General features: G+C 38.1%; 4 protein-coding genes and 1 long non-coding RNA gene across 9 annotated transcripts; 2 read left to right on the plus strand and 3 right to left on the minus strand.

Annotated features, from left to right (window-relative positions):
• Positions 1-3,888: 3,888 nt before the first annotated feature.
• Positions 3,889-43,167, minus strand: LOC125776414 (uncharacterized). The gene is made up of 2 exons (XR_007421693.1): positions 42,789-43,167; positions 3,889-4,295 (listed from the first exon to the last, which is right to left on the minus strand). It is a non-coding gene; the product is annotated as an uncharacterized LOC125776414 (long non-coding RNA).
• Positions 19,397-23,368, plus strand: LOC125776340 (protein ZBED8-like). Of its 4 annotated transcripts, none has more exons than XM_049448089.1 (5): positions 19,397-20,583; positions 20,661-20,769; positions 20,830-21,012; positions 21,072-21,796; positions 21,904-23,368. In XM_049448089.1, exons 4-5 carry the CDS (start codon positions 21,598-21,600, stop codon positions 22,767-22,769), a joined length of 1,065 nt encoding a protein of 354 aa, XP_049304046.1. In that variant the 5' UTR covers positions 19,397-20,583; positions 20,661-20,769; positions 20,830-21,012; positions 21,072-21,597; the 3' UTR covers positions 22,770-23,368. The 4 variants fall into 4 exon arrangements, with proteins under 4 accessions (XP_049304046.1, XP_049304045.1, XP_049304044.1 ...); XM_049448088.1 differs by having other exon boundaries at positions 19,400-20,588; XM_049448087.1 differs by having other exon boundaries at positions 19,401-20,583; positions 20,661-20,776.
• Positions 34,622-36,802, minus strand: LOC125776320 (tigger transposable element-derived protein 1-like). Its single transcript, XM_049448046.1, has 2 exons — positions 35,988-36,802; positions 34,622-35,931 (listed from the first exon to the last, which is right to left on the minus strand). Exons 1-2 carry the CDS (start codon positions 36,721-36,723, stop codon positions 35,036-35,038), a joined length of 1,632 nt encoding a protein of 543 aa, XP_049304003.1. The 5' UTR covers positions 36,724-36,802; the 3' UTR covers positions 34,622-35,035.
• Positions 43,168-44,677: 1,510 nt separating the features above from the next.
• On the plus strand, positions 44,678-47,215 carry LOC125776378 (uncharacterized). The gene is made up of 2 exons (XM_049448142.1): positions 44,678-45,372; positions 45,444-47,215. The coding sequence occupies exons 1-2, from the start codon at positions 44,943-44,945 to the stop codon at positions 45,686-45,688; spliced, it is 675 nt and encodes a 224-aa protein (XP_049304099.1). The 5' UTR covers positions 44,678-44,942; the 3' UTR covers positions 45,689-47,215.
• Positions 47,216-64,939: 17,724 nt separating this feature from the next.
• Positions 64,940-66,199, minus strand: LOC105226772 (uncharacterized). Of its 2 annotated transcripts, XM_011205934.3 has the most exons (3): positions 65,564-66,199; positions 65,435-65,500; positions 64,940-65,377 (listed from the first exon to the last, which is right to left on the minus strand). In XM_011205934.3, exons 1-3 carry the CDS (start codon positions 66,153-66,155, stop codon positions 65,301-65,303), a joined length of 735 nt encoding a protein of 244 aa, XP_011204236.2. In that variant the 5' UTR covers positions 66,156-66,199; the 3' UTR covers positions 64,940-65,300. The 2 variants fall into 2 exon arrangements, with proteins under 2 accessions (XP_011204236.2, XP_011204155.2); XM_011205853.3 differs by having other exon boundaries at positions 64,959-65,500.
• Between the last annotated feature and the right edge of the window lie 5,890 nt (positions 66,200-72,089).

Below are 72,089 nucleotides of genomic sequence, written 5' to 3' on the forward strand. Positions count from 1 at the left end.
CCACATCACCCCAATGCGTCTGCATAAATATTTTACACATTTCAAAACCCGTTTTTCTGACTATATCTTCAAAAACTTCTTCAAAAACTTCCCGACCTTTCGTCGTATTTGATCCATTTTTGGAGCACCAAATTTCAAAAATATAGGAGCGAGAAAATATGCATTGATGAGACGTTCCTACGATAAGAAATTTAAAAAATAAAAATCTCAGAGAGAGAGAGTGAGACAACAACAACTAATTCTACATTTGTTTATTTACATTACTTGCAAAAACCAATGCTGTAACACGCACATTTAGCGTACAAAATACACTTTGAAACTAAAAAGTTAGGTTAGTTTAATGAACTTTATTTAGAGACCTGCAAATCCCTGCATATGAACTTAATATTATTTTAAACTACATATATACTTGTATCAACATTTACACACTAATCCGGTCACTGCATTCGGTTGACAAAGTTACTAAATCTCCAAATACATTTAACAAAGAACAACAAAACTGAATCAAAAAGTCACTTCATTAAAATTTGTTATTCTAAAAACAACAGCACTATTTAAAAACTTGTTATTACTGAAAAATAATACTAACGGGTGATTTTTTTGAGGTTAGGATTTTCATGCATTAGTATTTGACAGATCACGTGGGATTTCAGACATGGTGTCAAAGAGAAAGATGCTCAGTATGCTTTGACATTTCATCATGAATAGACTTACTAACGAGCAACGCTTGCAAATCATTGAATTTTATTACCAAAATCAGTGTTCGGTTCGAAATGTGTTTCGCGCTTTACGTATCGACAAATTTTGTTCAGCGATGAGGCTCATTTCTGGTTGAATGGCTACGTAAATAAGCAAAATTGCCGCATTTGGGGTGAAGAGCAACCAGAAGCCGTTCAAGAACTGCCCATGCATCCCGAAAAATGCACTGTTTGGTGTGGTTTGTACGCTGGTGGAATCATTGGACCGTATTTTTTCAAAGATGCTGTTGGACGCAACGTTACGGTGAATGGCGATCGCTATCGTTCGATGCTAACAAACTTTTTGTTGCCAAAAATGGAAGAACTGAACTTGGTTGACATGTGGTTTCAACAAGATGGCGCTACATGCCACACAGCTCGCGATTCTATGGCCATTTTGAGGGAAAACTTCGGACAACAATTCATCTCAAGAAATGGACCCGTAAGTTGGCCACCAAGATCATGCGATTTAACGCCTTTAGACTATTTTTTGTGGGGCTACGTCAAGTCTAAAGTCTACAGAAATAAGCCAGCAACTATTCCAGCTTTGGAAGACAACATTTCCGAAGAAATTCGGGCTATTCCGGCCGAAATGCTCGAAAAAGTTGCCCAAAATTGGACTTTCCGAATGGACCACCTAAGACGCAGCCGCGGTCAACATTTAAATGAAATTATCTTCAAAAAGTAAATGTCATGAACCAATCTAACGTTTCAAATAAAGAACCGATGAGATTTTGCAAATTTTATGCGTTTTTTTTTTAAAAAAAGTTATCAAGCTCTTAAAAAATCACCCTTTATTACCATCTACTTTAATTTCCATTTTTAGTATTTTTATTTAGACACTTTTTTAAATTAAACTTTTGCAGTTGAATGTACACGTTGCTTTCGCTTTTATTTTTGTCAACCATTTACTTCTGTGCAAGGCCGTACATAAGTTGCTTTCACTCAAGAAGTTCCGTTAGAAATAATCAAAACAAACTCAAAACACATAAATTTGATGGCATATGCAACTATTTATTTAGCTACAAGCCCAATATGTAAACATAGACTTTTTTATTTTTGTCGTATGGGAGGAACCACCGTGACACGGTGGAATTATACGACGATTCGAATTGCTGTTAAAAAGACCATTGCATTGGTTTGTTTGCCTTCTACACTTCAACGAACTTCCGTTTCGGCATTTGTTTGAAGCTTTGGATAAATCAACCAGCACTGGACCAAGATCGGCAACCGGAAAACTGAGCCGTCAAATCGAAACTTGTGAAACTCTTCCGGTAAGTTATTGCTATCACTCATTTATTATAATTGTCAACCATTTTTAATTATTTTATTATTATTTATTTTTAGGTGGTGGACGGCTTCCAGAAAATTGAGTTGCAAAATATGCCCCCTGCTCCAGAAAAAAAAGAATTTTCCACCGATTCGAAGTACTTATACGACATGGCCCATGCAATTTCTAGCGGCGTGGTTCCTGTGGATCTGGCTAACATCAAACCAGGGAAAATTGTACATTCTCGGTGGCTCACCAATGCCGCTAGATTATTGCGATTATATGTGACAACGGAAAATCCAGATGCAAATTTAAGAATTATGGTTGAATTTATAATTAAATGCTATGTGCCAATGTACTTCAATATATTACAGCTCTGTCGTGTACGGCAGTGCATTATTTTTCAAGTTCATTGGTTGGTCACGATTTCTAGAACCTCGCTTACGCAAAATTGTCAATCAAGTAATTAAAGATAATTTATATTATGCGCATTCGGAAAATATCTTGTTATGAATGTTGTTTGATGATAGGAAAGAAAGCGCGACTGTGCCATCAAGAAAATTCTACGCTATCGAACCGATGTTGACGAGCCAATGGAACTTAGAGTTTATAAAAAACCAGATATACACTTTAATTGCACAAGTAATACGGAAATGATCAATTTGAATGATATAAATATCGTATTTGAACCACAATTCACGCGAAGCATTCCGTACGATACATTGAAAGAATATTTAAATCAAGATGATCCACCGTTTAATGATCCAAAAATTCCATCACACATACAAGGAATGGAACGACATGTTCAATTGCTAGCTAGCGTTTCCAAACAGGTTATACCGGAAAATGTAGAGGCTGTATGGCGACAACATTAGAGAGCCGTGCGAAATTGCCCAGACTTGAAAGTAAAAAAGACTTCAAACAATAATTTCTATAACTCACTTAAATTAATTTTTTCATTTACATATGTTCCGACTAAATAAATTTCTTAAGAGAAAAAATAGATATTATTATAAATAAATAAATACAAATAAAGAAAAAACATAGCCATTTAGCTGATTTTTTCATGTAAAGGCCAAAAATGGTGATTTTTTGAAATGATTGTATGGGGAACCCTCCAGGGGAGTTCCAGGAGGTGTGCCACTGGCATTGGTGGATCGGCTGTCTAAAGTTAGTGGGGGTCGGTCATACATTTGGATCCGATTGGAGCACTCTAAATGGGTCAAAGTGGGATTTTTCAAAATTTGCCCCTACCCAAAAGTTCGACCCAAATTGGGGGACATCAAAATTCGTTTTAGAGGTATGGTTCCTTCGCCAAAGTTTCTTATTTTGATCCCTAGAATACGATTTTCACAGAGCAATGAGCGATTTTTAAATCGACCCGCCCTAATGTACATACATACATAAATATTCATTGTTATGTTGTTGTTTTTTTTTCTTCTGCCTTTGCTTATATGTTAAGGCGATCCTGCTTGTTGCTTTGTTAGCCCAAGGGGTATCACCAGAACATGCAAGTAATAATACTTGACTTGGAAATTTTTTTTTTTTTGATTTTTGAAAGTTACAGTGTGCTTGGAAACACAAAATAAGCAATAGGCAGGTACCGTAATTTTTTCATTTATTTCGGTACCTATATACATATGTACATATGTATATACCGAACTGTCAAACTGTATTTTAAACATACATATGCGCATAAATACTTTTATTAAAAATTTAATTGGAACGGACTTACTTTTTTCTCCGCCAAGGGTTTATGGGTAAGAATACTTATTTATGTGTGTGTATCTCTTCGTTCTTTCTCTTGTTTATTCTCCTTTTGTCTTTTTGCTTTTTTTTCTTGTGTGATGTCTTCCGTGTTGAGTTCTTTTCCTCTTCCCACGCTGCTTGCCTGTTGAGAATCCTATATACTTGTGTGTAGGTTTTGGGTTTTTATTTTTGTTGTTGTTGGCGTATTATGGATTTTACCGCGCCCGTACTTGATTTTTAGTTTTTTTTTGTATTTGTTTTGTTTTAGTAGGTTTCGCGCCCGTTTCATGGATTTAATCACTTAATGTATGTTTAAGTACGTATTTTTTTATTATTATTTTTTCTTATGTGTACTTTTAATTGTTCTGTTGTATAGGTTCACATCCACTTTTTTTCACTTTTCCACCTCTTGGTGGGTTCTTTTAAAATCGTAGGTGCCTGTCTAAGAGGCCTGATTGACAATTTGTTTATTTCACTTATTTTCACTGGTGATGTGGGGGAATACCTTCGCTTTGCCTGTGGTTATGTATCCGTTTTTGCTTGTGTTAAAATGAAAGATTTATAAGTTAAAGGGAAAAAGGTAAAAATTCAACCACTTATATTTCCGGGCAAAAATTCAATCGATGCACTTAAATTTGGTTCACAATATTTTATATTTTTAGTAAATATATAAATTTTCTTTTTCACAATATTTTATATTTTTAGTAAGTATATAAATTTTCCTTTTCACAATATTTTATATTTTTACTAAATATAATTTTTCTTTTATTTGTACTGTATTCACTGCTGCTGCTGCCAGTGCACAACCACACACACGACCTAAACCAATCCCCACGACAGCCGGTTCTACGCACCGGAATTGACTTGGATTTCATCCGACCAAGGGCTGTTCGGTGAGTACTAATTTGTGTGTGTCGTCATTGGAGCAACGCTTTGCAGCAGGGTTGCTCCGCGTCCTCCTGACTCGTGCTGGCATTGAGTCCAACCCGGGCCCGGAGGAATTTTTCTGCTGCGTCTGCGCAAAAAAGCTCCATCCAAACTCCACCTCGGTCAGGTGTAACACATGCAATAGATGGAGCCATCTTAAGACCAGGCCTTAAGACCCACAGGGAGTGGACCACGCGTTACGTGGCCCCATGTTGCCTGCGCAATACTGCGATACAAGCCTCTACGGTTGTGCAATCTGCACATTGTTCGCGCGCCGCGCCGCCACTCAATCAGAGTGACCAACTGAGGACCTCTACGGTCAGGAGCTCAATCAGGCAACATAGCTCCCACTCTGACTTGTCCCCCCCCAACCTTCATCCCGCTCCAATCCTCGTGCAAGAACCAATCAGCAACTCTTGGTTCCTCGCACAGTCTGTTCCGTGTGTCAGACCGACATACGTCGGAATGTCACATCAGTTAAGTGCAATTCCTGCGCTGGCTGGTGTCACTTCCAGACGTGTTCCGGCCTGCGCACCACACGTGAGTGGAGTGAATCCTATGTTGCCCCATGCTGCAGGAGTCTGCCCCCGCAACTCACAACAGTGGCGTCGCCATCCAACACCCCAGTGCGACAACCGCCCTGCGGGTTCTGCAGCTGCAACAAACACCACCAACACGTCACTCCCTCACCCCCAGGATCACCCACGGACATCCGCGACAAACCAGACTTCTCCAATTCAACTGCAAGACTCCAGAGTAAGATCGAGGAGATAGTTGCACTTATGAATCGGGAACGTGTATCGATAGCTGCGGTCCAAGAAACCAAGTTAAACAGCCGCTCAGATCTTCTGAGTTGTGCAGGTTTCAACGTTTTTCGTAAAGATCGCGAGCGAGATAGTAGTGGTGGCCTAGCTTTCATATTGCACAACACCGTGCAGTATCGTCTAATCGAAGAAGACATCGACCCCAGGGATACTACCCTAGAATGTCAGGGCATAGCTATCCGGTCAGGCGATGTCGAGCTCGAAATATTTAATATATAAATCCCCCCAGTTACATGTTGCCCTACAGGATATCACCCGAACATATTTGCGCTACTTCGTGGTGAAAACCGTATGGTACTAGGCGACTTTAACGCGCACCACGATTTTTGGCATTCCTGCCTGTCAAATGATCATAGGGGGATGGAGCTGGCGGAACAGATTGACGACTCGACATTCTGCACAATGAATGACGAAGCCCCCACCAGAGTTATGGGCACCTGTAACAGCTCGCCCGATATTACCATTGCTAGTGGTGGTCTAATAAATAGCATAACCTAGCGACCTATGCTAACTCTCGCATCAGACCATCTGCCCATAATTATCTCGATCGAGAAGCCTCCTGATTTCGTTTCTGTGGACAACCGTACCTTCATTAACTTTAAAGAAGCTAATTGGGTCGGCTTCACAGAATTTACCGAAAGCATCTTCAACGCTCTACCCATTCCTACGGACGTATGCGTTGGCGAGCGTCAATTCCGCAAGGTGATCGCAGTAGTTACCGCTCGCTTCATCCCGGCTGGAAGAATAGCGGAAATCCGCCCCAATTTCCCAGCCGAAGTAGCTGTTCTAGCTAACGAGCGCGACACCTTACCCCATGCCGATCCCGGGGATCCCCGAATAAGGGATCTCAATTTGGAGATTCGGCGTATGGTAAATCAACATAAGCGGACGAAATGGATAGAGCACCAGAAGTCCTGCAACCTCTCCACCGGTGTGAGTAAGCTTTGGGCTACTGTCAAAGCTTTGTCTAATCCGAAAAGACATGACGACCGGGTTGAAGTTCAATTCAATGGTCATGCCTCTTCGGACCCATAGAAGTGCGCGAGGTATTTTAGCCGGCAGTTTACACTGCATCCTTCGGTAGACAAGGCTAAGAGATGTGTTAACCGACGGCTGCGCAAAATGCCAAACAACTGCGCGCCACTTATTTTCACCGATGAGGAGGTTCAGGGTGTCATCAACAAGGCAAAATCTTCCAGATCCATCGGCCCTGATGGAATCAACATGCTAATGTTAAAGCATCTAGGCTCGACGGGAGTAAAATATCTCACCAAGGTCCTCAACCTGTCGCTCACCACTCTTTAAATACCCGATGTGTGGAAAGTCGGAAGAGTGGTCCCACTACTGAAACCTGGGAAACCCGCCAACAAAGGGGAATCTTATCGTCCAATAACTCTACTCTTCCCAGTAGTGAAGACACTTGAGGCCTTGTTACTCCCGACCTTCACTCACCACCTGAGCCTAGCCAGCCACCAGCATGGATTCCGCAAAGTGCACAGCACCACCACAGCACTTAGTGTCATAAACGCCCGGATAGTTTGTGGCCTCAACCAGAAACCACCCTGCGAAAGAACGATCCTCGTAGCGTTGGACCTGTCAAAAGCTTTTGACATGGTCAATCATACAACGCTACTGCAGGACATCGAAAAAAACACTCTCCCTCCAGGGCTAAAGAGGTGGACCATGAACTATTTGAACGGTTGTCAGTCTTCCGTACTATTTCGAGGTGAAACATCTAAATTAAGAAGAATTAAACAGGGGGTTCCGCAGGGTGGTGTCCTCTCCCCGTTACTGTTTAATATCTATATCTCGAAACTTCCCCAACCACCAGAGGGAGTTTCCATAACCTCGTACGCAGATGACTGCACGATATTGACGTCGGGCAATGGAATCGATGGCATGTGTTCGAAAGTAAACAGCTACCTCTCCGACCTTTCTCGTTTCCTCACTGCACAAAACCTCCAACTTTCACCCACCAAATCCACAGCGACCTTATTCGCAAACTGGACGAAGGAGTGTAGACTCCAGTCGATGGCGTCAAAATTCCGTCTGTCAATAACTGTAAGATTTTAGGCGTAACCCTCGATAGTCTATGCTCCTTCTCTCCCCATACGACCGCGATTATCGCCAAGGTACAGAGCCGCAACAAAATCCTCAAGTCGCTAGCCGGCAGAACATGGGGAAAAGACAAAGAAACGTTGCTGGCAACTTCCAAGGCAATCGGCCAGCCGGTCCTCAACTATGCAGCACCAATATGATAGCCTGGATGCAGTGGTACGCAGATGAGGAAACTTCAGACCTGTCAGAATACAGCACTCCGGACCACGATGGGATGCCTCTTGATGTCTCCCATTGAACACCTCCACAGTGAGATGCGCATGCTACCTGTAAAGAAGCATAATCTACTTCTCTCCAGGCAGTTCCTGCTGGGTTGTTTTCGTAGGAATCACCCTTGCAGCCACCTGCTTGGAGCGGAACCGCCTCCTAGGAGCATCAAGAGGTCATTCCTCGACTATGTCGACGACATCGAACAGTACGCCGACCAGACTTCGGACGCAACAAACTTTCGACAGGCACTGACCGCCATTCACAGTGGAGCCATCAACACCTTTACCGACTCCCTTCCCGTGAATGGCGTTCTTGGAGTCAAACCACCACCTACTGCAGACGAAGAGCTCCAGTTGCCGCGAGAAACGCGAGTGACCCTAGCGCAACTTCGTTCTGGATACTGTAGCAGGTTAAACTCCTACTTATCCAGAATCGACCCCGACATACCTAATGTATGTCCTGCATGCAACGAGTCCCCGCATGACACTGGCCACCTGTTTGCATGCCCCACAAACCCTACCCATCTAACACCTTCCTCCCTTTGGTTCGATCCCGTCGAAACAGCACGTTTCTTGGGCCTACCGTTAGATGACCTCGACGACAACACAAACAACCCTTACCACCGCAAACAACAACAACAACCGAAACAATTTTCCAAATTTTGGACCACAAATTAACTGAACGCGGATCAACCGTTGAAGAGCTGGCGAGACGTGTGAATCTTTTTCGGGCACAGAAATCGAATAAGGACCACCCCGATCTAACCAATCCTTTTTGATCGATTGCGTGGTTAAAATGATGATGATGTGTGTGTAGTGTGGTTGGTTTGTCGCGTGGGGTTGCGTGGTATGATGATGTAGGTTGTGTGCTGAATTTTGTGTTGTGTGATGAATGCGAGTTGTGTGCTGAATGTTGTGTGGTGTGATGAATTTTGTGTTGAGAGGCGAGATGTCATGAAGTCGCAGAAACCATTGTTGTACGGAAAAAACAAAAGAACGGCTGGTACGATGCGGAGTGCCGAGTCGCAGCGGGGAAAAAACAGACTGCTTACCTCGCAACGTTACGATCGACCACAACACGTGAGGGATAGATATCGAGAAATAAAGAGGAAGGCAAAAAGAGGCCAAAGTGCATGACTACGAACAGCTTGAAAAGCTGGTCGAAAATTCTACGAACAGATGCGGCGACTAACAGAAGGTTTCAAACATGCGCTTGTAGAATACCAAGAGGTGATGTAGTGACTAATACTAAAATTATGGAAAGAATAATTCTCCAGCCTGCTAAATGGCAGTGAAGGCATAACATCAGCAGGTGGCGAATCCGATTCACCAATCGATAACGATGGAGCAGATGTTCCATTACCCGACCATTAAGAAGTCCGAATAGCAATAATTCGTCTGAAAGGGAACAAAGCGGCGGGAACGATGATGCCGAATATGTTCGGACGAAAGCATGCCGGCAATTGGATTTTAAGTGTGCTTGGAACTTATCAGTGTGGATTTAAGCCTAGAAAATTGACAACTGAATAGATATTCAAAGAGGAAGCCTAGCAAGTGGGTCTGGCAGTGAACGAGAGCAAGACAAAATATCTCCTTATCAAACAAACAGCCATACAATCGCGACTTGGCTCTCACGTCACTGTTGACAGTTATAACTTCGAACTCGAAGTTGCTAGTTTTCGAGGGAAAAGTTGTGTGAAAGATTTATGGTCATTTGCCCGTTGTCCACGGTGAATATCGCATTCGATAGAACAATGAGCTGTGTGAGATATACGAAGACATTGACATAGTTCAGCGAATTAAAGGACAGCGGCTACGCTGGCTAGGTCAAGTCGTCCGAATGGATGAAAACCCTGCGCTCTGAGAGTGTTTGGCGCAATACACGCCGGGGAAGCAGAGGAAAAACGACCTCCACTCGCGTTGGGAGAGAGCAATCAGCTGCCACGTTTGCTGCGGCAAAAATCCAAATGTCGTGAATTCTCTGTCAAAGAGAGAAGCGAGTAGCGTTTTTCACTGTTCAGTTACATTGCGCGCCCATAATATAGGACGTTCCAGCTGACTCGGGCCACGATTTTACGTTTTTCACTGGCTGTGCTATGAGCCGCAAAGCGAATAAGTTCTGTTCCCTTTAAATAGTTGTGTCGTGGCACTTTTATACTAAATATCCGTACATATTTAAAAAATATAGAAAAGATAAGTTTTGAAACATCGAGAAACAGAAGTTTTATTTGGTTATTGTTGCTCCACATTATTGTGCTGACATCACCGCCGTCCAAGAAATGCGATGGACGGGGCAAGGACAGAGACGAGTAGGTCCTTGTGACATTTACTACAGTGGCCAAATAAAGGAGCGCAAGTTTGGTGTTGGATTCGTGGTAGGAGAGAGACTCCGCCGCCGAGTACTATCATTTACTCCGGAGAATGAACGTCTAGCCAGAATCCGCATAAAAGCGAGGTTTTTCAACATATCGCTGATTTGCGCCCACGCCCCGACGGAAGAGAAGGACGATGTGATCAAAGATGCTTTTATGAGTGCTTGGAGGGCACTTATGAGAGACGCCCCCGCCAGGATGTCAAAATCGTGCTTGGCGACTTCAACGCCAGGGTGGGCAAAAAAGGTATCTTTGGCACTACGGTCGGTAAATTCAGCCTCCACGAGGAAACATCCCCAAATGGGTTGAGGCTGATCGACTTCGCCGAGCCCGAAATATGGTTATCTGTAGTACTAGATTCCAGCATAAGAAGATACATCAAGCTACCTGGCTGTCTCCGGATCGAAAAACCACCAACCAGATCGATCATGTTGTGATAGACGGAAGACACGTCTCCAGTGTTTTAGATGTGCGGGCGCTCCGAGGTCGTAACATCGACTCGGACCACTATATTGTTGCAGCCAAAATTCGCACCCGCCTCTGTGCAACAAAAAACGCACGCCAACAAACACAAGGAAGGTTCGACGTCGAGAAGCTGCAATCACAACAGACAGCCCAACGATTCTCTACTCGGCTTGCACTCCTGCTCTCTGGGAGCACTCGTCAACAACTCGGTATAAGGAAACTGTGGGACGGCATTTCAAACCCCTTACGTACAGCTGCAACCGAAACCATTGGTTTTCGGAAAGTGCAAAAGAACAGCTGGTACGACGAGGAGTGCAGCGTCGCATCGGAGAGAAAACAGGCTGCCTACCTCGCAACGTTACGATCGACCACAACACGTGCGGGATGGGACAGATACCGAGAATTGAAGAGGGAAGCGAGACGCATTTGTAAACAGTAAAAGAAAGAGGCCGAAATGCGTGAGTACGAAGAGCTTGAAAAGCTGGCCGACAGGGGTAATGCTCGAAAATCCTACGAAAAAATGCGGCGGCTTACAGAAGGTTTCAAGACCGGAGCATACTCTTGTAGAACCCCCCAAAGTGATCTAGCCACCGATGTCCAGAGCATACTTAAATTATGGAGGGAACACTTCTCCAGCGTGCTGAATGGCAGTGAATGCATAACACCAGGAGAAGACGAACCCGATACCCCGATCGATGACAATGGAACAGACGTTCTATTGCCCGACCATGAAGAAGTTCGAATAGCAATTGCCCGTCTGAAAAACAACAATGCGGCAGTGGCCGATGGATTGCCGGCCGAGCTATTCAAACATAGCGGCGAAGAGCTGATACGGTGCATGCATCAGCTTCTTTGCAAAATATGGTCGGACGAAAGTATGCCCAACGATTGGAATTTAAGTGTGCTATGGCCAATACATAAAAAAGGAGACCCCACAATCTGCGCCAACTACCGTGGGATCAGCCTCCTCAACATCGCATATACGGTTCTGTTGAGCGTATTGTGTGAAAGTTTAAAGCCCACCGCCAACAAACTGATTGGACCTTATCATTGTGGCTTCAGACCTGGTAAATCAACAACCGACCAGATATTCACCATGCGCCAAATCTTGGAAAAGACCAGTGAAAGGAGAATCGACACACACCACCTCTTCGTCGATTTCAAAGCTGCTTTCGACAGCACGAAAAGGAGCTACCTTTATGCTGCGACGTCTGAATTTGGTATCCTCGCAAAACTGTGTAAACTGACGTTGAGCAGCACCAAAAGCTCCGTCAGGATCGGGAAGGACCTCTCCGAGCCGTTCGATACCAAACGAGGTTTCAGACAAGGCGACTCCCTATCGTGCGACTTTTTCAACCTGCTGCTGGAGAAAATTATTCGAGCTGCATAGCTTAATCGAGCAGGTTCAATCTTTTATATCTTATATGATGAAATTTCTCCTGTCATCAAACAAACAGCACTAGCCGACAATGGATTTTGTTCTGAAATAAAAATTATATATTTTGGTTCCTGGTAGTATGTATATCATTAGAAAAATAATAAAAAAAAAATCATTAAGTCCAATTACGATAATATTATTGAAGTTATACTTCTTATACGAGTTCGGAAAAGGTTGCGATAGATTCAGGTTGCGCAACCTTGCTCAATATGAATCTACGCAACCTTGTTCGAGTAGCAAGCGAAGCGGTGACAATCGGCGATCGTTTGTTCGTTTCTTTCGGCACAGCTCGCATTTTCTACCAAATTTGTCATTTCCATATTCGTAGCAATAGAAGTTCTATGGCAAAAGTAAAGTTTTGGCCGCCGATTGTCACCCCTTGCCGCTGTAGCAGCTTCGAAAGTAGTGTTGATGTTTATGCTTCCGACTACACCGATTTTGACGACGATGGCTACGAGCCACCACCAACAAGGTCAACAACAGAGCCACATCTGATAACTCAAAGCGAACTTAATGATCTGATTCGTGACCTTGATTTACCAAAAGAGAAATCAGAACTTTTAGCTTCTAGACTAAAACAATGGAATTTATTGCATCCAGAGACAAGAATCTGTACTTATCGGAAACGACATAGTAGTGTTGTGGATTTCTTTGAAAAGGAAAACGATCTAGTCTATTGCAAAGATGTATATGGGCTTATGAAAAAAATGTTTTGTACCTATTCACCTGATCAGTGGAGACTATTTATTGATTCATCGAAAATAAGTTTGAAGGCGGTTTTGTTACATAATGGTAACGAACTTCCATCTGTACGAGGGCTGTCCGATAAATAACCGACCTAACCATGATGCACGCGACTTTTTCAAATTTTTTTTTTTTTATTTTTGCACATAGTCTCCTTGTAACTCCACACACTTCTCCCAGCGATGCTCCCATCTCTGCAACCCTTCCAAATAATACTTGGCGTCTTTGTCTGCAAAATACGAGTTTACGAAAGAGATTGCCTCCTCATTTGACGAAAATCTCTGGCCGCCGAGCGCAGTTTTAAGTTGAGGAAACAAAAAAAAGTCGCTTGGTGCTAGATCCGGTGAATAAGGTGGATGGTCAAGCAGTTCGAACCGCAATTCGTGGATTTTCGCCATGGCGACTGTTGAGGTGTGAGATGGTGTGTTGTCTTGGTGGAACAAGACTTTCTTTTTTTGCAAATGTGGCCGATTTTTCGAAATTTCTTCCTTTAGCTTGTCCAATAATGATGCGTAGTATGCTCCTGTTATAGTTTTTCCTTTTTCAAGATAGTCGATAAAAATAATTCCAAGGCTGTCCCAAAAAACACTCGCCATCACCTTCCCAGCCGAATACAAACCCTTTAGGTTTTTTTGGGGCTGGTTCCCCCTTTTCAATCCACTGTTTAGATTGGTTTTTTGTTTCGGGCGTATAATGATGAATCCAAGTTTCGTCTACAGTTATCAATCGGCGCCAAAAACGGGTTTTATTGCCTCTAAACTGAGCCAACAGAGCGCTGCAAATGTTCATGCGCGCACGTTTGTGGTCTAGCGTAAGCAAACGCGGCACCAAACGCGCGGACAGCTTTCTCATCCCCAAATCTTGGTTTAATATGTGACAAACAGTTTCTTTTGACATCTTCATAATCTCAGCTATTTCCCTAACTTTAATCCGGCGGTCGTCTAGTACCAATTGATGAACTTTAGCGATGTTATCGTTAGTGGTTGCAGTTTTTGGACGCCCAGGACGTTCATCATCTTCCAAGCTCCTGCAACCACGTTTAAATTCAGCTGCCCAAAATTTTACGGTGGTAAACGATGGTGCGGAGTCACCATACACAGAGTCCAACTCATCTTTGAATTGTGAAGGCGTATTGCCTTTCAAAAATAACAATTTAATTACAGCTCGATATTCAATTTTTTCCATTTTGGGGAAATCACCGAAATAGACTCACAAAAACGACTGTCAACAGATAATTGCGCAAGATAAATTTCTGAAATTTTGGCGAGTAGCTATTATAATATGCACAATTTGAAGTAGAAGCTTTTTTTTCAGATGTGCCGCTAGCTTCACGTTGAGGTCGGTTATTTATCGGACAGCCCTCGTACCTCTAGCGCATGGAGTACATATCAAAGAAACCTATGAAAATATCAAAAATCTACTAAAAAAAATACAGTATGCTAAACATTCTTGGAAAATTTGTTCTGATTTAAAAGTAGTTGGGATGTTACTAGGTATGCAAGTTGGTTACACAAAATTTTGCTGTTTTATGTGCGAATGGGATAGCAGAGCTCGAAGCAAACACTATAAAAAAGAAAAAGAGTGGCCAAAAAGAACAGACTATGTACCTAATCAGAAAAGTGTGTCCAATCTTCGTCTTGTTGAACCCGAGAATATTGTATTGCCACCCCTTCATATAAAATTAGGCTTAATGAAAAATTTTGTAAAAGCAATGGGTAAAACGGGAGAAGGTTTTCAATACCTTAAAAGTATATTTCCGAGACTTAGTGATGCGAAATTAAAAGAAGGGATTTTTGTGGGGCCAGACATACGACGAGTTATGAAGGATCAAAACTTTGTCTCTAAACTAAATACGCTAGAAAAAAAGCATGGCTTTCATTTGTTGAGGTTGTAAAAAAATTTTTAGGTAACACCAAATCACCCGATTATGAAGAACTCATATCAAGCCTATTGACGGATTTTCAGGCTTTAGGATGTAACATGTCCCTGAAAATACATTTCCTACATTCGCACTTGGATTTCTTTCCTCCCAATTTAGGTGCAATCAGTGATGAACATGGGGAGAGATTTCACCAAGACATATTGAGTATGGAGAAAAGGTATCAAGGCAAATGGACTCCTAGCATGCTGGCAGACTATTGCTGGATATGTTTACGTGATAATCCTGACTACCAATACAGCAGAAGTTTAAAAAAGTACAAGAAAATATAAATTGAGGGATAAAAATTTGTAATATTCAATATATTTTTTGCAAAAACTTTACTTTCATTTTTCTCTTAACCTGGACCTAGCATTTTTTTTTGTATTCAAACTATATATGTACCTTATCAAAGCAACATAAAAAAACAAGTTTGGTTTCAGAGCAGAAAAAAAATGTCAAAATTGTCGGCCAGTGCAGTCATCGCACTCGCGACTTGGCTCTCACGTCACTGTAGACAGTCATAACTTTGAAGTTGTAGACAGTTTCGTATATTTGGGAACCAGCATAAACACCACCAAAAATGTCAGCCTGGAAATCCAACGCAGGATTACTCTTGCCAAGAGGTGCTACTTCGGACTGAGTAGGCAATTGAGAAGTAAAGTCCTCTCTCGACGAGCCAAAGCAAAACCCTATAAGTAAGTCATTATTCCCGTCCTGATATATGGTGCAGAGTATTGGACGATGACAACAACTGATTAGTTGACGTTGCAAGTTCTCGAGAGAAAAGTTCTGCGAAAGATTTACGGCCCATTCGATGGAACGATGAGCTGTATGAGATATATGACGAATGGCTGAAAGCACTCCATGGAAGCAGAGGAAGAGGAGGACCTCCACTCCGTTGAAAGGGGCAGGTGAAGAAGGACCCAACTACTCTTTGGATATCTAATTGGCGCCACGTAGCGAAAAGAAGAAACGACCGGCGCGCTGTTGTTAGGAAGAAGAAGAAGAAGTTATTCAGGGTTATGCGCTTGTTCTACCTGAGGACCCGAATCGTCCTGCTTTGGTAATAACTGCTGAAATCATAGACAAGTACTGTATAGTAATTATCCTAGCTTCTATACATGCTTTAGCTTTGAAACTTTGTTCAATAGCGACGATAACTATTGACTTTGTTTATGCAACTTTATGGCATATCGCCCCTCAGCACAGCATTCATCACACCACACAATATTCATCACACTACACAACATTCATCACACAACACAACGTTCATCACACAACTTACAGTATCACACCACGCAACCCCAAGCAACAAACACAACAATACCACATCATACATCTAACTAACTACACTACACACCATAATCGTTTTCACCACCCGACCGATCAAAAAGGATTGGTTAGATCGTGGTGGCTCAGTTCGATTTCTACGCCCGTATACGATACATACGTCTCGTCAACTCATATACATAACGAATGACATACTTCATACAATTAGCAAAACCATGTTTTAATATACATATTCCTATTCCACTAGAAATGGACGCAGAAGATATCCGCAGTAACCCCCCATTGGTGAGGTCCGCAATTACTGCAAATACAGCACCCGCGAGGTCCATCGTCGTAACAAGGAGGCAAGAGGCCACAAGCCCGCCCAGCCAATCATTCGTTACACCAGTCAGGGATGCAAGTGAGGAGCAGTTCGAGGAATATGTACCGCCACGATGCAGCCTATGTTATCGACCCCATTTCCTAAAGAGATGTACGATCTTCAAGATCATAACGCCCGTTAAGCGCCAACAGATCGCTAGAGCTCACGGCAACTGCATGACGTGCTCGGCAAACAACCACGCTACTTTGGAGTTTATGTCAGACGGGTCATGTCAATACTGACACCGACCGCATCACACGTTGTTCCACCGTTTCCCTGGACGAGCTGGTCAGTCAACGCACGCCGATCACCGGCATAGTCAACAGCGGCACAATAAACATGGGAACCAGATACAACGCCGAAGATCCCATCGTTCTAAGCCGTCTCGAGGTGCACGCTCGCAAACACCACCACATCATAATCATCGCAACCAGCGAAAAGCGACGGGCTTCAGCGCTGTAGTGAGCACCCTACAGAAACTGTAGCGACTTCTATTGTCTTGCATTTTAATAACATTAATTTCAGAAGTATGTTCCTATATTAATTGTTAATAAAAATAAAAGTATAAAACAAAACCGTGGTCCTCGAAAGTTTTATATAAATTAAAAAACACGAAAATTGGAGCTTTTAAAAATTTGAAAAGAACTGGTTCATATGTCGGTTCAGAATAATATATTAAACAAAGAATGTTATGTTATAAAATTTACTTAAATAAGGTAAAAAATGATAATTCAATTTACGTTCGTGATGAAATGCAAATCTATCATTTCATATTACCCATTAGCTCTAATATATGGTATATTCTCTTCTTCTTTACTGCTTACTCGATTATAGCCGAGTTAACAACAGCGCTCCAGTCGTTTCTTCTTTTCGCTCCGTGGCGATAATTGGATATCCCAAGTGTAGCCAGGTCCTTCTCCACTTGGTCTTTCTAACAGAGCGTAGGTCTTCCTCTTCTTCTGCTTTCCCCGGAATACTCGAAATACTCTCATAGAGGGAGTGATGTCGTCCATTCGGACAACATGACTTAGCCAGTTTAGCCGCTGTCTTTTAATTCACTGAACTATGTCAATGTCTTCGTATATTTCGTACAGCTCATCGTTCAATCGAATGCGATATTCGCCGTGGCCAATGCGCAAAGGACCATAAATCTTTCGCAGAACCTTTCTCTCGAAAACTTGCAATGTCGACTCATCAGTTGTTGTCATCGTCCAAGCCTCTACACCATATAGCAGGACGGGAATTATGAGCCGTGTGTGGCAAGTGTAATCCTGCGTTGGATTCCCAGGATGACATTGTTGGTGGCGTTTATGCTGGTTCCCAAATATACTATCTACAACTTCAAAGTTATGACTGCCAACAGTGACGTGAGAGCCTAGTCACGAGTGCGACGACTGTTTGTTTGATGACAGGAGGTATTTCGTCTTGCCGTCATTCACTGTCAGAACCAACTGCTTTGTTTCCTTGGTCAGTCTGGAGAAAGCAGAACTAACGGCGCCGGTATTGAGGTCCTTCCAGATCCTGACGGATCTTTTGGTGTTGCTCAACGTCAGTTTACACAGCCGTATTATTTTTACGGGGATACCAAATTCAGACATCGCCGCATAAAGGCATCTCATTTTCGTAGGGTCGAAAGCAGCTGTGAAATCCACGAAGAGGTGGTGTGTGTCGATTCTCCTTTCACGGGTCTTTTACAAAATTTGGCGTATGGTGAATATCTGGTCGGTTGTTGATTTGGCAGGTCTAAAGACACACTGATAAGGTCCAATCAATTTGTTGACGGTGGGCTTTAATCTTTCACACAATACGCTCGATAGGACCTTATTCGCGAAGTTGAGGTGCTGATTAAAGGGTTGCAAGAATTAATTCACGCTATGAATGCAAGAATTAATTCACACCAACAGAATGAAATGCTTTGGTAGATCAATTCTACAGAGAGTGGATCGTTACTTGTGAGAGTGCTATGAGTTGAGCGAACTCGTTGTTGTTCTCACTAATGAGACTCGGTCCTTATTTTACCCAAACATGAGAATTCATTTTTACGTTGTATGAGTGAGTGCGAGTTGAAATTTTTGGACAGTGACTCAAAGTTTGTTTTTTGCGTATTCATGCAGCCCTTTAGTGCTGATGCATGCTTCTCATCAGTTCTTTGCCGCCGTGTTTTGTTTTTCAGACGGGCAATTACTATTCGAACTTTTTCATGGTCGGACAATGGAACGTGTTCTCCATCGTCATCGATTGGGAAATTGGATTCACCCTCTCCTGGCGTTGTACGTTCACTGCTATTCAGCAAGCTGGAGAAGTGTTCCCTCCATAATTTAAGTATGCTCTGGGCATCGGTGACTAGAACGCGTTTGAGGGTGATGATCCGGTCTTGAAACTTTCTGCCAGCCGCCGCATTTTTTCGAGCATTACCCCTGTTGGCCAGCTTATCAAGCTCTTCATACTCACGCATTTCAGCCTCTCTCTTTTTCCGTCTGCAAATGCGACTCGCTTCCCTCTTCAACTCTCGGTATCTATCTCTCCTATGCGACACGGCACTCTTCCAGCTTTTCTTTTGCATTTTCCGAAAATCAATGGTTTCGGTTGCAGCTGTACGTAAGGAGTTTGAAATGCCGTGCCACAGTTCCCTTATACCGAGTTGTTGACGAGTGCTCTCAGAGAGCAGGAGTGCAAGCCGAGTTGAAAATCGTTCGGCTGTCTGTTGTGATTGCAGCTTCTCGACGTCGAACCTTCCTTGTGTTTGTTGGCGTGCGTTTTTTGTTGCACAGAGGCGGGTGCGAATTTTGGCTGCAACAATCCGAGTCCGAGTCGATGTTACGACCTCGGAGCGCCCGCACATCTAAAACACTGGAGACGTGTCTTCCGTCTATCACAACATGATCGATCTGGTTGGTGGTTTTTCGATCCGGATGCCACAAGGACCTACTCGTCTCTGTCCTTGTCCCATCTATATCATTTCTTGGACGGCGGTGATGTCAGCCTTTATTTTCACGAGGACATCAACCAGCTGGGTAGCGGCACCTTCCCAATTAAGGAACCGGACATTCCAGGTGCATGCCCTCAATTCGTAGTCCTTATTTCATTTGCCATGGTTGTCATCGAAAGGGCGGTCTCTCATCCGAGGCAGTATCTTTTCAATGGGGGTATTCTTTTACGTGGCGGATCCCAAACCCAGCGAACAACTCTATGTAGGGGATGTTTCGCCTTCTCGAAATAGCTCGCATTCAAAAGGAGTAGACGTTACATTGCCCGACCAAGAAGAAGTTCGAATAGCAAGTAACCGCCGGAAAAGCAAAGGACCTTCAGACAACATCAAAACGGTTGCATTCCGTCAAATTATCATTTAAACCCTTTTAAAGTTTCTGCGGCTTTCTTATGCTTATAACAGACATACATGTTGGTATGCATGTAATACTATGTTCCGACCGAAAATTTAAAAGATTAGATTACATTTAAGCATTTCATAACCCAACATTGTTCTCACTGCCGTTAGAAAGATCAAAAAACAGCTGTTATTGTCTTTCATGAAGTCACATCGCTTAATATTCATCAAAAGAAAAGATTGTCATATAGTATTTTGAAATAAAAGCCGTATTTTTTTCAAATATTTTCCATATAATAGAAATAGTGGATGCATTTTCTCATTTGTTAAGTCGATTTTTAGGTGAAACTAGATTCATTGCTTTAAAAAAAATTTGTTTGTTTACATTTTTTTCCCTTTGTAGTGTCTAAATCAGCTGTGATAATGAAACAGATTTCCAATGCTGACAAATAGATGGCGCAAAATCAGAGTCGCACAGAATGATTTGGCGTGGATCAGATTCAAATCATTTCAATGAAGTGATTTGGAACTGTTATTTTTGTAATGTGAAATCTTGAAAAATTTATAAGATTAGTGGGAAAAACCACTCAACAGCCGAAATCGTGTGATTAAGTGTCGGTCTGAACATGGTATAAATGCTATAATTTCTTGTTTACTAACCCTGCCTGCCACGGCTAACCATTTTTCTCAGAAATTCCATTGCATTTACAAATTTTTTCTTCATGCATTAACACCAACGCACACGCTTGCATTATTTTTTTTAACATATACAGCATTCTGCAAATTCGAATTAATCATGCAAGGTTTAATATATTTCGAATTTCTTTAGTTAGGTTGGGTTAGTTGGATAAATTTTGTGTGAATTTTTAACTATATTTTACATATAATTAATTTCTTTTTATGGCATTAGAAATCCTATGCATCACAGTGTTGGTACATGTAGGGGAAATTTCCTACACGTAGGGATTTAAGTGGAAAGAAATGGACGTGGAGAAAAAAGGACAGATTTTTATATATAAGTAAAATGTAAAGATTTTTCGACAAAGTAAAATCGAAATTTCTATGTAATTTTTTTTCAGTCAAAATGCAAATAAGTCTATTTGGCAACTTTTTATCAAGAATATATTCGAATGGCAGCATTAAATCGGTTTCAACTTCACGTTGTCAAAGGCAGCACTCTGAAAAAGTGTTTGTATGGCAGCATGCTGGCGTCGCATATAATTCGTTTGCCGCTTTTAATTTGATTGCTGACTTTTTGTGAGGTAAGTCTGAAGTAAATTTAAAAGCTTTTGCTTTTCTTGACAAAAAGCATTTTTTACAGAAATGAGTTCTTCAACAGAATCGGACGAGAGTATTGCAAAGAGCCGCAAATATTGTAAACAAAAGTTTACAAATAAGTGGCTAGGAGACGAAAGATTCAAGGGTTGGTTACAAGCTTTGGCCGGGGAGTCGTTTAAATGCAAATGCGCTGCCTGCAACAAAATTTTAAATTGCGGCAAGTCTGATTTATTGAAACACGCAGAAACAAAAGCACACCAGAAAAATGTAAAAGCCATAAGCAAAACGAGCAAATTGAATACTTTTTTTAAGAGAAACGTAAATGCAGAAGGGGATATAGATAAAAAAAATTTGAAATAAGACTCAGCATGTTTTTCGCTGAACACAATGTCGCTTTGACAGTGGTAGATCACCTAACCCCACTTTTGAAAGAAATAGTGCCGGATTCTGAAATTATAAAAAATGTTGATCTTGGGAGGAAAAAGTGCACGAGCATAATATAAAATGTAGTAGCAAAAGAAGAAAAGAACAACTTGGTAAATAAGTTAAAAGTAAACCCGTTTTCCGTAATGATCGACGAGAGCACAGATATCGGCCTCAATAAGGATATGTGCATCCTGGCCAGGTTTTACGACGAAGAAAAGGGACGAGTTGTGGTAAAGTTGTTGGATCTACTACCAATAGGAGCTGATTGCACTGCAGATGCGCTGTACAAGACTTTTAAGGAATTAATTTTATCCCTAGGAATTCCATTTAATAACATAAGTGGTAAATAAAATAAAATGGTCATATGTATATTCTTCACATATATGAATATGTATGTACTCGTATAAATATAAATTTTAAGGTCATTTTTTATTCCTTGTATTTTTAAGGCATGTGCAGCGACGGCGCAAATGTTATTGTCGGGAAATGCAATTCATTCGCTTCCAGGTTGATTAATGACATTCCAAACGTGGTCGTTGTAAAATGTATTTGCCATTCGGCCGCAATTATTGCAAGTAAAGCTTGCTTAGCACTGCCAAGAGCACCCGAAGATCTTTTGCGGCAAATCGGTTCGTATGTCTCTGGAAGTTCCAAGAGATGTGCGCAATTAGAAGCTGTGCAGGAAATGTTAGGTGGGAGGAAGAAAAAAATCCTAAGGATGTGTGCAACTAGATGGCTGTCACATCATAGGTGCGTCGAAAGTGTTTTAGAAAACTGGGAAGTGCTTTTAGAATTTTTTAAGCAAGCTGTCGCGCAAGATAAGTTGAAATCTACAGAAATTATTTCGTTTGAACTCAATAACGAGTGTAATAGAGCTTATTTACTTTTTCTTAAGTATGTCCTCAACTATTTTAATACTCTAAATGCACTTTTTCAGTCCAAAGTGCCACTAATACATGTTTTTCAACGGGAATCAGAAAAATTATTTTTGAGTCTAGGTCAAAATTTCATTAAAAAGTCGGAACTTAATACTACTTGTGCTGTTAGATCACCGCATATTTCTCTACCAATCGAAGAAGTTTTTTTTGGACATGAGTGCATCGATCTCTTAACAACTATTCCGAAGGCTGCTGCAAACAAAATAAGAATGGATTGCCTGCAGTTTTACATTATTGCTTTAGAAGAAATACAGCGAAGATTGCCCCTTGGAACAGGTATATTTGCAGAAATGGAGTTTTTAAGTCCCGAAATTGCAATGGGGGTAAAAGGAAACAAAAATGATTTCACATTTAAAAATATTTGCAGCAGAATGTAGATGCTTACGCTCTTCTACAAGAGTGGAGAACTTTTGAGTTTAATTTTAAGAGATTTTAAAGATGGGCACTGAAGAGTTTTGGAGCAATATCACTAAAATGAAAAACTTTAATGACAATTTTCTTTTTCCTACTATATCAAAATTAGCCAAGTTTGTTTTAACACTACCACATGCCAATGCAGATTCCGAAAGAATTTTTTCTATAGTTACAGATGTTCGTACGAAAAAAAGAAATAAGTTAAGCCATGCAAATTTAACTTCGATTTGCATAATCCGCTCTTTTTTGCAAGACGAAAATCTAAATTGTTGCATTTTTCAGTGCAAGGAATCGCATCTAAAAAAAATGACAACGTCTGAACTCTACGACCATCATTAATATTTTTTTTTTTTGCATGCATATCATGCTTAAAGTATATGTTTACGTGTTTTTTGTTTGTTTAGTTTTTTTTAACCAAATAAATTAATGTCGCCTTAGTTAACCATCCATTTGATTGGATCATTCTTGTTGTACCTATGCTAGTCTAATTTAAAAGATGAAATGTATTTAAATGAAATGAATTTTTTTCTTTATTTATTTGTATATATATATATATGTGTGTATGTGTACTCATTAGGGTGATTCAAAAAAAACTTTTTTGTTTTTTTTTATTGGTACTCGGAAAAATGGGTTCCTAGACACCCCTAAGAAATCCTCTCCAAATATGAGTTTTTAATTGTAACGGGAAGGTCCTCCGCCTAACGGTTTCTATTTTTTCTTATTATCAGATAGAAAAATTTATATCTCGCTTCCAACTACTTGAAAAAATATCTTGTTAATTAGGTTTTGTAGGAAATTGAATGCTCTAAAATATGGTCTCGTATGATTTTTTCGTAAACCCAACCGTTTAAAAGATATTAACGTTTGAAATTTGACTATTTTTGGAAAAATTCTTTATTTCTTATTAATTTTATAACTCAATGAAAAGAAATTATTATGAATGATGAAACACATAGTTTTGTAGGAAATTTACTGCTCTATAAAAATGGTCTACTATGATTTTTCGATTAAGTTAAGCGTTTACGAGATATTCATCGTCAAACATCAATGCATATTAGGGTGGATCAAAAAAAAATTTTTTTTTTTTCGTTTGGTTCTGTGAAAAACAGGTTCCTAGACACCTCTAAGAAATCCTCTCCAAAAACCTATTCATAATAATTTTTTTTCATTGAGTTATAAAATTAATAAGAAATAAAAAATTTTACCAAAAATAATCAAAGTTCAACTGTTAATATCTTTTAAACGGTTGGGTTTACGAAAAAATCTTACGAGACCATATTTTAGAGCATTCAATTTCCTACAAAACCTAATTAACAAGATATTTTTTTAAGTAGTTGGAAGTGAGATATAAATGTTTCTATCTGATAATAAGAAAAAATAGAAAACCGTTAGGCGGAGGACCTTCCCGTTACAATTAAAAACTCATATTTGGAGAGGATTTCTTAGAGGTGTCTAGGAACCCATTTTTCCGAGTACCAATAAAAAAAAAACAAAAAATTTTTTTTTGAATCACCCTAGTACACATACAAGGCAATGGTGCACATATTATATTTTTATGTATTAAACATATTTAATATTATAATAAATGTTCCAAATGCCTACCCTTTTGTACTTTAAGGTCAAACTTTTTTGTTTTCTTTTAATATTGTAAGAAATGATTGGTAAAACTTGTAGGGAATTTTGTGGCGAAAAATTTTAGACAGCGTAGGGAAAAGTGGGGATTTTTTTCTTCTTTGGTGGGGATTTTCCAAAAAATTATGTACCATCATTGATTCATCAGCAGTTTCAATAATTATTCTACCAGGTGGAGCACATATAAATTGTTCGGTATATTTTATCATGAGGTACTATTAGCGAGTGTGTTTAGTAAATGTTTGTTTCATAGCTTAAATCGGCCTGCAAAGTGCGAAAATTATGTAGACACAAATGCTTGTTTTATGTGTTTAAAATACAATTAAGTTGTATATACATATCTACAAACAGATGAATTTAGAACGGTGTTGTGTTCAATTAAATTATTGTTGAGTTGAGACAGGATGCCGCTAGAAGGAACTGGATTGACCCGAAATTGTTTCTGGCGCGTTGGAACTTGTGGCGAATATCCAATCGAATGAGGTTCATGCGGCATAGAGCAGCACGGAATGTATCCAAAACGAATGTAGTGTATCTGCTCAGGGGACCATCCTTTATGCAGAGTGGGTTGATGTAGTGTGGTGAATTGTGTGGTTTACGAGTATGGTGTCATCGACTATGGTAGTATTGAGCAGAGCTTTATTAGTGTGTGCCAGTTTTTCCGGGTAGAGTGGGTAGATGCTTAACTCATTTAAACATTCTGGGCCCCCTAGGCGAATATTTTGCCTAGTATTATGTATAAGCTGATACATATAATTCGTCAGTTGGTGGAGTAGCCGAAGGCACAGAATTTTACCTGTAAGCAGCGGTTTTGATTTTAATATAAATTTGTATATTGTATTAGCAGTGGTGCTTGAAGTAGTAATTTCCTTTTGCGTGTTTTGACGACTTATTATAGTACCTAAACAAAAATGTTTAATTTTATAGCGGTTATTTACAATTTCTTATTTTATCGGTTTGGCATACCGGTTGTTTTTATATTCCCTTGTTGTATTAACGGCAATTGTTTGGATATTATTTATTCTCGGCTTATGAAGGATAGTAACTCCACGCCTGGTCAGATATGGCCAGAATGGGTACTCCTTAGCCTTGGAGAGAGGACTGTGAAATTAGAGGGATCTTGCGAGAGAATGGCCGTGAATGGAGAACTGCTTCGATTCATAGAGTAGAAAATTCTTCATAATTAAGTTAATGCTTTCTATAGCTGATTCCCACTAATCACCAATGTGAGGAGCGCTTATTTAGATGCGAATATTATTTAACTTTTTGGAAAATTTTATTTTAGGTATTATTTATGCACGTATGCACCATCTTTTTATTTTTTAGTGGTAGCCCGCCACCGCTCTGGGATTTGTGCAGTTTTTTTTTTCGTTATTGGCGAAAGCCATCCTGCGGGGCCGAAAAGTTGTATCTGTTTTTAATATAAGGACTTTCAAAGGTAACTTTAATTTTGTGTTTTAAACCCATTCGTGGAGTATTGGAAAATTGTGGCTCTAGTGGTAGTCGTACGACGTACCGGCCATTATTTGATCGAGTAGTTGTGGCTTTAGAGAAGTGCTCACAATACTGATCTTTTATAGTTTTGTTTGTTAATGGGAGTTTCTTTAAATTTTGCGATTTAATTAATTGTGAATTAAGGTATTTGTCTTCAACTAGAGTCGGTATGGTGGTAACTGGTTCTGTAACTAGTCCACCTTGTGCTTCGCTGTGCAGCGTTTGAAATTTTTGTGCCTTTGAGCAACATGGTGTGTCTTGGCTATTTTTAGAATTTTGGTTTTCGGGATTTGCTTTTGCAATTAAACCCGTGGTTCTTGATTTATAAGCGCTTTTATGGGGTGAGAGGGGATATCTGCTGTAATGAAGAATTGAATGGTGTCTTTTGTGACAATATAAGCAGTTATATTTGCTTTTACAATTATTAAGATTGTGTGAGTGGGACAAGCAGTTTGTACAGAGTCTTTTTGACCTGACAAAAGTTGTTCCTTTCGTTAATATTTAAGTTTTTAAACCTCTGGCAAGATATAAGTTTATGCCCTCTTTTACATAGTTCGCATGACGTATGTTTTTTCTGTTCGGATGTGAACGATTGCGTTTTGTAAAAGTTTTTTTTTTGAAATGATTTTATTACTAACTTGGGGTCTATTTAAGCTTCCATTTTGGTCATGTTTGCTCTTAGTTTTGATTATTTATTCTTCTAACCTTTCCGCAATTTCATATTGGGTGGTGAGAAAATCTTTCATTTGTTGCCACGTTGGGCACTTTTTTCGTGATGAGAGCGATTCCTCCCATAGAAGTAACGACTTTTCTGGTAATGCGACGGTGCAAATGTTTACCAGAACTGGGTCCCAGCTGTCTGTGGGAATATTTTGTGTCGACAGAATCGACAAACAATTAGAAACAGTGGATTGTAATTTTACAAATTCTTCACTTGTTCCTTTTTTGATTTTAGGCAAGTTTAATAATGTCGTTACTTGCTTGTCGACCAGTATTCTTTCGTTTTCATATCTAGCTTTTAGAGCTTCCCAAGCCAAATTGAAATTATCGTCATTAAGAGCGAACTGTTTTACTAAGTAGCCTGCTTGACCTTTCGTTTTGTATCTGAGGTGATACAATTTTTGCGCTTGTGATAATTGATGATGGTTTATGAACACGGCCGTGAACATGTCCCGGAAGGACGGCCATTCTTCATAACCTCCGTAAAAGGTTTCTGTGTCCCATGCGGGCAACTCGAGTTGGATGTCTGAACTTGCCTTCTGGCCGTCTTTTTGTGGCAGCTCTACTCTCGGATGTGGAGTAGGTGCAATTGCTTTTATTAGCTTTAATTGATCGGAGATCATAGCTTTTGTTTCTTCATATTGGTCTAAGCAGCATCGTAAGCCGATGATTTGAAATTGTGTGTTTATGAATCGTTAGAATCTAGAATGGCGTCATGAGCCGCTTGGAGGCGAGTCCAAAAGTTCTCAAGATTTTGAATTTTGATTTCTAATAACGATTCAGAGTTTTCATAAATCGGCGAAGAGGCAAATCTAGTGCAGTATCTTAATAAACTGTCACTTTGTGAAATGAGTTTAACAATTTGTTTTGAGCGTGTAGCTCCGATAGGTGTATTTTGATTAGTGCTGTTGTTAGCCATTTTTGCAAAATAATATTATTTATTTATTTTTTAGTTCGCAAATATATTTGAACTTTTAATTGGTATTAAAAAACCGCGCTTTTTATTAATTAAAATATTTGATATCCGAATGATTTGTATTTAGGTGCACCCTAATACCTGGACTTGTATGTGCTTATGTTTTGTGCAATTGAGAGCTCGTTGAAGAGATCAATTCGCTTTGTGCCTAAGTATGCACGAATTGTTTGTGTGCTTATGATTATGCTTTTTCTTATATTCTTAAGCAATTGAGAGCTCGTTAGAGAGGTCAATTCACTTTTTTGATTAGTATGCACAAATTGTTTGTGCTAATGTACTTATATTAGCAAACAATATGCTGTAATGCAGAGCCGCTCAAAATAATGCGCAATTTATTTACCAACGCATACAATCACACATTTGATATCTGCTAGCGTATGATTGTGTGCGCGCGCTTGCTTAGTACACTGAGTGAAATCGTGCTATCTAGTTATTTTGTTATTAAAAATTTAGAAAAAAATAAAAAATTATGGTTTTTGATTAAAAAAGCAATTAAGAACAACAATAATTTAAGTTAATTTTTTTTAACTTTCCATGATTTTTTCCATATCGACTTCAAGATCGTAAGTTTTGATTCTCATTAAGTCCTCTATATGCTTATTCGAAACTGAATTCCTGTATTTCGAGTGTATTTTTGACGCTGGCAGAATTAGCGTCATAGCGTACATGCTTCGACTGCATTTGCTTGCCTATACTCCGAGTATAGGCATGAAAAATTTTGAGCGGCTCTGCTGTAATGCTTGTGTAAGTTTGCTTTTTTTGAAGTAAAACTTCTTTAGGCGCGCTTGGCTTGGGGAGTAAACTGGTGAAAAGTGTGATTCGCCTCAGTGTGATTCGCCTCAGTGTGATTCGCCTAAGTGTGATTCGCCTAAGTGTGATCAGGCGAAGTGAACGCAGAGAATGTATAATATAGACAGAGAACGTTTAATATAGAGAAGGCAGAGAACGTTTAATATAGAGAAGGTTCACGGCGCGGAGATCGTAAAAATATTTTTGGCTAACTCGGTCGAGATGGTCCAGTTTCACCACAGACAAATTATAAGCGTGTTTCACCACGAATATATCAGAATTGAGCATTTTCACTGTTAAATGAGAAAAATAATGCGAATTCCAATGTAAAGTAATGTATGCGTACAGATTCGCTTATTTACTATGCTCAAACGACTCTGCTTATAATTTATAGATCGGTATACATACATACATATGTATATTTGTTATGAAAACACATAAGTGTGTATTTTGAATTTGACCTATGTATTTGTATACCATAAAATCTTTGCAAGTATTACTACCTAAATATACATTTTATATGGGTTTGACAGGTCATATATGTATTTACTATATACAAAAATATGTATATGTACATACATATATTTCCTTTAATTATTAAAAGTCTCGATATCATGTTAAAAGACCAAGCGGTCGCACATGTGCTCATATATATGTAAACAAATATGCTAGACCATAGGGATAATGTTTGTAAATTTGTCTAGATGCAGTACATATGTATGTACACTCAATGCTTCATGCGAAATCTCCGTTGAGACGGACAACTAATGGCGAAGCTCGCGTTTTTTGCTTCCATGTCAACGAGTCAATCTGTCGACACAGCATTGTGTTGTTGGTAGAAGATCCTAGCTGTGCCGAAACAATAAGCGAACGATCGTCTATTGTTACTGCTTCCCTTGCCGCGCTAACAGCTTCGCCAACAAACTTGCGTAAATATGTATGAATATATATGTATGTATGAGCTTGCATACATATCGACGCAGATTTTTGCAAGCCGCGTAAAATACAGTCAATTCCGGTTATGTGGCACAATCAAAGATACAGATTTTTGTGTTTTGTCAAAAATAAAAATATAATATGGTACATAAGCGACTGCGGATACTTAACCGAGTCGTACATACTTAAAACAATAGTTTGAATGTATTTCAAAAAACAAACCGTGAGATGCAGCAAGATATAGGCAGTTAAGAGGGATGACTTTCATTAAGCGGAGTACTACTTAACCAGGATTGACTGTACACATGAATAAGAGGAATATTGAACATTTTCACATGTACATATTAAAAGACCAAGCGGTCGCGCATATTCACGTACATACATATGTAATTATGTGTGCATGTAAACAAATTTGCAAGAACCAGAGAACTTGAAAGTATAGACAGAGAACATAAAATTTGTTAACATTGTATGTAACGGGGCATCTCGACACGATAGAATTTATAGAATACTAGCTGTCAAACGAATTGCCATTGCCATTGCCAAATCTGTACGTGGGCATTTGCTAGCATGATAGAATCATTTGCGCAAAGGCGTAGGATAGGTAGGTTCGAGCTGATGTAGCGCATGCTTTGAGCTCTTGAAAATTTTATTTTATCATTTGCGAAATGCCGTCGGGTAGGTAGCTGATGTAGCGTACGTTTGAAATCTTTTATGTGGAAAATAAAAAAAGGATTAAGATCCTTTTGTTTACAAATGTATTTCTGGGAAAAATAAGATAATAAGAAAAGGAGAAAGATCCTTTTTTTACAAATGTACTTCTGGGAAAAATAAGAATTCATATTTTTGGACTATTATATAGGGTGATTTTTTAAGAGCTTGATAACTTTTAAAAAAAAAAAACGCATAAAATTTGCAAAATCTCATCGGTTCTTTATTTGAAACGTTAGATTGGTTCATGACATTTACTTTTTGAAGATAATTTCATTTAAATGTTGACCGCGGCTGCGTCTTAGGTGGTCCATTCGGAAAGTCCAATTTTGGGCAACTTTTTCGAGCATTTCGGCCGGAATAGCCCGAATTTCTTCGGAAATGTTGTCTTCCAAAGCTGGAATAGTTTCTGGCTTATTTCTGTAGACTTTAGACTTGACGTAGCCCCACAAAAAATAGCCTAAAGGCGTTAAATCGCATGATCTTGGTGGCCAACTTACGGGTCCATTTCTTGAGATGAATTGTTGTCCGAAGTTTTCCCTCAAAATGGCCATAGAATCGCGAGCTGTGTGGCATGTAGCGCCATCTTGTTGAAACCACATGTCAACCAAGTTCAGTTCTTCCATTTTTGGCAACAAAAAGTTTGTTAGCATCGAACGATAGCGATCGCCATTCACCGTAACGTTGCGTCCAACAGCATCTTTGAAAAAAATACGGTCCAATGATTCCACCAGCGTACAAACCACACCAAACAGTGCATTTTTCGGGATGCATGGGCAGTTCTTGAACGGCTTCTGGTTGCTCTTCACCCCAAATGCGGCAATTTTGCTTATTTACGTAGCCATTCAACCAGAAATGAGCCTCATCGCTGAACAAAACACGCGCGCGAAACACATTTCGAACCGAACACTGATTTTGGTAATAAAATTCAATGATTTGCAAGCGTTGCTCGTTAGTAAGTCTATTCATGATGAAATGTCAAAGCATACTGAGCATCTTTCTCTTTGACACCATGTCTGAAATCCCACGTGATCTGTCAAATACTAATGCATGAAAATCCTAACCTCAAAAAAATCACCCGTTATAATAATTGCGGCATAAATTGTATATACCAATTGAAATAATAAATTTAAAATGCGCAATAATATTTTGATTTATGCTTGTATAAGTTTATTAAATTTAAGACTTCGCTCATTCCCAACCCAATTTGCATAATTTTTCTGTAAATTAACAATATTAAACTAAATATTAATTTTTTGAAAACATGTTATTTTGAAAATGTACTTTATTTTTATAACATAACACAACCGTCTTAATACTCGCTCTTCTAAATTTCATATTGCCAAATTGAAAATGCCGTCGGCATATGTGCAAATGGGATATGTTGCCTCTTCAAAATTTTCATAGAAATGAAAACTGCCCTGTCAAACTGCTGAAGTGACAGCTTCTAGCTTACTATACATGGCAAACTAGATAGTATTCTATGTCTAGCAAGCTATGAGCAATGTGGAGTCTCCACAGGCTATGTGCACGGCAATGCAGCTAGTATTCTATAAATTCTATCGTGTCGAGATGCCCCTTAAGGAGCATGCATGCATGTGTTTATGTCTTCATATTCATATTCATGCATACATATATTTATGTCTCTTCATATTCTTGCGTATGTGAGACAGAGAACATAATGTATTTTGTACACATTTTCGGTGTCAAAATGAAACAAAATATAAACAAGCAAAACGAAATTCTTCGTTGGGAGTCTCTTCATATTCTCTTCTTCGGCATATATGCCTTGTCATCATATGCCGTATGCAAATTCATACATATGAATACATATTTACCCACGTTGGAAGGCAAAGCTGTTACAGCGGCAAGGGAAGCGGTAACAATCGGCGATCGTTTGTTAGTTTCTTTCGCGTCTCGTCGCGTCAATGCTTCGACAGATTGATGTGCTGAACACATAGAACGCGACAGACTGCAAGCGCCATCTGAATCTGACATTGAAATACACACATTCTTAAGGACACAGTTATTTAGACAGCTGTACAACTACATAACTGTGTCCATAAGAACGTGTGTATTTTAATATTTGAAAATAATGAAAACAAAAAATAAATTTAAATATTTGTAGGAAATAAATATATGTATATGTGCATACATATATATATTGCACACACACATTCATATATCGCTCATTTGCTGCAAGACCGGCATAAATCAAAAAACGTGATTTTTGAGTTAATGATGCAGAATTGTTCGTTATATCATACTTCATGTTGAGTGAAAAATTCATATGAATACCTCTTATATGCTCCGCTTGAGAAGAGAATATGTTTCCTGTTTTCCGTGTAAGGTAAGGTAAGTTGAAAACTTTAAACGCGTTTTCTGGCGAATCGATTTTTTTGACTTATGCCGGTCTTGCAGCAAATGAGCGATATATACATATAGATAGAGAGAAAGAAGTTTTACTTCAGTCGTGCGGTCATAAGCACACTCTCTTTTTTTGTTTGGCAATATATTTGCACGACGAAAAGAGAGCGGGAAAACGGATTCGGTAAAACAGATATTTTCCGTATGCACTATTATATACTGTACATATGTTCTAATATTTCTGATTTTGTAAGTATGTAATTTATATGTTAAGGTTTCTGTGTATATTTTTTGTGGTATGTATATACATATATTAAGAATATATGAGAAGAAATATATTTCTATTAGTTGTATATTCGAATATGTATGTACATCTTTTTTGCAATTATTGCTTTGTTTTTTCTGTTACAATTTTTGATTATTGTATGAGCCTTTGCTTACTTAATTTATGCAATCCTGCTTAAACATAAGAGGTATTGCCAGAAAATATTGCAAGTAAATGCTTATTTCTGTTTTTTAAACTGTTGAGTTTGGAAACACATAGTTAAGCATATAAGGCTATCAATTTTAAGTACCTATATATTTGGAGATGTATTTATATTTATTTTAAATCGGTATTTCGATGTTTTCTAGAAAGTTTTGGTATATAAAACAGTAACTTTCGGCATACATACAAACGTGCATAATATGCAATAATAATAAATGGAAGCGATACAACTCACTTTATCTTCCCGCAAGGGTTTTTCGGGGGGATAATATGTGGAAATGTGTGTGCGAGTTTTATCGCCAATTCCTGTATTCCTCCTCTTCCTTCAGTCTTTCAGCTGCCTGCTTTCTTGTGCGTGTTGTTGTTGGTAGGTGTGTTTATATGTTTTTAAGTTCGCGCCCGTTTGTTTATTGTATTTATGTATGTATGTATTTTTAATTAGGTGATTTCGCGGATATACTTTGAGTGTCACTGCATTCTTTTCCTTCTGTTTTCTTGTTTTTGTCACTCCACAATGAAGAAGAAAACAGATTTTTGCTTTTACATAAAAATTAAGCCTTAAAAAACTATAAATACAATAAAGTTTAAGTCATTGCTTTTAAATTTGTGGAATTTTTTTTTGTTTGATTTATCAATAAATTTCAACATTTATGAATTTGTTCAACCTAATGTTTATTTGACTTAATCATGTGAGCACAAGTGTGTGCATGTAAGTTAATACCACCAGTTCATATTACATGAACATATTCTTTATCTGTCATAAATATGTATGTAACATGACACTTACGACCCATATGGTCCGTATTGAAACATTATATCGTCACCTGAAATGCAAAATAACGTAACAACATTTTCAGAAATTTAAAGTGGCATGAATGAAACACGCAATAAAACAGAATAGGAGTGAAAACAAAATTTAATATTGGTTAAAACTGGTTTATATCTGAGTGCAGAACCTGAAAATGTTGAACATATGTAATATTATCTTTGTAATTTGAAGTGGTGAAGCGTAATCAATAAGACACTTAATTTCGAATTTTTTGATGATACGTTATTTTGCATTTCAGGTGACGATATGTACTTTGCTAATACTGTTCGCCTTAGGTGGTCCCAAAATGTAATTCATAGATTGTAAGATGAATCTTTCCACTTGTAACATATGTCCTATCTCAAGTGGATTTTAGATATATTTCCTAGAATGTAAGATTAATATTTGTATCTAGACTTAAGCTTAGTACGCAGCTCTCAAGAAACGTAAAAACTTCATATAAAAAAACGCTTAAGAAACGGTCCAGAAACGTTCCTGCGATAAACTTGCTTGTGCTAGTACGCAGCTCTCAAGAAATCTAGTACTAATTTTTTATACTTTTTTTCAATAAAATGTGAATATGGCAAACCTGGTTTTGCGAAGAAACATCAAATCAACAATTGTTTCTAGAAGGAAATTCGAAGTAATCGTCAAATTCATCCTAAATTAGTTGACATCATTATTATAAAGTATATTCCATTTTGAAATGTTGTATAAAACCAACCAATCATCAACAACATTCCTTAAATCTCAATGAAAATATTTGTGTTACCATACACATACATACATACATACATACGCACAAAGTTTGTTTACTTTGTTTATTCTCTCTTGCTCTTCTAATGTGGATCATTCACAATGCGTAACCAGCTGTCAAAATTACTTGAGAAATACAGTCGATCTCTTTTTAACGCGGTTTGCCAGGACACAAATTTATCCGCTTAAAAAAAACCGCGTAAAAAAACCCACATTTCAATTCAAATTTGTTTATTCGTTCCTATTTTACGAAAAATCCGCGCAAAAAAAAAAATCCGCGTTAAAATAACCAAAATTCCAACTGAAACTCAAATTTGGGGAAGTAAACAAATTTATTACATAGGCACATATTCGCTATGCGTTGATATATTCTATATCTTTTAGTTTTACAGAATTTGGACAAAAAATCATATTGAGTTCAATTACATATATCCGCTATGCATTGATATACATATCTTAAATATTTTAAATCTGTTTTACAAGATTTGTGAAAAAAATCACATTGAGATCAATTGTAAATTAAATTATATTAAACTACGTACAAAGCTGTATTTTAGTTCTTGAAATAATCTGTTAATAATCTTTGGGATTTTTCTTTATGCATCTCTTTATATAAATCCTGGTAGCACTCCATAGCGTTTTTAAAATCTCGACGAAACTTTGATAAGCGTTCATCATTAGGATCATGATCTATAAAATGATTTTCAAGGTCAGCAGCTTTGTCTAATCCTTCTCGAAGTATTTTTGACGAAAGTGAAACGGGTGGAGCATCTTCATCTTCTCCATCTTCTGCATTTTCAAGGTCATTATTATTATTATTATCAATTGCATGAATAATTTCCGCATCGTCTAGAGCATACAGATCAAACAGTTCATTAATATCGTCAATATCCATGTCGTCAAACCCTTCACCGCCGATGCTTTTGGCTAATTCAAATATTTCCGCGTAGGTAACAAGTCCTTCATTATCACTTTCTTCTTGTAACACAACATCTTGCCAAAGATTTTTCCAGCATTTACTTAGGGTGGTTTTTGTAATATCCTTTACGGCAATTTTAATACAATCGATACAATTCTTTACATTAAAATCTTTCCAAGCAGAAATCACATTAATTGCGGAATTACTTTCCAATTTATTCAAAATGAACCTAAACGAATGCTTTATGTAATAAGTTTTTAAAGCTGCAATGATGCCTTGGTCCAGCGGTTGCAAAAGAGATGTTGTGTTTGGGGGAAGAAATAGCACTTTGACGTTTGGGTGCTCAATAACTGGGTGTCCAGGTGCATTGTCAATTAATAACAACACTTTAAATTCCAAGTTTTTAGAGATCATGTATCCTCTTACTTCAGGCACAAAACACTTTTCGAACCACTCCTTGAAAAGCGATGCGGTCACCCAAGCCTTTTTGTTTGCCATCCAATGTACTGGCAATTTCTTTAGATCCATTCCTAAAATCGGAAAACATCAAATTTTCGCAAATCAGCTATTAATGATTAAAACTTACCTTTCAAAGCTCGCGGCTTTAAATTTTTGTTCACTAATAGAGGTTTTAAAAGCTTGTCCCCTGATGCATTGCTACACAGTAAGAGCGTGATACGCTCCTTTGCTGTTTTAAACCCGTGCACCGATTTGGTTTGTTTAGCTACGTAAGTGCGGCTTGGCATTTTCTTCCAGTATAGACCGGTTTCGTCCGCATTGAAAATTTGGTCTGCAACATAGCCATGTGCTTTAATTGTGTCTGAAAAAGTTTTCGGGAAAATTTTTGCTGCCTCTTCATCTGCCGATGCACTTTCGCCTGTTATCTTGACGTTGTGCAGCGAGTTTCTTTTCAAGAAGCACCTAAGCCAACCATTACTTGCACAAAATTGTTTCGTATTTTGCATATTTGAACTAGATGGTTTTTCGCATTTAAATTTTTCATAAAACACAGTGGCCTTTTCTTTTATGCACCTAGTATCCACAGGAATTCTTCTATGGACGAGGTCCTCAATCCACCATACAAGCGCGCGTTCAACTTTCACCATTACGACATCTCTAGTGTTGAACGAATATGTAAGGCTACTGGAACCGCATTCAGTAAAAGTTTTCCTTATGGCGTTTTCCTTTCTTTTAATTGTACGAACTGATGATTCGTTAATCTTATGCCTCTTGGCAATGTTTGCAGGTTTTTCCCCACTTTTTAAAGAATTTAAAATTACAATTTTTTGCCTAAGGCTTAATCTTTTGCGCTTAGGAGCCATTTCGTGTTAATTTTGTTTGTTTTCGGTTTGACATTTGGTTCTCTTTTACATGGTTGCAGGTTTGCATTTTGAATACGAAGATACATGCTTATATAAGGCTTAGACTTTCAATTTAAACAGCTCTTGCAAAGCGCACTAGAAAGAAAAAAAGGAAAAAATCAAAATGATTCGCGAACCGCGTTAAAAAAGTAAAACTGCATAAAAAAAGACAACGGGGGATTGTTAAAAACTCCGCGTTAAAAAAAATCCGCGTTAAAAAGAACCGCGTTAAAAGGAGATCGACTGTAATGTATTTTTGTTCTTGAGCAATTACTTGAGAGCTGCGTACCAACCTTTAAGCAAAATATGGTATATAAGAAAATATAATAAAGAAAACGAGGCAGTTGCCCAAACTCGGCAGAGTGATTAATTGGCGATCCTGCCAGGAGACACGTAAACTCCTGTTGGACCAAAACCAAAAAAAAAAAACGCAAACAAGTATCGCGAACTCGCGAGAAAAGTAATACAAAAATACTAGTGTGTTACTCAAAGTGTAGGGTAGCAATCAGAAACGCGCTAAGCAATTAACGGCAAAGTAAACAAGTAAGAAAGGACTAAATTCGGGTGTCACCGAACATTTTATACTCTCGCATGATAAAGTGATAATCGAGATTTCATTATCCGTCATTTACATATTTTTTATTTTGCTGTAAAATTAATTAGATTAGTAGTTCCTGAGATATGGTTTTTGGTCCATAAGTGGGCGACGCCACGCCCATTTTCAATTTTTAAAAAAAGCCTGGGTGCAGCTTCCTTCTGCCATTTCTTCCGTAAAATTTAGTGTTTCTGACGTTTTTTGTTAGTTGGTTAACGCACTTTTAGTGATTTTCAACATAACCTTTGAATGGGAGGTGGGCGTGGTTATTATCCGATTTCTTCAATTTTTGAACTGTATATGGAAGTACCTGAAGACCTGAAGGAAACGACCCTATAGAGTTTGGGTGACATAGCTGTAGTAGTTTCCGAGATATGTACAAAAAACTAAGTAGGGGGCGGGGCCACGCCCACTTTTCCAAAAAAATTACGTCCAAATATGTCCCTCCCTAATGCGATCCTTTGTGCCAAATTTCACTTTAATATCTTTATTTATGGCTTAGTTATGACACTTTATAGGATTTCGGTTTTCGCCATTTTGTGGGCGCGGTGGTGGGCCGATTTTGCCCATCTTCGAGCTTAACCTTCTTATGGAGGCAAGAAATACGTGTACCACGGACAGACAGACATCCGGATTTCAACTCTACTCGTCACCCTGATCACTTTGGTATATATAACCCTATATCTGACTCTTTTAGTTTTAGGACTTACAAACAACCGTTATGTGAAGAAAACTATAATACTCTCCTTAGAACTTTGTTGCGAGAGTATAAAAAGGTTGAAAAAATGCTAAGACCAAAAAGAGACATATAAGCAAAAAAATCTCAGTGCCACTTAGAAAAATATTAAAAAATTTCGAGTGTGTGTTTGTGCCACCAATTGCCAATCGAACGCTACGCGTTACAACACAAAAAAAAATTTAAAACATAAAACTACAACATCAAATATAAAGGGATTTCAAAGTTTGAATTGAAAAAAAAAAAAAACTGAAAGTGAACATTTATGAACATTTGTGAAAATTTCAAAGAAATAAAAGAAAGTGTGTGGATCCATAAGACATCCACATAAAAAAAACGCTGATAACCCCCAATAAAAACAAAAGAATCAAAAAATTTCTGTAAATCAGAAATTTCGCCAAAAACATCTTGTTTCATCTAAACCTTACACACGGCCGCCAACAACGATCAAATCACTTATTAAAGTAAACAAAGTTATCTAAAAATAAGTTAAGCATACATGTACAAGTGTACATAAACTCGGTTGTTGTTGTAACATCAATGTTCTCCTATATTTGCCAACGACAGTAGGACGACAGTAGAAGTGCTGAACATAATACGACGACAGACGACAAACGACATCTGTCAAATATTAAAATACACACGTTCTTATGGACACTGTTATTTTGACGACGACACGATTAGGCCGACGGTTGTCGTTCTCGCTAACTTCAATATTCTCCTATATTTGCCAACGACAGTAGAGTTGACAGTAGAATGGAAGATAGAAAGATGAGGAAGAGTGGTGATGCCATTAATATGTAAAATGTAAAATTATTCACAGCTTTTACAAAGTTGACGTTATTTTACAAATAAAAGCATAAAATAGCTCTATTATAGCTCTATTTTACCATTTGTAATAACAATTGAAAATTTAAAACAAATAAATTTACCTATTTACTTATTTTTTGCATAAAAAATTTCACTTTGAACAAAATATTAAAATTTCATTGAAGCTCAAGGTATTAGTATGGCCACAACGAAATTGTGTACATGCAAAATGGACAACTACGTGTCTTGTGTACATGCATTCATGTAGTAGGATACACAACGCCGTTTTCAGTTCACTGTCGTGCTGATATACCCAATAAGTGTTAAATTTATACTGTGAAAAAAATACACGAACAAAGTGATAAAACCGGCTTTCATTTTAAAAATACGAAAGGTAGCAAATGGCAAGTCAATCGGTAAGTAAAATAATCAAGCGTATTTAAAACAAATTAAAAAGTAAGAGTACTTAATTTTTAAAGAAAATGAATTTGCTGTTCGAATACCATGTTAAAAAATGAAACTATCATCAAATTGAGAAAAAGAAGAAAACATATTATTAAAAAAATGTTTTTTTTTTTCTTCCAAAAACAAAAAAGTAATTGTTTTTTTTTTAAGTTTTATAATATTTTTAGTTACAGCAAAACGACACAATCGGACAAAGGGTTGAAAATCACCTGATGGTTTACAAACACTGTTGAAAGAGTCCTGTGTGATTATAGAGAGGACAGCACAAACTTTTCAGAATAATGAATGTTTTAGAAAAAATAGATAGATCGTTGCCACTCGTACATTCTGACAACTACGAGTTTCGCTGTCTGGTTGATGCTGGCATTTTATCGTCGTTTATATAATATTTCGCTGTGGCAATTTATTCGTCACAATAAGTAGCTCATGCATTGACCAACGTCTTCGGCATATGATTTGTTAGAATAATGAAAATCGTTATGTATAGTATAAAGAGTAATTCATTTCGGGCGAAATTAACACGTGAAATTTCTGCTCACAGAAGTGTTATCTCAATAAATCCATTGATTAATGCGATGTGTGGGAAGTGGCTCCGTCTTGTTGAAACCAAATGGCGCTGAGATCACGAGCTTAAATTTCAGGCGTTAAATAGTCGGTTATCATGGCGTGAAAAGGTCCCCATTGACGGTTACGTTCTCACCGGCATTATTTTTGAAGAAATATGGACCAATGAGTCCACCGGCCCACAAACCACACCAACCGTTGTTCTTTCTGGATGAAATGGCAGCTCTTGAATCGCTTCAGATTGCTCTTAGTCCCAAATGCGCCAATTTCGCTTTTTGAGTCAAGTCGTTCCATACGTCAGTCTGAGTTGCTGCGAACGAAGTCGAATCGACTATCCACGGTCTACATGTACACTCTCAGCTACGACTGTTATAGGTATTTTCTTCACTGCATGCTGGACATGGTATATTCGATTGGATATTATCAAATAATGAATACTAGGTCTCATGGTAGGTAATGGTTTTGCGAATAGTACGCTCAGAAGGCCAATTATATGGACCGTTAATTGAGCAAAATGCGTGAAACACATTCTTCTTCTTTACAGAACGCGAATTTTCGTAATAAAGTTAAGTTGTAAACCTTTTCCAGGCGTAAGTTTTTCCAGAAATGTCAAACAATACTAAAAACAATAACATGACAGCTTGACAGGACTCACTTGTAACCTGGCAAAAAAGGGTATTGAAAAAAGTCTACTTGGATAATATGTGGGAGCTCGCGAAATTTGTGATCTTACCAATGTGCATGTGTAAAACAATCCGGAAGTTTTAATCTCTGATGTATAAAGGGTATAAACGATGTAGAGGTATAATTGGCCTGCTTTTATCTATTTTTGACATTTCTACATACATATTATTAACACGAAAATATGTCCTCTGAGTTTTATTAAGATCCCTCCCATACCATCACCAATATACTACTGTGATCAAAATGGGAGATGAATTTTGTCCATTTCATTTCCTTCAAAGTAATCCCCTTCCACTGCAATACACTTATTCCAACGAATTTTCCAGTTATTACAGCAACATGGGAAAATCCTACGTCGTGATGGCCATCAGAATCTTTTTCGATTCAGCTTTTATATCGTCAATTGAGCCAAAACGGTGTCCTCGGAGTGGACAAGTGAACTTGCTGAATAGCCAAAAGTTACACGAAGGTAAATCAGGCGATTGCGGCTCGATATCAGTTGAAAATGTGGCGAATAACCAATGCAGTATGAGATGGTGCATTATTGCACTTCTTTGTTCAATAGATTCAGACATAGTAAAAATCGAAGAATTCACATTCAGAGCCTCACAAAACGACGCGTATCTCAAATATTAATAAATATTTTGACGTGAAATTTAGCTTACATAGATGTCTCTAGCAGTACTACCCACTTACAGAAACAAAATTTACCGATTCGAAAAACACGCAAAGTTTAAATTAAAAGTTCAATTTGATCACGCGTTTCTATTAAGTTTAAGTGGCTAAGAGACATACTATATATATCCGATTCAACACATATACATACATACTATTATCAGAACAATTTTTTTCCTAATTTCTATAGTACCTCTCACAGAATGACCGATATTGTGGATAAAAAATTCTCAGCTTGAACTTTGATTCTCATATTAAATTTTGGGAACCTTGAATAGTGTTGCTTTGAATTGGAAAATTTTAAGTAATAAAGTGAGCTACTTTAAGCGCACTATTCGGGCAAAGTTTTGTCTCGATACAATCAATGGTACTTGATTTGCATTCTGAAAGTTAAATAATTAGATGGAATTTTAAATTCGGTTATATGGAAAGTAGTAGGTGTAGTCCGATTTCGTTTGTCTTCACACCGGAACATAAAATGTCAGGGTAAAATTATATACCAAATTTGGTTTATATCAGTCAAGTAAGTCGGGCCAAGCTCTTTTCTTTAATTTACAAATGTTATATCTTAGTTTAGTGTTTAGCTATGGCTTTTTATAGATCTTTTTTTAATGGAATGGAATGGAATGAATAAAAAACTATTATACTCTGTAACAAAATTTGCAAAAGTATAAAAAGGTTGAATTTAAATGTTCGTTGTTTTTGATCTAAAAACCGGATAGAAATATACTAAATATGTAGAAAATATTATATTATATTATTTGTCTTCGAGTAATAACTGCACAAATTCGAAAAGCAGTACTGTTTCGAATAAAATGCTTTTAAAGATGAACTGATTGAACTGAGCGATTACATTAAGTAACTGGCTGTAATTTAAAAACCATTTACTGTATCAAATTAATTTTTTTTGCGTTATTTTTAAAGGTATGTATGTATAACATAATAATAAGAAAAAATCGTTTTTTTAAGTTTCATATCAGGTGTATCCCTTAACAATTAAACTTGCGTAAAATTGTAGCAGCAAATGTTAAATTTTTAAGTAAAAAATTGAAATAAATAAAACATAAAATTATCGAATCGTAATATTTTTCATACTCTAGGTTGCGTTGAACAGATACAACGTTATTTCTTGATCCTAATATCTTGAAAATTCAAAGAGATTCAATATTATTTTTTTGTACAATCCGCTTACAGTTTAATCCATACGAGTATTATAAACAGGCTATATCAAATCAGTAGACGAGGTAACCATTTTATCCAACAAATATTTGAAATCATTCTATTTTCACAAATATATACAAAATATGCACAAAACATATTGTAAGTATGTATGTAGGTGTAATTACCACTGAAGTATATTTTTGAATGTTTCTTAGAGAAGTATACATATATAGTATATGTACATATAACTATAATACATATTTAAACTGTATGATTTTGTTCTAAGTAGCAAGTTGACAAACTATACGCACCTAAGTAGCAGCAGTGTATACATACCTATAAATAATTTATCAACTCTTATTCAACTTTAGATCTGGCTTGAGTTAATAAATGGGAATATATGCGTATGTGACTCTTTGACACGATCGAAAAGTACTTAATCTAGACCAGGTGAAAAATTATTTTTAAAACTAATGAACTTCCCCATTGCGTCTCGTCGCTGAAAGTTTCGATTTTGAAATGTAAACAGTTTTTTGGGAACGATGATGTATCGTCTGCCTGACATGTCCGCATAACTTTTGACACTACAAGTATTTGGAAATGCTTACAGCGAACTGCTAATACAAAAAGCCTAAATAGCTGTCGCATTTTGTTGGGAATAAAATAACAAAATAATCCGATTGACGCTTGTATCCTGGCAACAATCACTTAACACCTTTCCACGTAGTAGGTAGTTAGATATTTCAATATTCGAATATGTGCGATTTATATATATGTATATATATAACTGTATATATATACATATATATTTATACATATATATATATATATATATTTATATATATGTATATTAGGGTGTCCCAAAAATTTTTTTTTTGGGATTTTTGCAACGCATACCCTCTTATTTTTTTTTAAATAATGTATAATTAATTATAAAAAAGTTTCGTCTATTTAGAACTACGGTAAAGCGTGCCGACTTGCATCGAAACATGTCGGTACTTGAATACTAAGGCGCGCGGGAGCTCATGTATCGATGAGCTTGTTTATTTTATTAGTAAACGCATTGTCTTTGTTCGGTCAACATGTCAGTGGAATTACGTAGTTATAAAAAGGGAATATTTTTAATAGGAGACGTTAAACATCAAATAACAGGGTCAAAACTTCCCTCTAATGGACAAGTACTTTCAGTTTTGTTCTATAATATTCGCGAAGTGAATTTAAGTGTCAATGAAAGTGCTAACCTAACTATTCGTGAGTGTATTATCTATTGGGAAAAGGCACGTATACCGATTAAATCATTTTCTAACTGTGTTAAGAAATTGGTAACCTTGAACCAAGTTTGGCGAGATTTACAAAAAAATGCAAACAAATGGATAAATGAAGATAGAGTCTTCTTGCAGCAACAGAGACAACCAGGTCGACTTGCTCACTTGGCTGGAGTGGACAAAAAATTTACAGAAAAGGAGGAGAAGTCACGTCTTAGAAACCTTGCAGAGCAAAAGAGGCGGGCTAAATATGTTTCATCATTAACTTCTTCGACATCATCTTCTGTGCCCCTACAAAAAAATGTATCTTCCGATTCTGAAGTAATTGATCTACAAAAAAATCTGTCCATTCCAACTGAGACGACACAGCCCGGTACTAGTAAAACTTATATAAGAAAAAATTTCATTACTCCAAAATTAGTGGCAGCATTAGATAGGTGTCAGTTAAGTATGCGACATTCTGTGTTTATTATTGAAGCGACTATTGAGGCACTTGGACACAACACTGACGAATTTCCTATTAGCAAGTCTTCCATTCAAAGAATTCGCAAGGAAAAGCGAAAAGAGCGCGCAGAAGCTATTAAGGTTTAGTTTCAAAACGAGGTTCCGGATACTGTATCTGTTCACTGCGATGGAAAACTGTTACCGGCTTTAGATACACATAAATCTAAAGAAGAACGTCTCCCAATAGTTATTTCGTATGATAATAAAGAACAACTCATTGCTGTGCCAAAATTGGACAGTTCTTCAGGTTGCGAACAGGCACAGACAGTTTGGAATTCTATCATTGACTTTAATCTTGAAGAAAAAGTGCAGATCCTTTGTTGTGATACAACGGCTTCAAACACAGGTCGTATTAATGGGGCCTGTGTGCTTCTAGAACAGAAATTAGACAGAGAGATGCTTATTTTTGCCTGCCGTCATCATATCTACGAATTGGTATTAAAAGGTGTATTTGAAGCTAAAATTCCCTACAAGCCCCGATATACCTTTATTCAAAAAGTTTCGAGGAAACTGGAAAAATATCGATTCCCAGAAAATACAGGTCAGTACTGAAAAGTTATCATGCCTGAGTAGATCAGAAATTGATAAACTATTAGCATTTTACCAAGCTGAATTGACTAAAGAAATCGCTAGAGATGATTATCGAGAATTAATTGAGCTTTCAATAATATTTCTTGGCGGAGATACACAGAACAAAATTAGAATCCGGCCTCCAGGGGCAATGCACCAAGGACGATGGATGACAAGAACAATTTATTCATTAAAAATTTCATTACTTAGCTCTCAATTAGGAATTTCAAATAAGGATAAGGCAGCTTTGTTAGACGTCTGCCTGTTCATCGTGACATCCTATGTCAAGCCTTGGCTGCAATGTATTTTAGCTGTTAAAGCACCATTCCAAGACTTATGCTTTTTAAAAGCCATGAAGGCTTACGAAATAATCGATAAAAATATCTCAAAGGCAGCTTTACAAAAATTTTGCCAGCATTTATGGTATTTGACAGATGAAGTGTCTGTCTTGTCTCTATTTGACGATGACATTGACCAAGAAACTAAAGTAAAGATAGTTGCTAACTTAACTAAAGAATATCCATCGGCCAACGGTAAACGCTACATACCATCGAAAGACGAACTTTGTGGTCCGCTTTACGGTTAGTATGAGAGTCAATAATTTTAGTTTTTATTTGTTTTATTTTATGTTAACTGTCGCATTTTATTTCAGAGAAAAACATCGATGACTTTGTTTCAATAAAAAGCAAATCTTTATTCAATCGACTTAAAATAGTTGATGATAGCTTTCTTAATGAGTCTCCAACTACATGGCCAAATAATGCTTCGTTCCAAAATGCTAAAAAGAAGGTTTACACACTGAGAGCAGTTAACGATACCGCTGAAAGAGCGGTTAAGTTAATGCAAGACTTTCATGGCTTAATCACCGTCGACGAGGAACAAATCAATTTTTGTTAAGTTGCGTTCAAGAACACAGACAGATATATCCGGATTGTAAAAAGAAAACTTTGAAAAGAAAATTTAGTAAATAATAACATAATGTTATTTATAAATACTCAATAAGTATAAAATATATGTAAAACGGTGTATTATTGACTACATAAATATTTTAATCCGCAATCAACACAAAGCTTCCATACTAACTTTCATATTTTAAGTTTAACATCAAGTCGGCACGGGTTATCGTTATTCAATCGTAATAATATTTATTATTTGAGTTGTTAGGATCAAATGTAAAAAAAATCGCGGGTATGCGTAAGTAAATTCGAAAAAAAAAATTTCGCCCTTGTTGGCTGGGACACCCTAATGTATATACATATATAAATGGAACATGAGCATACTGCAAAATAAAATTGACTAAAATATAATATTCGCTGGCACAAGAAAAGCCTAACTATTATGAAACAAGTAAGAGAAATTTTAAAGCGAATGCAAAAGGGTTTTAGCTTGAACTTTTCTGCACAAAATTTGTTTGAAAATCAGCATATATTTTACTACTGTGAACAAAACAACGAATCCAAAAGGGGTTTACTCGTAGCCTGAACTGTTCTGCACAAAATTTGTTTAAGCATCCGCAAGTCTAATATAGTATCTACAAAGTTTAGTGGTCCTGTAACCTCACATAAAAACAAACTGCATAAAGCATGTTCTCATTAAGTGCTAGGACAAGTTGTAGCCAATACTAGTGGCCGACAACATAAACAAAAGGTCAACAGCTAACATTTAAACGTACATTATTATTGCTACGATTTCATTTATTAAAATAAATCAGTATTTTTAATTTTGTTCTACACAATTTTAACAAGAAAGGTCTAAACTGTCTTTATAAGCGAGGAGGGTTATTAAAATTAACTTTAGACAAATGAAAAGAACTGCAAACTGTTCCATTCATGATTTTCGCTAAGAATACTATCCAAGCATTTCTCTACGACTATTAAGTATAAACGACTAGTTTTAAATAGTATTAAGACTTAAGCTCGGAAATTAAAACGAAAATTAAAAACTGTTTTAGAACGGACTCTAACTAGTCAGAATAGATTTTTTAACTCGAACTCCATACCACACAACCAAATTCCAAACAAGCTTAACTAAAGTTGTAAAAACAGTTTTAGTACTATACGGATCTCTCAATTCTTTAGACCAGCGTTTAATAAAGATAAAAGCACCTTTTTCGTTCAAAACCATACCAATTAATATGGAGATTAAAATTAAGCTCGCGGTCTATAATAACTTCCATATCAATAAAGTTTAAAACTTGCTTTAGTCTATGGTTTTTATTGCATAAACGAGGAGTGTACAGTAGAGCGGGTTGATTTTTTGTTCTCTAAAATCGTGTATGTGGGAAATGTTTTACGGATACGGTGATTAAGTAAAAAAAACATTTCAAATTCAAATTACATATGTACATATCTTTATTCAGGCTTTACAGTGATTATTTACATATAACACATACTTATAAATCTTAAAAAATATATATTAAAAAATTATGTACATACATATGTTAATCTACACCTGTAAATTGTTAAAAACACATGTTATATGTACTAAATATGTATTTATGTAGATTTTAGTTTATTTGAATGTAGCTTTTAGTTTATTTGAATGTAGCTTTAAGTTTATTTGAATAAGAAAATGTATTTTAATTAAAAGTGAACGAAAAATTCAAAAGTAACAAGGCTTCTTTTTAATGCTCGATCAGTCGCGCTCGCCGTCTCGTCTACTTCTCGTAGTCCTTAATTCAGTGAGATGATGCAACAGCTCGCTCAGTCAGCTCGCTCAGGATAGAGTTGCCATCCCACATCTCGGCCATTCTGCTAGGCATTCGACTCGAATGTGCCACTGACTATATCATTCTCCGGCCAAGGCTTCATATACTTTGCACATGTTGTCGTGCGTTTGGCTCCTTCGACGTCACCGACTCCTAAAACATCGTACGTGTTGTTTGCTTTTGTTTTTATCACGCTATATGGACCCAAAAACTTTGATTTAAGCTTTAACCCTCCACCGAACTGCGTACGTTTAATAGCCACAAGATCGCCATCTTTGTAGCGGGTTGCTGGTTTGCGACGAAGGTTATAGAATTTTCGATATTCGTCTTGTAATTTCAGTATTTGTTGTTTCGCTTCTTTTCGCATTATTTCACGGCCGTCGTTGTAGCTCTTCACGATTTCGTCTTGAACTAGCTGATTTACATCATGGTCGTCTTTAGTACGCATTTTAGTACCTACTAATAATTCAAACGGTGTATGACCAGTGCTCCTTGTGTACGTCGAGTTAATTGATTTTTGTACGCTATCCACATATTTGTACCACTTCGTCGGATCTTTTATGCTAAGTTTGGCTAAAACATTGCTAATTGTCGCATTGAGCCTCTCCACTTGGCCATTGGCTCTGGGTAGACCTGTAGTTACTTTGCAGTGTATGATGTTTTCCGTCCCACAGTACGCTTTGAAATCTTCAGACATGAACGCCGAATCACGATCTGATATTATTTGAAATGGGTTGCCAAATACAGCACTCTGTATCTCTAACTTTGAAATTACCTCTTTAGCAGATGTCGTTTTGGTTGGGTAAAGCCAACATAATTTGGTGAAAGCGTCGATTACCGCGAATATATGTTTATATTGCTTGCTTGTGGATTCTAATGGTCCTAGAAAATCGACGTGATACGTATGTAACGGTTGGTCTCCTTTGGTTAAAGGATGCAGTTCTCCTTCTCGTTTACCTTGCTTACGGTTGCCTACAACACACTGCACGCAATTCGTAATAGTATTTCGGATCTTCACTTCTAGTTCCGGTATAAAATATTCTTTGGTTATAAGTTCTTTCGTTTTCTTGACTCCAAAGTGCCCTCTTTCGTGCGCTTGCTTGATGATGGCTCTCTGCATTTCTTGAGGTACCACCAACAATTCAACGTCGTCGATCAACTTGTACAAAACGTCCCCCTTAATGAAATAGTCGTCGTATGCAGAGTTATGCTTTAGTACTTCCCTTATCGTTCGTAGCTCTTCGCCTTGGGATTGCGCGCGATAAATTTTTGTTAGTATGCTTTCACTGTTGATACTTAGCACGGCATATCTGCTCAAAGCATCGGCATGCCTCATTTGCGAGCCTGACCTGTGCTCTACTACGAGTTATCACGCGATGCAAGAACGTAATTGAAGGAGCCCAAAATATTGCGCGTGGCCTGAGTCAGCAACATGAACAGAAATAACAAGTTTTAAGTTGCATCCAAAAGTTGCGCGTGGACTGAGTCGATAATTATACGTTCTCACGTCTGCCAATACCATCAGCACATATTTGTTTTTACGCCTGCAAAATACCATCTCGAATTACCACAACTGCTGCGCAGCAGCGGCGGCAGCAACAGCAACAGATAGCTTCAGGGTAGTTAATAATTAGAATAAGCCTCAGTTCTGTATTTGGTGCTCTTCGAGCTGGACGCGCTCCACTCGTAAATAAAGTAAAAGTAAAAAGTAAAAGTGGCATTTTGAATAATTGGCGCCCAACGTGGGGCTGTGTTTAAGCAAAGTAGTTTGTCGGTGTCGGTTAAAAAACGGGCAACTACAATCAACCAGTTGCCACAAACAATCAGGACTATGCCGCTGAAAGTCGATCGAATCAAGGACCAGCCAGCAACTGCAATCAACCAGCTATCGTGAACGAGCAACAGCTATTCCATTGGCGGATCAGGACAGGAGGAAGATCGAAGCAGCCGGCAATCATGAATTTAATGTAAGTTGAGAAACTCGAATTTCAATTTTAGAATCAAAGATCTAAACATTGAAGGTACCTCTTGTTAAAAAATAAAATATATTAAGAAAGTGAAATTTAAATTCTAATAGTTTACGGTGCATCCGGTATTTATTTTCGTGGAAATAGTAATAACTTTTTCAATGATTAATTGAGGAATAGTGAGGAGTATTGGTTAAACGGTGTATGAATAGGCCAACCGTCAACTTAATTGACTTAGTCTCTAGCTTTGAAAATATTAAATTATCAGAAGAAGAAGAAGTCAAAATGAACGAAACCCAGCTTACACAGATAGTGAAAGCGGCGGTCACTGCTGCTTTAGGGGTGCAGAGGCGGGAGTTTGAGAATAGGCTTAAGGTCATGCAGGACCAAATTGATAACTTATCCCAAAAACCCGCTATAACGACTTACGAAAAAATTAAGATAGTGGCGGGTAGAACCTGCGAAGAATCGCTGGACGTTGTAAAGTCTCTACCCGAATTTTCCGGTCAAACCGAAGGTTATGTGTCCTGGCGTGAGGCGGCACATAACGCATATGAGATTTTTAAGGACTACGATGGTAGCTCACGGCACTATCAAGCCGTTACCATTTTAAGAAATAAAGTTCGAGGCGCTGCCGATACGCTTTTATCATCGTTTAACACTGTTTTAAATTTTAACGCTATTATAGCCCGCTTGGATTTCACTTACTCCGATAAGCGGCAGATCTACTTAGTCGAGCAGGAATCGTCGACGTTGAGGCAGGGCTCTTCAACTGTGCTCGAATTTTATGATGAGGTTGAGAAAAAACTCTCCTTACTTGCTAATAAAACCAAACTGTCTCATGAAGAAAGTATTGCAGGCGCAATTAACGAGAAATATAGGGCCAACGCTCTTAGAGTGTTCATTTCTGGGTTAAGGAAGCCCCTTTGCGATATTCTCTTCGCATCGCAACCTAGTGACTTGCCATCCGCCCTGGCACTCGCTCAGGAAGTCGATGCGAACCATGAACGTTACATTTTCGCAGAAAGCTTTGCAAATAGAGCATCTGATGTGACCAAAAAAGCAGAGAGCAGCCAAAGGGGAAAAGATAACAATAATCAAAACATGCTAAATAGAACAAATTCGGATAATCAGAAAAATTCTCATTTTGTAAGGCAGCACCGGGGTGATAACCAAAATAATGGCCAATACCGCCAACAAAATTTTCAGCAGAACCGTCAAACAGGATATCGGAACTCTCAGCCGCGACAGGAACCAATGGATGTGGATCCTTCATATTCCCACCTACTGCAATTTAAAAGTAACGTAAGAGACGACGGTGGTCAAAAGCGTCAGGCAGCGTCGGACCGTCGAACAGGACCAAAACTGCAAAGGGTAAACAATTTGAAGGAAGATCGAAATACCGAGTTAAGCTCAGACTCTTACGAGGAGTTATCTGAGCCAGTTGTTGAGGACCTAGAGGCAGAAGAAGTGAATTTTTTAGGGGTAAGTCCCTCCTGCCCTGGATCTCTAAGTCACTAGGTGGGCGGGAGGTAAAGTTTCTTGTCGACACGGGTGCCTGCAAAAACTACATCAGGCCTCTAGAGGGCCTAAAAGGAGTGAAGCCTGTTGATAAGGAATTCACGGTGAAATCCATTCATGGATTCACCAATATTGGAAAAAAATGCAAGGTACACTTGTTTGGAGTGGTATCTGAATTTTTCGTCCTGCCAAATCTAACTCTCTTTGATGGAATAGTAGGTTTAGACTTGCTGAACAAGGTTCAAGCAAATATTAATTTGAAAAACAAAATTATCGAATACAACTCTGGTAAAGAAATTATTCATTTTCTCCAGGGTCAAGATGTTAGTCATCTCCAGCTCCATACCGAGTCAGTCCCGGTGAGCATAAAAGGGGAATTTAATGGTATGTTAGAGCGCGTTTCAGGAGTTTTTGCTGACCCAAACGAGAAACTACCATACAACACTAATATTGTGGCCACAATCCGTACTAGGGATAATGAGCCGACTTACGCAAAGTTCTACCCGTACCCAATGGGAGTCGCTGATTTTGTAAAAACAGAAATAGAGGATCTCCTCCAAAATGATATTATCCGACGTTCGCGGTCGCCATACAACAATCCCATTTGGGTGGTAGACAAAAAGGATTTCGATGAGAACGGAGTTAAAAGGAAAAGATTAGTAATTGATTTCCGAAAATTGAACGAGAAAACAATTGAAGACTCATATCCCATACCAAACGTAGGGGTAATATTATCAAACTTGGGAAAAGCCCAGCTCTTCACAACCTTGGACCTTAAGTCGGGGTTTCATCAAATTGAGCTCGCCGAACGTGATCGTGAAAAAACCGCTTTCTCTGTATGTAATGGGAAGTATGAATTCTGCCGTCTTCCCTTTGGCCTTAAGAATGCACCTGGCATTTTCCAGAGGGCAATAGATGACGTTCTTAGGGAACACATTGGCAAGTACTGCTTTGTTTATATTGATGATGTGATAATTTTTTCACAAAATAAGGAAGACCATTTGAAACACGTAGAGGCTATTTTAGTGAGTTTGCTTGAAGCAAATATGAGGGTTTCTGTTGAGAAATCAAAATTTTTTAAGGCAGAACTTGAATACCTCGGATTTCTAATATCAAAAGGAGGAGTAAAAACATGCCCGCAGAAAATTGAAGCAATCCAAAACTTCCCACAGCCAACAACATTGAGAGGTGTTAGGTCCTTTTTAGGAATGGCTGGGTATTACAGATGCTTCGTTCGTGACTATGCAAAAATTGCTAAACCAATAACTAGTATCCTTAGGGGCGAATTTGGTAAAGTGTCGGCCTCTCAATCAAAAAAAAATTGAAATATCATTTGATCAGGAACAAGTGAATGCATTTAATAAATTGAAGAGTATACTAACATCAGAAGATGTTATGTTAGCGTATCCGGACTTTAGAAAGGCTTTCGACCTAACCACTGATGCTTCTTCACACGCCCTAGGTGCGGTCCTTTCTCAAGGGGGGAGACCGATTACAATGATTTCCAGAACCCTTGACAAAAAGGAAGAACACTTTGCAACAAACGAGCGAGAGCTTCTGGCAATCGTATGGGCTCTTAAAACCCTTACACATTATTTGTACGGCGTTAGGGAATTAAACATTTACACAGATCATCAACCCCTAACCTTCGCGGTATCTGATCGTAACTCGAATCCCAAAATAAAGCGATGGAAAGCTTTCATTGAAGGATATAATGCCAAACTGCACTATAAACCAGGAAAAGATAATTTAGTAGCTGATGCTTTATCACGCCAGTTTATAAACGCACTAGATCCAGAACCTGAATCTGAGTTCATAGCGAACAGTCTCTTACTTATACGGTGGAAACAGTTTCAAAACCAGTAAATGTCTATAAAAACCAACTAATTTTGGAATCTGGCTTACATCCGGCCAAAAAGACATTTGTTATTTTTGGAAATAAGTTACGCCATTTTCTCACGTTTCCTGATAATGAGAGTTTGTTTAAAATGCTTTCAGAAGTGGTAAAATCCGACGTGGTCAACGGCATTCATTGCGAGCTACCTCTGCTAGCGCAAATCCAAAACTGGCTAGGGAGTACTTTCCCAAATACAAGATTCCGTCACACAACTAAATTTGTCACGGACGTTTTTGATCCTAACGAACAAATTGAAATAATCACTCAAGAACATAATAGAGCCCATCGTGCCTCTCAGGAAAATGTTAAACAAATTCTTGAAGATTATTTTTTTCCAAGAATGGAGAAAAAAGCTAAGGAGGTGGCGTCGAATTGTAAAGTCTGCATTAAAGCTAAATATGTCAGGCATCCAGTAAAACATCCCATAGGAAAAGCACCCATTCCATCTTTTCCCGGTGAATTTCTCCATATTGACATATTCTGTACTAATGCCACATATTTCCTTACTTGTGTGGACAAGCTATCCAAGTTTGCAGTAGTGCAACCAATCCCTTCACGAACCATAATCGATATTAAGCCGCGTATTCTGCAACTGGTCAATATGTTCGCAGGAACCAAAATTATTTTCTGCGATAATGAAAAATCATTAAACTCAAATACAATAAGATCATGCCTTAGAGACCTTTTCGACATTGAAATTGTGAATGCTCCTCCTCTGCATAGTACTTCAAATGGGCAGGTGGAGAGATTTCATAGCACTATGGGAGAAATAGCTAGATGCCTTAAATTAGAAAAAGGAATTGAAGATACTGTGGACTTGATTTTACTGGCCACAATTCAATACAATAAGAGCATTCACTCCGTAACTGGCGAAAAACCCTTGGCTGTTTTTCATTCCCGGGTAGATGGGACAGAAGCAAAAAATAAGGTAGAAAAGGCTCAAGAAGCAATGTTAAGGACTCATAACAAAAACAGGATAGCGAGAACATTTGCCGTTGGAGAAACAGTCCACATTAAGTCAAATAGACGGTTGGGAAACAAACTTACCCCCTTATATGTGGAGGGCATAGTCCAGGAGGACCTGGGTTCTACGGTCAGGGTTAAAGGTAGAATAGTTCATAAGGATAATCTCCGATAGTCGAATAAAATATTTTTAAGTCTTACGATCTTCTTTGCTTCTCTTTTTCCTTCTCTTTTTAGACCTCTGCTCTTTATGCTTAGCTTGACCTCGACCTCCACAGTTTGTAAGATTGTGGATTACTCACACTCGGACTACTTTTGAATGGTGACGTGGTTTTATGGGACTCGTACGATTACATCAGACATACGACAAACCTGACTGCCTACGCTGAATTGACCATTGACACTCGCTCAGCGCTAAAACTGTACCCAGAAAGCCACATGACGAAATTGATGAATGCTGACCTGGACCGAATCGACAAGCTTCTTCGGACAGTAATGGGACCGACAAGACATTCACGTAGCCTAAACATCTTGGGAACTGCTCTTAAGGTTGTGGCAGGCTCGCCGGACTTCGACGATTTTCAGAAAATAACTTTAGAGCTTGATAGGCTTAGGGACAATAACAATCGCCAAGTAGCAATAAACTCAAAGTTCCAGGAACAGATTACCGATTTAACCAATACAGTAAATGAAATTTTAAGAATAGAAAAACTAGGACAGCACAGCACAGTTGGGATTATTAAACCCAATCATTTTTGATAATATTGAAATTGATTCAATCTTGAAGACCGAGTCTCTCAACAACTTAACTGTAACTGATTTGTTATTAGTCTCTAAGTTTAAAGTATTTCATGATAATAACCTTTTTCACTTCCTAGTTAAGTATCCTAGACCTAAGCTTATGTGTAAAAGAAAAATTGTATTACCAGTAGCTCACAACAACAAAATGCTATCACTACGCGACAACTCCGTAGCGATTTGTGGTAAAGACATCTATTCCTTGGATGGCTGTGCAGGGACTGTCATGCAGTTTTGTAGAAAATCGAACATAACAACTTGCGCTCAACAACTGGTAGCCGTCACCGCAGAGTGTAGAACAACATTTGGCGAACTAGATCCCTTACAAGAAATTGATGATGGTATGGTCATCATAAACGACTCCACCGCCACGGTAACTTCTGAGAGCGAGACCATTTCGCTAAAAAAAAGGTACTTACCTGGTAATGTTTCCTGATAAGGCGAGTATAAATGAAACAACTTTCGTTAACCGGAATGGCCTTCAAATAAAGGAAGCTGAAATCCCTTGGGCGACTCGGATAAATATAACTGGACACGATAACATAATGAGCTTACCTTACTTGCGGCATCGGGCGCTGATAAATCGCCAGCTGATGGAACAGCTAACCGATGGGTATGAAAAAGGATTGACAACGACGTCAATAATTCTCATGGTAATAATAATTATCGCCGTGCCTTTTTGCATAATAACATTCTATAAAAAACTGAAGCAACAGGCTGCAATAGTAAGAGTAGTAGAAAACATCACTCAGGTGTCAAGAGAAAGGTCCGAGGACGTCCCTCACTTAGGAGAGGAGGAGTTATCACGCGACGCAAGAACGTAATTGAAGGAGCCCAAAATATTGCGCGTGGCCTGAGTCAGCAACATGAACGGAAATAACAAGTTTTAAGTTGCATCCAAAAGTTGCGCGTGGACTGAGTCGGTAATTATACGTTCTCACGTCTGCCAATACCATCAGCACATATTTGTTTTTACGCCTGCAAAATACCATCTCGAATTACCACAACTGCTGCGCAGCAGCGGCGGCAGCAACAGCAACAGATAGCTTCAGGGTAGTTAATAATTAGAATAAGCCTCAGTTCTGTATTTGGTGCTCTTCGAGCTGGACGCGCTCCACTCGTAAATAAAGTAAAAGTAAAAAGTAAAAGTGGCATTTTGAATAATTTACGTAGTCGTAATCCTGCAGAAAAAGTACCCATCTAGCCACCCTGGTGCACAGATCCCTTTTTTCCAATGTCTTTGTAAAGGCTTTGCAGCCTGTCACCAATTTAAAGTGCAAACAGAGTAAATAGACTCTACATTTTTTTAACGCCTCGATAGCTGCTAACACCTCTAGCTCATAGCTCGAATATTTCTTCTCTGCATCTGCTGTCTTTTTGCTCATGTAAAATACACAGGGTGCCACTGTTCGTCTTCTGGTGATTTTTGTAGGAGTACGCCACCGTAACCATCGGCGGACGCGTCTGTGTGCACCTCTGTTTCATAACGCTGATTAAAAATATTCAAAACTGGTTTCTGGCTCAAAAGCTGCTTCACCGTCTCAAATGATTTTATTTGCTCTTCTCTCATTTCGAATTTCCTATTTTGTTTTCTTAAATCACTAAGCGGTTTAGTTATCGTCGAAAAGTTTCTTATGAATTTTCTAAAGTAATTAGCTAACCCTAGAAAACTTTCTAATTGCTTCAGGTTTTGTGGAAGTTTGTATTTTAACAAGGATTCGGTTTTACTTTGGGAAGGCGTAATTTGCTGATTTTCAATTGTATGTCCAAGGAACTCTACTTTTCTTTTAAAAAACTGACATTTTTTATAGTTTATTTGCAGTCCATGGTCTCTACATACATTAAACACTTTTTCTAAATTGTTCAAAGCCTCACTTTCATCACTACCTGGTATTATGATATCATCAATGTACGACAGTGCAAAGCCGCTTCGCATTAAGTCACGGAATATTGCGGTGATGTGTCGCTGAAAAACACTCGGCGAATTTGCAAGACCAAACGGCACCTTTAAGAATTGATACTGACCACTAGGGTGGGTCGATTCCGGAATTTTTTCGATTCGGTATTTCTAATAGTGCGGAAAAGTTGCCTTAGTACTTCCTGATTCCAATGCAACTTTTTGTTTTGAGATCGGATTGCATCTTCAACCCGAACCTCGGCCTTAAAATTTCGGAAATTCGCCTAAAATCATGAAATTGTCTACCTAGCACCTGAAATACGCATCTCATGGCAAAATGTATAAAACAAAAGTTATTTGTCACGTCGTTTGCTACCGAAATGGTATATGTGATCATGGCCGTAGGACGAACCGTTCCCGAGATACGAGCGAAAAGGCGGCGCGCCACAGCGCAAGGTCAAAATTGTTGCAGCTCTCAGCTAACCTGTATTGGTCACCCAGAACCCACCGCGTGGAGGTAGCTGCTCTTCGGGTTCCTCCCAAGCCCAACTCAACCAACCAACCATATGTCAGGCTTGTTTTAGTCTGAATCTGTGTCAAATTTATTGATAAAATCAGATTTTGTACTAAACTTTGGCACTTGTTGCCTAGATTTCAGTGTAGAGCGTATAAAAAGATCACGAGATTGGTGGCCAATAACTTTAGAAGATGCCTCTGTCACCAGTTTGACGATTCTCTCGACTGCCACGGTGTGAGAGGGGAATTCACTAAATTTCCATACCTCTGCAGTGTCTCCCGACAGCCCTTTTATGAGTTCTTCGTTAGAAACTGAACAAAGAACTGGTGGAACAGTCAAGGTAATAGTCTTCCAGTTAATCATATCGTAATAAGTATTAGCTTCGAAATTCAGCTTTGGCACTTTATTACATCTAACTCTTCCATTTATGGTGTCAGACTCTGCTTCTCTGGCTGCCAGAAGACGGTCAAGGGCCAACTTTCTGACTTCTGTCCGTTCGTCAGTCATCATACTAAGGAGAATGTTTTCTGGAAGAGCAAAGAAAGCATTCTGTTGAATGGATGAATCGACAACCTTGCGCAGTTTAGCGGGTAAGTATCTCGACCTTTGAATTGCAGCATAGAGATGGCGCGAGCCATCTTTGATTGAACTGTTGAATCTTATTGAGAACCACAAAGGTGAGTAAACTGTAAGTATGTACTTGACCAAAATCTTTATTTCCTTTGTTGGTTTGTCAGTAGAAATGTATAATCTCAGAATTCTATTTGCACAGGTGAGCCAGCGAGATTTGCACATGTTACCCGGATGCATCGACGCTAAATCTGAGGAACATTGACCGGAAATAACAGCTTCTGATATTTTATAGAGATAAGCTTGGTCTGTGCTAAGTTGGGTCGGATTAATAACCTCAGAAGGTAATTGGCAGGATGGAAAATTTTCAAATTTGACAACAGGCAACTTCTCACAATCAGGGAGCAGTTTACCTATGTCGCCAGAGAATGTATTTGGACTCTTTGAGACACCATCTATGTGTTCGAAAAGAGCACGGAATGGAAGTTCGTTGAAATGTAGAAGACAAACAACCCACTGTAATGGCCTACCTATTCTTTCTTCTAGTTTCCGAATGATTCCACCTTTCCAACCTGTGTTCGTGTTGGTGCCATCAGCACCGACAACTTCTAGATGTTCCACATCAACTGAATTGTCTTGTAAATGTTGCCATATAGCTTGCGTCTCATCCTCAGCTGACCCGGAAGGAGAAGTGACGTGGCCAAAGTAATGACAACCAGGTTCCGCTATAAGAGAAATATGTTCCTCTTTAACAGTGTCGCGGTAGTACTTTTCACCTTCGCTGACTTGTGTAAGTGTATTGTCTTTGCGGCCGTCAAAATACAGCCCATATACGGAGTCAATACTTTCGGTGTTCTGGAGCTTAACACCAACACTTTTTTTTTGCCCGGCTAATCTTGCATTTGTCAGTGACAAAGCTAGCCTGATCCTCTGTTATCAAACCTGCTTTTTTGGCATCCAGAAAAGCCGATGAAACAATCAAGGCCGCTGCTCTATCACTTACTCCAAATCTTTGGGCAGCTAAAGCAGTGTGTTGTAATACTAGTGTGTTTTGTTTGGTTTTAGAGGATGAAAGAGAAAATTCATCATCACCATCGTTTTTCGAAGAATCAATGTGCGACGCGCCTACATTGTTGTCGTCTGTATGAGAGTCTGGCTGATCTGAATGGTCACGTGTTCTAGCTGATACTTTTCTGGTAAGTGTTGATGTTGAATGATGTTTTGAAAGCTTTTCTTTACGTTCATTTTTCTTTGTAATCTTTTTTGTTTCAGGTAGATCAACACTTCCAATGCGACCAATTCTTGTGGTTCTCTGGTCCAAGAGAAATGGTTGTTCATTGATAGGAACTTTCCTTTCCTTTGGACAAGTGCAAGAAGAAAAATAAATGCATTTACAAGCAGCGATGTCAAATAATTTTCCGGCAGAAGAGACAAAATCGTCTCTTTTAGAGCTCAAACCTATTGGGTTCCTTAAAAACATTTTTTTAAGAGTCAGAAATTTCTTATGGTATGTGGTGAGCATTTGTACAACTCTGGTGTGTGAAACTATCGGAATAGATGACTTTTTGAAAGTATTTTCAACCTTTTTTGCAACTATTTCTGTAACCTCTTTACTCCTCGGTTCATAGTTGTCGCCTCGGAGTCGCCCTATACCAAATCTTTCAAACTGATAACACAAAAGAACATCCTGGTAAGTAGGTAACTGGGACTCAGAGAGATTGTACGGATATATGCCAAACACAGGACATTTCTGTCTAAATTTAAATTTAGATACAGACATTTTGAGTTCTGTGTTTTGTTGAGAGAATATAAGTGATAGCACCTGGCGAAATCAACGACAAGAGTGAAGGAACTCGATGAAAAAATATTTATGTGGAGACCAGTCCGAACGTGTCGTATGGCGCAGGGAAATGAATGTAAGTGATAGAACTCGGCGAAATCACCGACAAGAGTGAAGGAACTCGATGAAAAAATATTTGTGTGGAGATCTATCCGAACGTGTCCTTTGGCGTAGGTGAATGAATGTGAGTGATAGCACTCGGCGAAATCAACGTCAAGAAGTGTGGCCGCAAGCCGATTTTCACCTTGTGCCGATTTTCACCTTGTGCTGTGGCGCGCCGCCTTTTCGCTCGTATCTCGGGAACGGTTCGTCCTACGGCCATGATCACTTATACCATTTCGGTAGCAAATGACGTGACAAATAACTTTTGTTTTATACATTTTGCCATGAGATGCGTATTTCAGGTGCTAGGTAGACAATTTCACGATTTTAGGCGAATTTCCGAAATTTCAAGGCCGAGGTTCGGGTTGAAGATGCAATCCGATCTCAAAACAAAAAGTTGCATTGGAATCAGGAAGTACTAAGGCAACTTTTCCGCACTATTAGAAATACCGAATCGAAAAAAGTCCGGAATCGACCCACCCTACTGACCACTATGCGTATTAAACGACGTGTATTTTTGACTACTCTTTGCCACAGGGACATGAAAAAAACCGTTCTTCAGGTCAATTGTACTGAAGACTTTCGCGTCTTGTAGTCTATCCAATTGGTCTTCTATCAGTGGTAGTGGAAATCTGTCTCTGATGATTACCTTATTCAATCTACGGTAATCCACACATAGCCTAGATGTACCATCGCGTTTTTTGACGATTCCGATATCTCAATTATACCCTCACTAAGCCATTGCTCAATTTGGTCGTCTACAACACATCGCTCACTAAAAGGAAATCTGCGTGGGGTACAAAATATTGGGCTTTCGTCTTTAACAACTATGTTCATTTGCACATTGGTAGATTTACACTTATTTGGTTTGTAGTCTTTTACCAGTTCAAAAACTTTTTGTCTAGCATACGCACTAGCACCTACGTCAATATTTATTTTATCACCACTTTCTGGTTCAATTTCAATGTTAAACACAGAAAACGCCTAATTTTCATTTTCACTATTCAATTTTCTTATATTAAGTCCTGAAGGGTTAATTTTTATTTCAGCTAATAAAGAAAAGTCAGCACCGATAATCATATCTACTTCCAAAAACTTAGTTGCCACCACTTGGAAAAACAAATTATAATAGTCATCGTCAATTTTTAATGTTTTTTCTATTTCACCCATTGGTTTAAAATTACATTTTTTACCAAACGACGTGATACCTCTTTCACTTGATATAAAAAGTTTAGCAAGTCCTGTAAGCGATTTTTTAGCAAACATAAATTTTTGAAATTCGTCCCAAAACATAATTGCCTTTGTCTCTTCAAAGTCTTCTATCCATATTTCAACTGGTATTTTTTCTGTGCCGTCAAATTTTCTCACCGAATCCTCTATGTCTCGAAAATTAATAGCAAACCGTGACATTTGTGTCGTAATATTTCTCGCCGCGTCTGTATTTATATTCGCTTCACCCTCATTCGCAAAAGAGAGAAAGCAATCGTCGTTAATATTTTTTCTTATATTCGTTGTTCTGGTTGAATTTACTCCCATAGTCTGTACTCGTTGATTTACGCGATCGTTGTTGTGTTTTGAGCTTGCCACGTCGCTTGCATCGTCTTTGCTTGCGCCGTCGCCGTCGTTGCTCTCGTCGTCGCTCTCTTCGTTTTCGTTAGCGCTGTCGCTGCCGTCGTCGTCGTTAGCGCCTGCGCATAACAAGCGTCTCTTTTGAAGATTTTCAAATATGTAATGTTTTAAAATTTCGCGTTTGTAATTTATACTTAAAATGTTGCATATGCAAGCGAGGTCGTTTTCGTTTAAATTTTTGTCTACGTATGCTAACTTTTGTAAGTATGCCTCGTCGCTGGCATCAAACAAAAATCCTTCAAATTCGCGCAACCGTTTGCGGTTTGCTCGGCCACCGTCACTTTCAAACACGAACTTGTGCAACGCCGCGATAGCCTCTTTTCTGCTACGCTTTAGATTTTCATGTAACTTTTCAAACGCACCAAGCGACGCCATTATCCCGAATCACACACAGCAAAATTTTCACTTATGGACGAGCCCCCAAAATGTAGATTTTAGTTTATTCGAATGTAGCTTTTAGTTTATTTGAATGTAGCTTTAAGTTTATTTGAACAAGAAAATGTATTTTAATTAAAAGTGAACGAAAAATTCAAAAGTAACAAGGCTTCTTTTTGATGCTCGATCAGTCGCGCTCGCCGTCTCGTCTACTACTTTTTTGGATCTTTTTCAACTATGTTTGCGCGGTTTTGCTGTAGCCCAGTTATTCGAGGCAACGCTATTGTTTCACCCAGAAACTTAAGCACGTTCTCAGCATCTTTAAAAATATCTACGAACTCTGTTTCTAAGTTTGTACGCATATTTTTAAATTTGTTTATAATGAGATCGACGTGTTGCACAGCAGCCGCTAAGTCGCATGAAGTTGTTTGAAGAGTTTTGCATAATGGTAAGGTATATGCAAATATACAATTTAGGCAGCACAAGCTTATCACGAACTCGCTAGTTGATATTGATCTTATAAAAGAAGATGCTTTTGATGAAGTATCGCAATCGCTATTACCACTTAATTCTTCTAATGCACCAACAATCGCTTTAAAAATCTCTTTAAACCTCAGCAGCCCATCATGGTTTTCAACCCACCGGGTCTCGCACATTGCAGTTAATGTTCTCCATTTTGTTTCTGGCATATTTTGTTTAATATATTCTGTTAAACAATTTGTTCGTTTGGCGGAGGATTTGAAAAAGAGCCCTATTGATTTTATAATGCCAATTGCATTTCTGATGGGTTGAATTTGGCATGAGTGACACAAAGCTAAATTGAGCGAATGAGAGCTGCAGTGCACATAGAGAGCTTCAAGATATTTTTCTCGGATTATTGCCTGCACACCATTCACATTGCCTTTCATGCTTGCAGCACCATCGTAGCCTTGTCCAACTAAATAACTACAGTCAATTTGCATATTGTGTAAACTTCCCAGAATTGTTTGAGCTAAAGAAGCTCCTGTTGTGCTTGTAACAGTAACAAATGTAAGAAAATCTTCTCGTACGATATAAACATTGTTGTGGAGCTCGGTGTATCTTACACAGATGGACATTTGTTCCTGTCGTGATATATCCGTTGTTTCATCAGCCAGCAAGGAAAAACTCTTAGTATTATTAATAGCCGTCACCAGTTGTTTTTGAATTATTTCACCACAAACAGAAATCAATTCATTTTGTATAGTTGGACTATAATATGTAGCATTTAACTGCAGAGTTTCATCATGTTGCTTCAAATCTATATCGCCACATTTATGACGCATACGTAATATAGCTCGAAAATTACCATCATTAATATCTGGTTCAGACTCATTGAATTTAATACATCCCAAATCGCAAGTTCCTCTTACCGTGCGATTCTGTAACGTGAGACAGTCTCAAGTCTCTAAATTTGAGATTTTGAGTTAGAGACAATTTTTGAGACTTGAGACGATTTTGCTATTCTGTAAGTGACAGTCACAAAATCTATTACATTTCATCATTCAGAGATGTTTTTACACTTCAATGGAAATAAATATGCCGATAACAAATATTAAATTTTCTATAACATCGTCAAAAAACATAGTTATCAATAAAAATAAGAATATATGTTGACTTTGTTTCATAATATTTACGAAATTTATGTAAAATTGATTTATTTTTAACCTTTTCGTGTTTGAGCTGCTTACAACTTATAAAAATACGACAATCGATTAATATCTATGATGATCTCTATTCAGTATATTCAAAATGGCAGACAAGAGCTCTTTTTAGTTTTGTGACCGGCTAACTACCAGGTCTCAATATTTTGAGACTAACGCTAGAGACTGTTTAGCGAATAGTAATTAGTCTCAAATTGAGACTTTGCCTCAAAATGTCTCAAATAGAGACTAGAGACTGGTTACAGAATCCCGCTATTAATGATAATTCTTGTTGTCCACACAGCTTAATGGTTTCAACAATGGAAACCAGTTTTTTTCCTACCTTTGGCAATATTAGCGGATCGCGCGATGCCTAGTTGACTCCTTATGTCTATTTGTTTTTTTTTTTATATACGCTTATAAAATTATCAGCAAATAATGTGCAGTCTTGATGATACTTGCTTTGCTCATTCCGCTTAAAATCCGCGATCGCGTCTTTCCACTTGTTTAATGGTTTCACAACCAATAAGCTCAGTCTTTGGTGTGCTCCCTTCCCAGCACATTCAGCTGCAAATAAAACGAAAAACTTGCACAAAGCACCTTCAAGCTTTTTTAAGGTATAGACCAGCCTGGAGAATTTATCGAACCATTTGGGCTGAAATTTCAAATGTCTTCTGTGATTGGGAGTTTGTAAGATTTCTCTGATACCCAGGGTTTTTTCAATAACGCATATTTTAGTTCCTCATCAATTTTTTGTTTTGAATTAGCATAAGATCCTAAATCCAATTTGTCAAGCGGGTTAAACGTAGTTTCGTCTCCAGAAGAACTGGTAGTGGCGGAGACAGGAATAATAGGAGTTGAGCTATCAGTAGACACTGATGAACATTGATCTGGTTCTGGTTCCTTAGCACTATCATCATTTTTTTGTTTTTTTCCAAGTATTTGAAAAGTGTGTTGTTGCTTCAACGCTTCGACATCACAAAACTATTTAAAAAAAAAATTAGTATGCCTACGAATACAACACAACTTCTTTCTAACAACATAACATTGCACTTTACTTACCTAATCAATAAAATAAACTAAAACTTTTTATTTATTCCAGCAAACTTAACAATATTATTAACCAAATTAACTTTAACGAACTTGCCGCTGTTAAACGCACCTCAAAAGTGACAAAATTGATTAAATATGTGATCATATGCGCGAAATAAGAACCGTTATTAAAATTTACAAAGAAGGAAATGGCAAAACAAACTTGCATGCTTAGTCGTCTTTCAAACACGGCAACTTTTGTTGCGGCAATTCGTAGTTTGTGGGAGAGAGAGCGACGAGGAAAGGAGAAGGGCACCGAGTTGCTCGTGCTCGGGCAATTCGCTTTGTGTTCTCATTCTTCTTAGTATTTTAGTACTCTTGCTTCACAGCCTACAAAAACAAATACATGGGATGGAGTTGCTGTGTGTGAACGCGATGGGCAATTCCAAAAGAGGAATTGCCGAAAATGAGCAACAAAGTTGCCGTGTCTGAACTACGACCAAAGTTGGAAGCGAAGAAAGCGAAGATGAAACAAAACAAAATATGCGTCCACGTTAGAGCGTTCAATTTGTCTATTAAAATTTCATAAAATCAAAACAATTAAGCATATTTATATTATTAAAAAAAATTTAATCGCATTAATTTCGGGGGGATTGATCCCTGCCAACCACGCTTGGATGCAAGGAAAATGTGTATGAAGTTCCATCGAGATATCTCAAGATTTACTTGAATCATTTTATTTTTGAAATGACCTTCCACTTCAAGGACAAATAATTTCACCTGTCATATCATACTATATGAATCGAAATGTTTCTACATGTACATTATTTTTATTAAATGTGGATACCATACCAATATTCAGTTCAGATATTTTAAAGCATTCTTTGTGCGACAAACTACAATATAAATAATTTTTGTAGTGATGGTTTGAATGCGTAATACATATAGCTTTTGGGTCAATATATGGTGTACAAACAAAAAACAAATATACATTTAGATTAATATAATTATGAATAAACAATTTTAATTAAATTCAAGTCAAGTTTCCAAAAATATTTAATTTTTCTTGAAGTACTTCTTCATTGTGTTCAATGTTCATAAGATATGACGCTAAAAATGATTTAATTTCTGCTGAATTATGAACATAAAACTGAGCAAAAGCTTTACTTAATGTTGTGCCCATTAGACATTTTATTTCTTCAACGAGGCCATCAACTATGTGGAGGGTTTTACCTTCATTATAAAATATACAGATACAAAAAATGTACTAAAAATAGAAAACTTCACCATCCATACCTTGTGGTAACCAATTATAATCTTTGAAGCAGCAACAACTGCTGTTGTTTTGTAAAATACATATTTGAAAAAATGATTCCAGCTCTGTTTCACATTTCTTTATCAAAGAAACTTCTTTGACAAAAAGTTTATGCATTTCGCAAATATCCCTTTCACAATTATTTATGACAGTTGTATCATCCGATCTTATGGCATATCGTTTTAAGTAATCGATGCTTTTTTCATGAAACTGCCTGAATTTGCATTTTTCGGCATTTAAATCTGCAATGCATTGACGTGCGTTACTAATAATTTCTTCACTGTTTTTCTTAAGTGCTTCGATTTTCTTTGAAAAACATTCGTTTACATCGTGCATTGTGGTAATTTTCCGAGTTAAAAGTATAAATTTCTCAGATCCTTCACATTCATTTTTGTTTTCTCTCGGAAACCCAAAATTTATTTTATCCACACACTCTTTAAATTCATCCTGAAGATTACGTAACTCCGTTTTTATGCGCTTCAAATCATTGTCGTGGCAAACAAGTACACTCAAAATTTCATGGATACAATTTCTATGAGGATTAGGTAAATTGTCCCTAAATGCTGTAAGCATTTTTGATTTCTTTTATAAAAATATTGATATTAACTTATTGTATTGAAATATACATATGTCTGTATGTACGTGAAAGAAAACAAAGAACCTGCTTATTATTATTACTACTGAGGTTTAGGTACATTTTCCCTAAATACTGTAAGCATTTTTGATTTATTTTATAAAAATATTGATATTAACGTATTGTATTGAAATAAGAATGTATATATATGTGGCAACACCATAAATAATAATTAGTTTTTAATTATCAATGCAACCATGCGTTTTGACATGTTGTCTATCCTTTATTCTATTCTAAGTACTTTAATATGTCAATCGACTATGGCAACACTGTAAATATTTTGATGTGTCATTAAATCTTCTCCTTTCTAATAAAACTGTCAAAGAGATAGCACGCGTCTATATTGGTGACCCCAGACAAAAAAATCATTTTTTAATAGTTAAATTGCGAAAATGATAAAAACGAGATCATCGGCAGATACTAATAGCGACGTGGAATAGCCTCCACCGCAAAATACTCCACCACGAATTCCACTGCCGGCGATGTCGGAGGATAGCATTGAGGCTTACTTCTACTCGCTGGAGTTTTGGTTTGAAGCCTCACGTGTTTACTCTGATACAGCCAAATTCAACATAGTACTTGCAAGCGTACCTCCGGCAAAATTACTAGAGATGCGTACTCTTATTGATGATACACCAGCAACGGAAAAATTTAGCTACATTCGTCGTAGAATCATCGAAAATTTCGCCGAGAGTCAACAACGCCGTCTCCAAACGGGTTTTGAAAAAGCTTCCAATGGGTGACCGAAGGTCTAGCGATCTGTACAATGAAATGCGACGAACAGCAGGTACCACGCTCAGCGAGAGCATACTACACGATCTCTGGGTTAGCCGCTTGCCACCGTACGCACAAGCAGCTATCATCGCCACTAGCGTTCCAATTAGCGACACAATTAAAATCGCTGATTCTATCACAGAATGCTTATCACTGAAGGATGGTGGACAAATTTTTGAGGTTAGATCCGGATCGCAACCGCAGGGTGAGTTAAGTGATATACGAAACAAAATTGCTGCTCTTTCGAAAACCGTAGGACAGTTGATGCGGAACGTTAAATCCACCGGACAGCAGCGCAGTAGATCTACGTCACGTTGGAGACCGGTAATTCAACATACGAGCAATTTTTGTTGGTATCATGCAAAATTTGGTGCAAATGCCACTAAATGTCGCCAACCATGCTCGTTCATTCCAGTATCCTGTCCAAGTCAATAGGCTAGCTCGGCTAATACCATATCAGAGCCCGGCAAACACTCTGATTCAACAGGTCGTCGCCTTTGCATTTACGACACTTCAGCGAAAATTAGTTTTTTAATAGATTCAGGAGCGGACGTATCCGTCATACCGAGGTCGACGAAATTAGCTAGAGCACGTCCATCATCTTTGTCATTGTTTGCCGCAAATGGCTCTCCCATACAAACATACGGTGAAGTCATGCTTAAATTAAATTTAAGCCTACGCCGTGAATTTCTTTGGAAGTTCATAATCGCCGACGTTTCGAAGGGTATACTTGGTGCGGATTTCTTAAGTCATCGTGGCTTGATCGTCGATTTACAAGGTCAACGTCTCGTAGACCGAAACACCCTGGTCAAAACGTCGTGTTTAGTAACACAACATAGACATCCAACAAATATATCAACTATAAATTTCACGCAAAATTTTTCGGACATTTTAAAGGAATTTTCTGACATCACATGTCCGTCACGACTTGGTTTACGTACAAACACGTCAGCAGTTTATCATATTTAAACTACTGGTCCACCTGTATGCGCACGACCACGACGCTTATCATCGGAAAAACTCGCAGCTGCACGTGCAGAATTTGAACTCCGGATCAAGCTCGGTATTTGTCGTCCTTCGAACAGCAGCTGGGCCAGTCCCTTGCATTTAGTTCGTAAAGCCGATGGTTCTTGGAGACCCTTTGGTGACTATAGGGGTTTGAGTGCTAACACGATTCCTGACCGCTATCCGATACCATTCCTTCAAGACTTTTCAACAATCCTAGCAAATAAAATTACATTTTCGATTATATTTTCATCAGGTGCCGATTCACAGCGATGATATCTGTAAAATCGCCATTACAACGCCGTCTGGACTTTTTAAATTTACTCATATGACGTTCGGATTAAGGAACGCTGCGCAGACGTTCCAGCGTTTAATTAACGAAGTACTTCGAGGCTTGGATTTTACATTTGCGTATTTAGATGATGTTTGGATCGCATCAAAATGGATTGATGAACACAAACAACATCTTCGTATTGTGTTTAACCGTTTTCGAGATTATAGTTTAACAATCAATGTTGCCAAATCGCAATTCGGAGTATCTCTACTCGATTTTTTAGGCCATTCAATTACGAAAGACGGTATTCGCCCATTGACAAGCCGCGTCGAAGCACTAACAAACATGAAACCGCCCAAGATCACAAAAGAGCTTAAACGTTTTTTGGCAATGCTCAACTTTTATCGGAGATTTCTTCCAAACGCCTTAGAGTTACAAGGACCTCTATTCGCCATGATTCCTGGAAATAAGAAAAACGACAGCACCATCTTAGATTGGAATGAAGATACCAAACGCCATTTTGAAGCTGCGAAAGCTCAACTAGCAAACTGTGTTATGTTTGCGCATTCAATACTTGATATAGAACTTTCATTGTGGGTAGATGCATCCGATTTTTCAGCTGGAGCAGTCTTAAATCAAATGGTAAATGACAAACTTCAGCCATTAGGATTTTTCTCAAGAAAGTTTTCATCAACTGAAATGTATGTGTATGTATGACCGTGAGTTAACCGCGCTATACAGCGCCGTTCGTAATTTTCGTTATATGTTAGAAGGTAACGTAACGCCCACATTTACACTGACCATAAGCCACTTATATTCGCATTCCGACAACAACTGCATAAGGCTTCAGATCGTCAAGCTCGGCAATTGGATTTCATATCGCAAATCACTTCTTATATTCGACATGTTCAAGGTAAAAGAAACGTAACTGCTGATCTATTATCGCGAATTCAATCACTTACGACCGCCATTATTGACTACGATGCCGTCGCCGTGGACGAAAAGAACAATGAAGAGCTGCTAGCACACCTAAATGGCAGCATTCGACACTCACTAAAATTAAAATCTTTTATATTACCTCCAAGTACTAAAAATGTTTTTTGTGATATATCCACAGGACGAATTCGTCCCTTTGTAACATCAAAATTTCGACAAACTTTTCTACGGGCTACACACAATCTGTCGCACCCCGGCTCGTGCGCTACTGTCAAGATGATGGTCGACAGATTCGTTTGGCCAGGCATTGCGAAAGATAGTAGAACCTTTGCTAGATGTTGCATACAGTGCCAACGGTCTAAAGTCATTCGACACAAAAAATGCTTATTCCAACGCAGAATAAATCCCAGTAGCCGATTCGGACATTTGCATATTGACATTGTCGGTCCGTTTCCAATATCGGAGGATATTGCTTAACCATAATCGATCGATTTACGCGATGGCCAGATGTCATTCCGATTCCCAACATGACAGCTCCAGTTGTAGCAAAGGCCTTGCTAACCGGCTGGATTTCCCGTTTTGGAGTATCCATCGACATAACGTCGGATCTGGGTCGTCAATTCGAAAGCGCCATATTTAAACAACTGCTAAACTATTTGGGAGTGACCCATTTAAGAACAACGCCGTATCATCCACAATGTAATGGACTAATAGAACGATGGCATCGCACATTAAAGTCTACCATTTCATGTCATAAAGTGGATCAGTGGACGACCTATTTACCTCTTATATTACTTGGACTGCGTTCAACATTTAAAGACGACATCGGGTCCACTCCTTCTGAATTGGTATATAGAACATCATTGCGATTACCTTCAGAGCTTTTCATCGAACAACCCAGTAACCAGAGCCAAACGGAAATCCTAATGGAGCTCCATCGTATCATGCGAGACCTGCGTCCTGTTAGTACAGCCTGGCACACTAACCAAAAAGTTTTCGTTCATGGCGATCTCAAGTCTTGTGATCATGTCTTCATCCGCGATGATTCAGTCAGACCGTCACTATCAGCACCTTATATGGGACCCTACAAAGTTTTGAGCCGCTCACCTAAGTATTTCGAAGTGGAAATAAAGGAGAATAAAATTAAAGTTTCCATCGATCGTCTAAAACCAGTTTTCATCACACCACCTACGACTCTCTAGGAGGAGGGTACTGTGGCAACACCATAAATAATAATTAGTTTTTAATTATCAATGCAACCATGCGTTTTGACATGTTGTCTATCCTTTATTCTATTCGAAGTATTTTAATATGTCAATCAACTATGGCAACACTGTAAATATTTTGATGTGTCATTAAATCTTCCCCTTTCTAATAAAACTGTCAAAGAGATAGCACGCGTCTTTATATACATACATATGTCTGTATGTACGTGAAAGAAAACAAAGGACTTGCTTATTATTATTACTACTAAGCCCAAGTCGAGAAACCAAAAATAAAGTTTGCTAAAAGTAGTTGCATACATAATATCAAAATCAGCCGTCTTCTTTTGTATTGTTTTTATTTTCTGATATATGCATATTATGTTATTATAATATATGTATGTATGTATGTAATGCATACATACATACTTACATATTATATATGTATGTATATATTTATATTTAGCTGACCAAAAAGTGACACAGGTTAAATCAAGGTACTTGTAAAAGCTTGCTCAGTGAAAACAGCAACAATAAATGGGATGACAACGTAGCAAGGACAATTGCAGAAGGTGGCTTTAGATCTCCCATTCAGACCGTGTGTGATCTGAATGTTTAAAATATAGAAGTAAACGTCGCTAACGGAGACCTCTATGCATGCATGAATATTAATTTTGTTCACAGATCGATGCAATAAAAAATCAATGACGTAATGCAAAATATAAATATATTTTGATAGTTTGAATACGTTCAAGGGAAAGCTGCCCTAAAATGAAATAAATTATCTTTTTATTCGATTGGTCAATTGATTATGCAATTAATTCTAGTTAATTTAATTGCAATTTAAAGGAACTTGTTTTAATCACCAAGCATCATTCATTTCAAACTGATAAAACTTTTATAGTCTTTCTTATTCCCACATGCAATAAATTCAGTCCGTGTAGCGCTACTTTAACAACTGTATCTACAACAAAATTAAAATAGACTCAGAAAAAAATGCTTTAAAATAGTTAAATCCTTCTCAGCAAGAAAAAACGTATAATAAAGAAAAACTTTAATTTAACAGTCGTAAGTGTTATTATATTCTTGTTAAAAAAAGTAGTATTAAGTTTTATTTGTATTGCTATATGCATCCCTGATTATGAACAATAGCTGTAGGTATATGGAATAGCATTTGTCTTGTTGTAGACATCTGGCGCCACGGCTGTCTGCTTGTCGAAACAATAGACACCTGGCGCCGCACTGTCTGCTTGTCTAGTTAAACAATTGCTGAGTCTGGCGCCGCGACTGTCTGCTTGCGTCTGGCGCCGTATAGCCGTATGTTCTGGTAATTTCCAGACGCGATATTCTAGAAGGACACGTCGGCATCAGCGAGAAGTGCGTGGCTATATAAGCCGTGGCAGCGCCAACGTAATCAATCAGTGCTAAGAGTAAACTGCTATAGTGTAGACGAGTTGTGAAATAAAGAGTTGTTGAATTAAATTAAACAGTTTTGGTTTTATTTGTCAATCCAGAGATACGAACCTAGTAAAGTAAAACTAGCAAGCAGTAAATTCGTAACAATTGGTGTCAGAAGTGGGATTGTCAAATAATCCAAATTCAAGATGGTTAAATTCGGAGAATTGAGAATTCAGCAATTAAAAAAGGAACTGGAGGAGCGTAATTTGCCGATAAGCGGGCAA

This window comes from Bactrocera dorsalis, chromosome 2 (assembly GCF_023373825.1).
Source record: "Bactrocera dorsalis isolate Fly_Bdor chromosome 2, ASM2337382v1, whole genome shotgun sequence".
In the NCBI taxonomy this organism is placed as follows: Eukaryota; Metazoa; Arthropoda; class Insecta; order Diptera; family Tephritidae; genus Bactrocera; species Bactrocera dorsalis.

Coding starts and splice junctions, on each gene's coding strand:
- LOC125776340 (XM_049448089.1), top strand. CDS start 21,598: ATGATCGACGAGAGCACAGATATCGGCCTCAATAAGGATATGTGCATC. Junction 21,797..21,903: donor TCCATTTAATAACATAAGTG/GTAAATAAAATA, acceptor TGTATTTTTAAG/GCATGTGCAGCGACGGCGCA.
- LOC125776320 (XM_049448046.1), bottom strand. CDS start 36,723: ATGGCTCCTAAGCGCAAAAGATTAAGCCTTAGGCAAAAAATTGTAATT. Junction 35,932..35,987: donor AAAGCCGCGAGCTTTGAAAG/GTAAGTTTTAAT, acceptor TTCCGATTTTAG/GAATGGATCTAAAGAAATTG.
- LOC125776378 (XM_049448142.1), top strand. CDS start 44,943: ATGCACCAAGGACGATGGATGACAAGAACAATTTATTCATTAAAAATT. Junction 45,373..45,443: donor ACTTTGTGGTCCGCTTTACG/GTTAGTATGAGA, acceptor ATTTTATTTCAG/AGAAAAACATCGATGACTTT.
- LOC105226772 (XM_011205853.3), bottom strand. CDS start 66,155: ATGCTTACAGCATTTAGGGACAATTTACCTAATCCTCATAGAAATTGT. Junction 65,501..65,563: donor TTATAATTGGTTACCACAAG/GTATGGATGGTG, acceptor TTTATAATGAAG/GTAAAACCCTCCACATAGTT.